The following is a 72,089-nucleotide window of genomic DNA, read 5'->3' on the forward strand; positions in this document are numbered from 1 at the left end:
GGTAAGCTTCCCCTACTTATTCTTTCCTGCAATTTTCCTTTCTTCTTCAGTGTACTTTGCAGTGGTATTTCTAAGCTCACTGCAAGATTTAGACTGAGAAGTCATCAAAATGTAGAAGTTCATTGGCAAAATCTGATATTGGTCTCAATCACGAAGGAAGTGTACTAAATTCTCACACTAGTCCTTTCATGAGGGGTCATTTTTCATTATCCTATGAAGATAAGTCAGCCATCCCATGACTTTTGTGGTCACCCTTCAGTAACACAGAGTCATGTGGTCAGTTTGTCCTAAAACAGTTTCATTCCAGAAGTTAGAATGTTTCAAAGAATACCTTACATTTCAGTCTTCATCTATATGTACACCTGTCCCCTGTCACCCCTAGCCAGGGCCTACAAGAAGGCAGAAAGCCATGGACAGGACAATGGTGTATGCTCTGCTCTTTCCCTTTTCCTGGTTCACCCCACCCTCTGCAAAAATGTGCAGTGCTGACCCCTCCAGGGCTGGCTGGATGAAACACAGGGGGACATAGGAAAGTTCTTACTGACCTGGCAGTGTGAGAAGATGGCCTTGTGTTCTGGGTGTAGCTTTTGTGTTTACCTGATTCATTCCCTGATGGGACATTTTCATGATCCCTTAGAATTCATCTCTGGACTGTCTTGCTGACTTTTGTGACTTCTGTGACTGGCTTTTCCAGACTACTACTTCTTCCAGCTGTGGTCCTCCAGAAGCTGGCACCCGCTTCAGCCTCTCTCTACTGAGTTCCAGCTGCCTTCACAGTGAGTCCTTTCAAACGAGTCTGTAGATAATTTCACATCTGGTTTCACACAAGACCCAACTTCCATCCATGGAAATATTTTCTTTGCCCCGACACACCTGTGTGCTCTGCATACAAAGCGACACCCCTGCATCAGCTCATCCACCCTCCCCTGGCTGCCTCGTTTCTCTCCCTTTATCTCAAATGGAGGAGTCAGGCACCAGCCACTGTGGTTCTTACTGAAAGAGACATGTATGAAGTTTTTACATGTTTTGTTGACCTAGAGTGATCAACACTACACACACACACTCTTTGCGCTCTATGACGAAGTAGTGTGTTCTCGGCAAAGTTCTTTAAAAAAAAAAAAAAAAACCTCAAAAAATTTTCCTTCAAAACCCCTGTCCTGACTCATTTATACTCTTGAAAGGTTTAAGAATCATCTAACCAGGAGCACCTGGGTGGCTCAGTGGTTTAAAGCCTCTGCCTTCAGCTCAGATCATGATCCCAGGGTCCTGGGATCGAGCACCACATCGGGCTCTCTGCTAAGCAGGGAGCCTGCTTCCTCTTTTCTCTCTCTGCCTGCCTGCCTACTTGTGATCTCTCTCAAATAAATAAATAAAAATCTTAAAAAAAATCATCTAACCAGTTGTCGATCAGCCTCTTTGAAACTCTTCAAGGTGATCTCTTTGGTATGTAGTGTATGTATGTGAATATATATATATATATATGGGGGGGGGCTATCAGGTCTAGTACATTTCTACTCCTCTACCTGTCCTTTTCTCCTTATTGATCTTGGCATGAAGATGTGTTCTCCATTTGAAGTTGGATTCTTAAAGTCTTTGAATATTATCATAAAACTATTTCTCTTTCAATTCAGGCAATATTTACTCTCGTATTTAGGGCATTTTTAAAAAAATGTTTAAGTAATCTCTACACCCAATGTGAGCCTCAAACTCATGATCCCAAGATCAAGAGTCCCATGCTCCTCTCACTGAGCCAGCCAGGTGCCCCCATTTGGGGAATATTTTCGATGTAAAAATATGCTAAATTCACCTTTATCAGTATATAATGCCTTTGTCTGTTAAGAGTTTTTGACTTAAAGTCTAGTTTTTTTATTTTTTTGAATTATGTTAGTCACCATACAGTAAATCATTAGTTTTTGATGTTGTGTTCCATGATTCACTGTGTGCACATAAGTCTAGTTTTTTTTTTTTTTAATATAGACTCCATGCCTCCCTTTGGTTATGACTTACATAGAGCATCTTTTTTATACTGTCCTCTTCATCCTTTTTCACTGTTACATCTGAAGCAAGTTTTATGTAGACAAGATAAGTTTGGATCTTGGTTTTTCCCTCCATCAGTCACTGCATTTTGGAGAGTTTAACCTACTACATGGAATCACTGATAAGGACTTCTGCCTTTTTCTCTTTGGTTTCTGCATACCTTCTGTTTGTCTACCCCAGTACCATATTCTTCATGGAGTTTCCTTGATTTTGTTGTGAATTGTTTTGATTCTCTTCTTTATTTTCTATATATTTTTGAATATATATATCTGTTTATTTTTGATATTTAGTTCTTAACCATCATGCAGATTATAACTGATCTCCTAAATTTACAACAATCTAGTTTGGATTGATAATACTTTAGCTTCAAAACACACACACAACAAAAGCTTCTGCTCCAATGAAGTACCTATTGCCTTCATGCCTCAACCAGAAATTAGAAGAGTCGCCCTTGACCAGGGTGCTAGGCCAGGGGAGGAAGTGAGGTGAAGGGAGACCAGGTTACATAGGCACTTTGAGAATGATGGGTTTAACCCTCACACAGAGGCTCGTATCACTCAAAATTGTTAACTACACCTGCCCCGAGAAGCCCTAGGCTCTTACTGATCTCAAACATCCCTCTCAGAAGCCTCCTGACCACAGCGCCTGCTGTCCTTCCATACACCCCAACTTCACGCTATTACACCCTTCCTATGCCCCCGCCACCAGCTCCCATTTTCACCCACTACTTCCCCCTTACCCTCAGGTCTGTAAGACTGTCAGGCAGCCCTGCCCCTGGAATTCCTGCACGCCTCATGAAAGAGGTTGTCAAGCATTTTTTAAGCCTCCCCTGACTGGAAGGCGATACTCATTAAATGACTTTCCAATGGTTCCTTATACATCACCAGAGAAGTGTCCTCTTCAGAGGACACTCATGCCCACCTCCCAGCAAGTGTCACAGTTCTTGGAATGGCTGCCCGGCCTTCTACAGTCTTGTGACCTCCCCTGCAACAGAACGCAGTTCCGGGGACCCTGAGACCCAGAAAATGTGGCACCTCCAGGTTTGACCTCCAGGACCAGGTAGAAGAATTCACACACAGGGTAAATAAAAACTGTGATTTTTAACATTTACCCAGTCCACATTTAAAAAAAGAAAAAAAATAGGATACTAAAGACCCAGAGGGTTCTGATCCTAACCCCACATGTCCCTGCCCGTCTAGAAAGGAAACTGTTGTCCTTTGCAACAACATGCATTTCCGCTCATTATCTGTAGACCAGGGTTGATCACTTGGAAGACACAGGTGTGTTGTGGGGGTCAACAGACCTCAGATTAGTCTGTGAAAAACAGTATGTCAGTGGAATGTCTTCTTGGGTCCCTCCCCCATTTAAAGACCCAAACTCCTGATCACAGACACTTTAATTTTCCTTTTGTTTCTTCAGTTGGGCCATGAATGAGCATGGACATGAAGCTGAAAGGGAAGGACAAGGACATTTAAAGGACAGGCAGTGAGTTGTAGACCCTCCAGAACCTTCTGGGGTCCCAAGATCCACACCATGTTGTTCATCCTTCTCCATTCAAATCCAAAGACTTGGTGAAATTCCAAAGACGTATTTTGTCTTCAGATTTCTTTCACTTCTCTGATCGTTTGCAGACGGTCCTCTGTGCTGGGAGAAAGTGAGCAAAACAACAGGGCAGCAGCGCTGGAAAATCGCCTCCCCAGCTGTGCTTATCGGAGGCCTCTTCCCTTCCATAAACAGCACCAGATGGAGTTGAATTAGGATCTTAAAATGTAAATAACACAAAACCCAAGTTAGTGTTTTTCCTGTCACCCAATGGACAAGAGGCTGTGAGTGGAAAAATAAAGAAAGAAAGAAAGAAAGAACGCTAAACAACACTGCTCTTCCTCGGCTGACAGAGAAGCTGAGGGTCCCGGCCGGGCGGAAGGAAAGCTCTTCAGTTAAGGCTGACTTCGCGCTGCAGGCCCTCTGAGGCAACAGAGTGGCCTCCATCGGCAACCCAAATCTCCTTTTTCAGAGTGCACATGGGTAAACATCTTTTTCCTAAAATATATATATATATATATTTTACATATATATATTTTTTGTATTTTTTTTATTTTTATGTTTTTAAAATAGCCTGGGTTTCCTTCAGACCCTGTGGTCAGAGACCCAGTGATCTGGTAACTCAAGGATCCACCTAGAGGTTGAAGCAAGTTCTGTCAGCCCAGTTGGCTTACCCCAGACCACGCAACATTCAACTTCTAAGCAAGCAGACCCTTATATACAAAGTCTTCATCGTAAAGCCAACAACAACTGGACATTATAGAAATACAGCAATCACCGCATCCCTTAAGGGAACCCAGATTAGTCATGTTCCGAGGAGAGGTCCTCCATTAAAGGAATCCCTATTGCCCCGTGAGCAAACTGAGGGGTAATGCTCTCGGGGGCCATCTTCTCTGTCACCTGCAAAACCAAGACAAGACATAAAGCCCCCCTCTTCTCCGCAGCAGAGGCACTCACAGCAATCATGGTTCAAGAAAACGATTTGACTAGGCACCCAGAACTTCTGTTTAAAAATGGCAAAGGGAGGGACACCTCGGTGGCTCAGTTGGTTAAGCAGCTGCCTTCAGCTCAGATCATGATCCCAGGGTCCTGGGATTGAGTTCCACATCAGGCTCCTTGCTCGGCAGGGAGCCTGCTTCTCCCTCTGCCTCTGCCTGCCTCTCTGTCTGCCTGTGCTCACTCACTCTTTCTCCCTCTGTCTCTGACAAATAAATAAATAAATAATCTTAAAAAAAAAATGGCAAAGGGACACTCTGCTGTTCTCCTACTAAATTCCCAAGCAGGTAAAAGCCGAACATGCAGACAAATATTACAGCATGGAGGAGGGGCAGTCTTTTGGTAAACTGAGTGGCATTTAAAAATTTCTGCCAACTTAGTGGCGCCTGGGTGGCTCAATGGTTAAGCCTCTGCCTTCAGCTCAGGTCATGATCTCAGAGTCCTGGGATCAAGCCCCATGTGGGGCTCTCTGCTTGGTGGGGAGTCTACTTTCTTCACTCTCTCTGCCTGCCTCTCTACCTCCTTGTAATCCCCCCCCCACTCTGTCAAGTAAATAAATGAATAAAAGTCTTTTTAAAAAAATTTCTGCCAACTTAACTGAAAATGAGCGAAACTGGGCATCTTACAACCATATGAAATAATGCTGTTTTGCCTTGTGGGGCTACCCAGTCAGAGCTGGGATCCATCCAAATGGAACAATGGACCGCCATCTCTCTACCACACAATGGATGCCCTTAAGGTGTTCGTCGTGGTACCCTCACTCCCAACCTCTGTGCATCTGGCTGCTCCAGTAGAGCCTTAAAGATCCCAAACAGGAGCCCAGGTAAGCCAGGACAAGGGAAGCAGCTGGAGGATGGGGAAATTCGATGGGGAAGTGTCAGAAACACAGAAACCTTAGGGACCTGAGCTCGATGAAGACTAATTTTTCATTCTTCCAATCAGAGCACTAGAAACACAGGTCCAAAGCACCTGCTGCTGGGAGCCACCTGATGTAATCCAACTTCAGCCACAGATGTCACTGAGGAACATCTGCCCACTCTATAGATTGGCAAATGCTGCAAGTTTGGGAGGAGCATATTCTGGGGAGTTGGGGATCAGGGAAGAGGGCACTCACACACTCAGGCACAGCCCTGCACACTCGTGTACACATAAAGACAAATATTAGGTCTATGTAAATAGATTCATTGACAGGCATTTTGCAGTGTGGTTGATGAGGGTTTGCAATCATTTGAGTTTGCTCTAGGTACAGTTTGTGTCTCCAGTGTACTCAGCACTGCATATCCCTGAGTTTGAGTTTAAGCAGTAGATTCAAAAGACCCAGTCATAGCACAGTGGTTCTAGAGTCAAAAAATCAGAATTTGACTTCCTTCATTCTGTCATTTCTTCTGACCCCTTGGGAGTTACCTGTGTTTCAAGTTTACACAGCAAACACAGTGTGATTCTGTAAGGGGTAGTTCGGGGGGTGGGGGGTGCAATTAAAAGGTCAAACATACACAGTTAAGTTCATTGTATAATATTTTACTGAAATTGAATTATTGTCTTGAAAGCAAAATGTATGTTGTTTAAATTGTTCTAAAACTAAAGAGGGAATCATTTCTGGTTGTTGCAGGATTACCGACATTAATTACTGCATAGAGGAAGAAGTGTAAACACGGATCTGCCTTCAGGTAGCCAATCCTTTGCACTTGCTACACCCACTTCTTGGAACATTCTTCCCCAGATATCTCCATGGCATGGATCTGCATGAGTCTTCAGGCCTGAGTCTTCAGGCCTCTTCCCAAATGCCACCCTATCCAAGAAGCCTTCCTTGACCACCACCCACATCCAGCAGTTTCTGTCTTCCTGGCCAGATTTATTTTTCTTCATTTCACCAACCACCTGTCAAGTTATAGGTTGGTTGGTTCTTAAGTTCATTGTGTCTCTCCTTCCCTAGAAACTCACTGCTCCCTGGGATGGCAAAGATGTTATGTTCACATGCTGGTTTTCAGCCCCCAGAACCATGCCTGGCCTGCCCCCAAGCAGGTGCTCAGTAATTACTCATTGAAAAGTAATAATAATTTGGTGATTTCTGAGTCTATTGTTGCATGGTTTGCACCTTACTCACTGACTTGGAATGCCACTTTTATTCAGTAACATCACCGACTCAGAATGCTGAAGGATAATCTAGAGGGTGGCCAAGATGGTGGTGGAGTAGAAAGAGATTGAATGAATTTCAGAAAACAGGAAAAGCCGTGAGTGATTTTGGAGACCCTGCATCTGCTCCCCCAGCACTGCCGGATGTCAGAGGCTTCACTCTGTCCTCCTTTGCCTTTGTCTTCAAACATTTTAAAACAAAAAAAAACTGGGAGCACCAGCAAGTTAACATTCACAGAATTTGGACAGCTCTCGGGTTTCAGCTATAAAGAACGTTCAGTAACGAACGGAAGATGGCCAACCAACTGGAGACAATGTGACCTGACATGAAACAATGGGGAACTTGGGGTCAAAGAAAAATGGCACTCTTGGCTGGTGACACCCTTGTCCCAGTCTTTGCATCACGATGGCAATGAATAGGAAATTTACTTTGCTTTGCTCCAAACGGTGATGCGTCTCTATCACTCACTGTTCTAAATGGAAATGCCACTCCTCTAAAAGCAGAGAAGGCTAAAATAAACCCATATCTGGGCTTTCTATCCCTTGCCATTGACCTATTTGGCCACCAGCTTCATACTGTTCAAAAGATTTCCGATTTAAAATATGTTTCAAAATCTAACAATGCAAGCTTCTACTTGCTACCTATTATGTGTGTGTGCAAGTTTTACTTGTTCCTACAAAATAAATTCTTCCAAATAAACATTAGAAATGCCATGTCAACTTTAAAAAATTCCCATTGCAATTTTGATTGGAATTGTGTCAAATGCCAGGATCCATTAGGGGAGAACTGACCACTTGGCCATGTGAGGTCTTCCTTCCGCGAGCTGCAGTGAGTTCCCTCCATTCCTGCTGAGTCTGGAGCCCGCCCGTGAACTGCTGACAGGTGGCTGTTAGCAGAAAAAGAGACACGTGGAAGACAAGAAATGGTCAACCCTTGCCTCTGGGCCCCTCATGCCAGCATGTGCTCCCCTACAAGCCCGAGCAGCTCTGAGCTCACGTCCCAGCTTCCCCTCACCTCTGCAGGAAACAGAGAGTTATTTCTGCTAACACTGAATAAGTTTGGCTTCCTTCTTTGAGATGTTAGGAATCTGCTCCACAAAACTCTTGACTTGTCTTGACCCAACTCCTCCGCTGCTTCTTGTTCAAAGCCCTTAGTTTCTCCTGGCTCCTTCTACACTTTTCTATTCCAAATGTCTTCCTTCATCGCTCCTCTTTATCTATACAAGACCATTCATAAAAATTAGCATTTATAGCATTTATAGTTTACAGTTTCAAGAGTCAAAGTCTCTTTTAGCTTGAGAAGGTGTTTTCCATGGACCCCTTTTTGAAGTGACCTTGAACATGGGGTCTAAACTCGGCAAGCAATAGCCTCAAAAAGGCCATGGAAAACCTGAAACCCATGGCATCACAAAAATCAGTCTCTTCTCCCTCTGACCTTCCCCTCCAGGATGAAAGAGACCCTCTCTCTCCCTGCCTCCTTCCCTTCCAGAGGGTTCCTACCTCACCCCTTCACCTGAAGGCCACCTAGAACTAGAATGTTTGCTTCAGCACTTCTGTTCTTTGGAGAGGAACAGTGTGGTTGAGAAAATGTCTTTATCAGAATGTGACCTTGCTATAGGCAACTTCAACAGATGCCTCTTTCTCCTTAAACTTTCTCCTTAAACTTTTTCGCCAATACAGCAACAGTCAGAAAATGCCATTCAGAAGCTGTAGCCATACTGGCTGACTGGTCATCCATGTCCACAATGACACTGTGACCTAAAGAGCAGTGTGGCATAGTCTGTGGGCTTCAGACTGAAGGGGGAAACATGGCAATGGCTGATGCCCCATGTCCAACCTGGGAAGATGCTTCTCCGCAGAGCAGAACATTTCCTGGATTCATTGATTTGTAGCCCTTGTCCTGCTTCACTGTACATGTGAAAGAAGATGTTTTTGCAACCCACAGAGAGTTCTGACCCTGATCTCATGGGACTCCCGTATAGCCCAGAAAATGCAGGGCAGCCTGGCAGTGCTCTCCTTGGATATTTCCCATTTTGGGGTACCCTTCAATACATCAAACATTTGTTGATGATCTACTGGATGGAAGTCACGTTTCTGAGCACCCAGGGAAAAGCACATCTGCATCTCTGTTTCTAGAATTAAATGGCTGCTTAGTGAAGATTAAGTAACATTAACTTTGACCTTCCCCAATGTCAGGTCCCAGAAGGGTTTGAGTCTACTGAACACTGAAATACGTTCCAACTTCCCCCACTAAAATTTTCTCCAGATTTTCAGCTTTACAAAAACCTCAACTCTCCCCCCTCATCTCCTATGGCTCAGCTCAGCCATCTCCTATCCATAAAATCACCTTTGTCTCCATTCCACACCCGTCTCTCCTTGCACTGCTAACCATAACATCACGGTCATGTCTTCTCAACATAACCTTTAGCCACTGTGCCTCCCAAAGAGACCTCTGTGTACTATAGTCCTGTCATACACAGGAACCAAATTTAATGAATAGAAAAAGTGAAAGGAATTGATCAGTGCGTTCTTTCCTCATGGATTCTTTTCCGTGCCTCTGTCTGTGGTCAGCAGAATTCTTTAACATCGTTTCATTTTATCCTCACAAAGGCTCAGTTGTGGTCAGTTGGATAGGTAGGCTTATCCTCATTTTACAGATGTAGAAATCAGTGCACACAGAATTCCCTGAGATTACCTAATTGGGAAAGGAAATCACCTTCCAATCCAGAATGCTCTCCTCACCTCCTAAACACTTCCCTAACCACTTCTGAGTGGCCAATCATTGGCTTCACATCAACTTATCAGAGATTTTCATGATCTAAAGTTAGGTACCTCCAACCTCTTATTCCCATTGGGGTTTTTCCCCTTCTTAGCATTAATCGTAATTTGTAATTATTTTTTTAATTTGTATCTGTCTCTGCAACAGAGTCATCAGCTCTGCCAATGTAAGTACCATTTCTATCACGATGGCCACTGAAGTCCAGCCTGTAGAAGATCCTAGAACAAATATTTGTGGTCTTCTGACACCTAACTCTCCACATTTCTACTCTAATAAGTATTCATGGAAAAATTCTTCAAACTGATCCTAATATGTAATCCTAAATTTGAACCTTATCATTATTGCTATTTAATCATTAAACTGGAATGCCTCTTTGATGAGCAGCATCGAGTCACATCAATAGGTGTTGTTTGTGACCCCAAAGACCAAGAATTTCATGTAAATGGACAATGCCTCACGAAATCATGATAGTAGTTACCAGCATTTGGGATGTGACTGGCTTTTCTAAATATTCTGTGCAAAAATTGACTCACAGAACCCTCAACGACTCTCTGAAGTAGAGGGTATTCTCTTATCTCCATTTTACAAGTGGGGAAATCGAAGCCTGGAGGTGCAGTGCTGTCACCCCCCATCCTTGGGTCAACCACTCCAAAATTATCCCTTCAGGGTAATGGTGGCCCCCACTGGTATCCACCCTGATTTCCTGTTTCCCCCCTGAAAACCTACTTCTTTGTCTCAACAGATGTCTTGCCTTGGTAGGCATGAGGAAGCCACACCCCAAAGGGGGTCCAAAATTGCTCTTTCTGCCCTGTCCCCCCAACCCCCCACCTTCTCTCTGGCCATGGTCTCAAGCAGGCACCTTGGCAGGACTGCCCTGCCTCAATGCCGTAGGGCTTAACCATGAGGGATTCGAGTTGGAAGCTACCTGGAAAAGCCAGGCACAAAATGGTGGCCAGACACTGTCTTGGCAGGGGCGAAGGAGCCTGGCAGCGCTAGCTGTGGAGAATGGAGTGTGGAGATCTGATGTAGTGTAGAGAGTGAAGGAGGATATCTAATGCATTGCCTCTACCTGCTGAGGTTGTCTTAACTTGTGGCCCACATTGACCCTCCTGGCTTCTCTCAGCCTACCTCTCCACTGCCCCTTTTCTCTGGGCCGTTTGCACGCTCTAGATGCTCTGACAGCTCTAAAAAGTCTGGACGGGCTTCAAAGATGTTCTCAGAGGCCACATACATTTGGAATAACAGTCCTGTTTCGCTGACCTGTTCCCTTCAGGGACCTCCAGAGCCTCACTGGTTTTCCTTATGGTATCCTGTCCTCCCCTCCGACTGTTCTCTTACCTTTAACAGTGGCAAACTCCTCCTGCTTCTTGCTTCTCTAAAAAACATGCCCATGCCAGGAGAAGCACTTCTCTCTATCTCAAGACCCAACAGGCCATGGAAGCTGGCCTTGCTCTCCTCTCAGACCATCTCCCCGAACCTCCAAAGAGACTCTTCATCTCCTGTCCCCTGATCTCCTTTTAATGTCCCTAAACTCACAGACCATGGGCCCATGCTCCCACCCAGACTTGAATTTCCACAAGCTTCTCCATGCCTGTCCCTTGATTCTCAGATGTACATGTCCCTGCCACCAAATCTAGTGGAGTTTGCCAGAGCCTTCCTTGGCCCTCCTGACGGTACTTTGAATGCTTGCATACCCCTCCCAGACAGCATTAGCTCTGGTTTCCCACTCTGCTCCCTACATGCCACATTCAGGAGGAAGGAGATGTGTTTGTCATGAAGGCAAATGGTTGTGGAGAGAAAACAGAGATACTCTCTCAAGGCCTTAGTGACACCATGACTCCCCGGCATCCCTCCTCCTTCTCTGGTTGTTCCTCCATAGCCTCCTTTGAGAGATTCTCCTCTCTGCCCCAAAGGTGCCCTCACTTTTGAACTCTTTCTCCCCAGAGAGCTCTGCCCTTCCTACAGAAGAGCCGCATAAAGCAGATAATTCACCAATGGCTATCTACAGGCCACATCTCTCCCAGGAGCTCCCTACCTGAATATCCCCTCCCTTTAAAGGCACCTCAACTCAATAGCCCCAAACCTGTCTTAAGTCGTGTTCCTCCTCCGGTGTCTGCATTTGGGTTCCCCAGCCCCCCAGTAGACCCCCATGGTCTGCAATCCCCCTCCACTCCGGTTATGCTTTCCACCACTCCTCCCCACGCCCCCTCAACCCTGGCCACCAGCATTGCCCAAGGGGCTCCCCACCCGATCCCCACTCCCCTTCTTCTAACGGGTGTTCCACACAATTGCTAGTGTCTTTTGCAAAAAAAAAAAAAAAAACCCAAATGTGATGTGACCAGGTCTCTCCTCTGCTTAAAATCTTTGCATGGCTCCCCAAGGCTTCTAGGACAAAAACTCAAATTCTAAAGCCAGTCTGCAAGTTCTCATGGCATCCTGGCTTTTGTCCCCAGCCTTACTTAGCTTGCACCCTGAGGTCACGTACCTCCCTGCAGCCAGGTGCCCCCTTCACACTGGTGGCCCATTAGATTGGATGCTCTTTAAGGGTGAACATCCATTTCTATATGCCTGGCACTTTTGGTAGCCCCGGTACCTAGCTAGTCCTTGGTATATAGATGTTCAACAGATACTAAATGAATGAATGGATGAATGAATTAATGTAATAGAGGAACAAATGATGCCCCATCCCAGAAGCATGAAGAGTGGCCAAAGTAAGACCTGGGACCACTGGATGGGCCTATACTTCCAGGTACAAGCCATCAGGGTCTGATTGAAGACATAATCAAATAAAGGCAGGAAGTCCCAACTTTCCCATTTGAGACAGAAGCCCAGAAGAGAGTTGGCTGAGCCTGAGTGATTTGAGGGGATGGGGGATACAAGTTCATTTTTCTCAAAGATAAACACATTGGTGACGAAGGGGAAGCCACTCCAAGTGCCACCTTGGCAGTGTCTCTTTGAGCCATGAACATGGTCTGCTCTCCCTCTTAAGGCCGGGCCCCCTCTTGGTGGGGTACAGAAGCCGAGGTGGTTACAGGCTTGGAGGGGGAGCCGCTCTAGGGCACCTGCAGCCTGGGGTTAGAGCTGCCCTGGGGGCCAGGCCAAGTGAGGTGGCAAGAAGGGCTTTGGCTCCCAATTTCCCTCAGCTGGGTCTGCCAATGTACCCACAAGAGGGTTCTTCTCAGCTACAGCAGGGAAAGTCCCATGAGGTTGTGAACCAGGCCAGAGGGGTCCAGCAGGCAGCCATGACTGCCTTGAAAAGTTGGTAAGAATTTGGTTAGAAAATCCAGTCACCATGCATTGCTGTGTGCTTACTGCAGACTGAAGGCTGAGCCAACTCAGAAGGCAAAAGCCTGGACATTGGGCTCCAAGTCTTATCCTCCCTGTGGCTGCTAAGCCCCAGCACCAACCCCTGAGAACTTTAAGGACAAAACATTCTGGTGGCAGTTGAAGGCAACAGTTGAAGCCAAGGCCCAGGGCAGGACAGAATCACAGTCCAAGGAGGGACACAGACATCCCAAAGAGGAGCTCAGAGAGGGGCAGGCCCTTGAGGCCCTGCAGCCAGGGATAGAAAGGGTTACTGGAGACAGAGAGAAGCAGGTATAGAAAATTACCAGAATATGAAGGAAGATCTGAAGGCCCAGGGCACCTGAGTGGGGTGAGGACCTAAAGGGGCCCAAAGGCCAGAAGGCAAACTGACCACCCTAGGGCTCTGCTGAGGGCCTACTGTAGTAAAGAAAAAGGCTCAGCCTCTTCCCCAGCCATCAAGCTAACGGGCTCTTTGTTCAAGGGGCAGGAACCCCTATCTCTGGAGCTTTGCTCCAGAGTGTGTTCACGGGGAATCAGGACAACACCAAGTCCAGATGCTTCCTCTCTTATAGGCAAAGAATTAGGTACTCCTTTGGCTTGGGGTAAACCTTGCCCTTTTCTACGTTATCATGTTCTCAGCATGAATTACTTTAGGGAGATGCTGATCTCTGAGCATCCAATGTGAGCTGACTGTCCCTCTGATCTAACTGACAAGGTGTAATGGAGGGAATTTTTGGAAGATAAGTAGGTCAGCATTTTGTACCATAAAGGACTTTGCCTTAGAGTGGAGGACTAAGACATTCTCTTTATAATTACAATGCAGTTAGAACAGAACCTTTAAAAATTATTTAATCAACTTATTAATTAATTAGATGAACTTAATAACTGAAATGTAGAGACGTAAAGTCATTGGTCTGAGACTTAGCTCAAGTCTAATTCCCCACCACTCAAATCCTAAAACTCATATTCATACCTTTTTTTTCCTAATTGAGGTAAAAAACGCATGACATGGAATGTACCATGTACATAAAATAGGGCCCCCCAGGTGCACCTATTTTATTTTTCGACCACTTTAGAGATCTCTTATGAGGGGACTCAATATCTGGTGTGTGTGTGTTTGTGTGTGTGACTGGCTTATTTTGCGTAAAGCAATATCCTTAAGTTTCATCCATATTGCAGCGTGTGACAGAATTTCCTTCTTTTTAAAGAATAATATTACATTTTCTTTACTCATTCACACCACATTCTCTCAGCCCATCCATCCATCCGTTGGTGGGCCTTTGGATGGCTTTTTCTCATGGGCTACTGGGAATAGTGCCCTATGAACCTAGAAATGCAGAAACCCCGTTCAGATCCTGATTTCAGTTTTCTGCAATACAGAAGTGGGATTACTGGATCATAGAGTATTTTTTAATTTTTGGAGGAAACTTCGCACCATGTTCCACAGCAGCTGCACTGTTTCACATTCCCACCCATCTGCGCTCCAATTTGTTCATGTCCCTCCACAGCCCTGCCCGCTACCAGACGTCTTCGTGACAGGAAGGGTAGGCTGATGCGGCAACCTTGGTAGTCGTCATCTTTGAAGAAATTGCCACAGTTTTGTATCAACCACCACCCTGTCAACGTGCATCAATACTGAAACGAGACCCTCCTCCCAACTAAAAGATTACAGCTTGCTAAAAGCACAGATGACGGTTAGCAGTTTTCAGCAAGAAAATATTTTTTAATTTGGGTGCCTGGGGGACTCCGTTGGCAAAGCAACGGCCTTCAGCTCAGGTCATGATCCCAGAGTCCCGGGATCGAGTCCCGCATGGGGCTCCCCGATCCATGAGCAGTCCGCCTCTCCCTCTGTTCTTCTCCCCTCCCATGCTCTCTCTCACTCTCAATCGCTCTCTCAAATAAATAAATAAAATCTTAACAAAACATATCTTTTAAACAAGGCTTAATTTTTATTTTTTTAGAGATAATGCTATTGAACACTCACAAGACTGCAGTGTCATGGGATAAACACCTTTTATATGCACTGGGAAACCTGAAAAAAAATGATTTCCAGAAAAAATATTAATTATTGAATTATGTGCTTCATGGTGACATTTGCATTATTGTGGTGGCCTGGAACTAAATCTGCCTGCCCTGATGGCACCACTTTCCCCCTCCTCCCTCCAGGCAGGCCCAAGAGTGGGAACAGCTCCCCCCATTTTTAGCATCTGGGAGTCTCCCTCTGCTTTTTGTCTTGCTTTCTGCTTCCACAGCTCTGAGGAACAGAGCATCTATCTGATACATGGGACAATTCTCCTTTTGTGTATATACGAGCTAGGTATATTTTGCATATTATACAAATTGTGTGAACATCATTCCTTTCTCTCTTTAAAATTGTTTTAAAAATTGGCAGCTTTCTTTACTGTTCTATTACTCTCTGTTACCGTCAAACTGACTTAAAAGTGCCTTGTAAACCGCATGGGGAGGACTGTTTGCTTGCCATCTCTGAAAAACTTTTATTTTCGCTACATAAAATTTAGAAATGTCTAAACATTTAGCAAACAATATCTTAAACTAAAGGAAAAAATTTTAAAAAGTTAACAAAAAGAAAAAATTGTACTTTAAGCTCTGCTAAGATAATTTATGAATTTAAGGTTAGTCTAATCAAAATTTTATGAAATTGGAATAGGGAATTGTTGTTTAGGGTTTTCTTTTCCCCAGTTTTTCAAATCAAAATTTATTCAGATACATATTAATTTACTTGTGCAGATGTCTAACACAAGCTTATGTGTATGAAAACAGCACACAAAAATGTTCATGCCATAGAAAAATGTTCTTAAAAAAAAAAAGAAAAATGTTGATTATTTTAAATGTTTGTATCAATTCCAAATTTTGATAATTATTAAAGTAACTGGAGATCTTTAACTTAATATTTTCTAGTTCTAGAGGGTCTGGTGAAAATAATACATCTGTAAGAATTATAGGAAATGACACTTTAATGGAAAAATACTATCTGAAAACTATAATGCTAAATGTACTTGAATAAAAGCAATTGTACTATCAATTAAACAACTATCTATCTATCTATCTATCTATCTAAATAATAGCTAAACTAAAAAGAGATAAGTCAAAATAACTTTAAAGACAGAAACCACATGCAGATGTTATGCTGTGGTTGTGGGAGTTCAGGACTGGCCTGCTGTGAGCTCAGTCAAATCCGCAGGGGTCCCTGGTGGTGTGGTCCAGCTGCCTGGGCCCTCAAGTCCTAGATCTTCTCCTTCCTGGGGGTGCTCATGATCCAGGAGTTCTCTGACACTTCTGGGCCTCTGTGGGCAGCTGGTGGAGGAGCAGGAGTAAAAGGGCCACTTGGGAAAAGCTGGAAGTTGGATTCCTCTTTGGACATTTGCCTGTTGTAATCACTTTCTTTCTTTAGCTCCTTGAGGCTTCTCTCGGTCAGCACAGCTGCCATCCAGCTTTCCTGAGCTCTCTTTGCATGGAAGAGGATCCCCTTTTGATAGTGTATGGCATTTTCCTCCAATTGTCTCCTGGTGTCTTCAGCGATCTCCTTGTAGAAGTCTCGAGTCTGAGACATGGCCTTGATGTTTCTACGTGTGCAGGAAAGATTCCACTTAATGTCTGCGCACTGCTCTTCTGCCTCAGACCATTTTCTCTCAACGGGGCTGATGCATTCTTGATATAATTGAGGCAGAGTTTGAAGCTTCTGTTTCAGCTGCTGAATCTCCTCTTCAAGCTGTGAATTTTCACGCTGCAAAGAGGCCTCCTTGGCTTGAAGATCTGTTACTTGTCCCATAAGCTCCTCATTCATTTGCTTTCCTTCCTGCAATTGTCTGGCTAGTTCCTGCTTTTTTGCTTCAGCACTTTGAAGGGACACGTTGGAATCAGCATCATCAGTGACACCCTTCAGATCACCCTCTGACCCGTGGATGGGGCCATCGTCATTTTCTGTTTCCCTCTTTTCCTCGACCTCACAGTTGACATGACCCAAATGATCTCCAAGGTGAGTGGTCCCGGGGAAGGTCTTCAGCAGGTTTTCACCCACCGGTACTAACTGGCTGACTTTCTCGTTCAGGGCCTGCTGGAATCCTGAGTTTGACTGCTCTAGCCTTTCTTTCTCCTGCTCCATTTCTTGGAGTCTCTGCTTCCATCTCGCAGTTTCTTGGGCGAGCCGTTCTGCACTCTGTAGATCAGGAGGGTTTTCATTCAAATCACCCAGGGTTTTCTTCCAAAGCTCTTCTCCATTCTTCTCTGAGGCTTTGAAGATGGGTCTGCCACCAGTCTCTTGAGATGATTTAGGAGGCTGGCCCTTCAGTAACTTTTTCAGAAAGTCAACAGTATTCTGAAGAGACAGCCTACAGTGGTTTGTATTTATTGCTGATAAGAACAAGGATTTTAAGGTGAGAAGACTGGCCTCCTCCCCGGGCAGACCTCGGGCATCATCAGCTTGTGTCAACGGTTCCATATTATCAGTGCCTTTCCCACAGACTTCAGCGTGTGCGAAACACCTTTCGCCTGACACCGTCACCCTTCTCAAAATTTGTTGTTTCTTCACTGGCAAAACCAGTATCACAGTTTATACAAGGATCTCCCAGGGAAATCCACAGAGACCTGAAATGTGTCTCCAGCTTTCAGAAATCACCAGCAGAGGACCGCACAGGTGGTCTAGGACCAACTGGAAAGTTGATCTATGGCAGGCAGGAGGCCATCCAGGGCTGTGGAGAGCTCCCCAGCTCTGCCTCCAAATGCCAGTGTTCTCTGTCTGGGTCTCTAATGAAGGCTCAGAACTTTGGGGGGCACTCTACCTCTAAGGTAAACAGTTGCCTGACAACCAGAGCACAGCAGTTGCATTGGGGGATGGGGAGGCCAGCCAGCTCCTAGGACACAGTTGCCCTCTAACTTTGCCCTGAAATAAAAAGTGATCTCACTTCTACAGGCATGGGGGGGGAGGTGGAAAGCACTGATTGTAGCCAGGTGTCCAGCCACTCAAGGCCCACGTGACCCGACAGGAAACCTACGGGTCAAAGCAGGGCCAGACCTTGACCATTCTCTCAGGGCCTCCACCTGTGAGTTAGGCTCATTCTCCTGATTTAAAGTTTCCTTCTGCTTCAGAGAAGCCTGGCACTGTCCTCCAAAGTCTCAGGGATCTGTGTCCTTTGAGGTCCCCTCAGCCACTCTGGGCAGGCAGCTTCCCAGGAGTGAAAGGGTCTCCCCAAAGGTATTAATTAAGACACATGGATCCTAATTCTAGAAAGTCAGAAGAAATCACCTGGAGCTGGCAGCATCTCATGAATTCATGAATTTTCTGTGGAGCCAGCATGTCCAAGAATATTTGGAAGGGATTAACTCTGTCCTAGGGATGACTGCAGTGGTCCATATGGTTCTCCATCTTTAGCCTATCATCCCCAAGAGGGCCCCCAGGAGGGTCTCTGGTCCACAAAGTCATTTCCAGAAGAGGGCCTTGGGGGAGAGGGCAGGTCCTTTTTTGGGCTCAGTTTGCCACCTTTTATTTCATTAAACCCTGTCTCACTCCCCAGGCATCTCTCTGGTAGACACAGCTCAGAACCTCCTTGTCCATCTACTCAGCCTCCCTCAGGAGCAACTTGTCCTTAGTCCCTTTATCTGAGGGAGAAATGGAGAACTGCCAGGTGAGGCCATGCTGGGGGTCCTCAAGACTGTTAACGTTCAGACCACAGGGGCTGCATGGGAGAGGACAGAGGCTCTGGCCCCGCTGGTGGTGCAGGCAGGAAACGGCCAAATGCCTACAGAGAGACTGGGTTCTTTCTTCTTTTCATTAGACCATTCCCCCTTTTTTTTTATTAGACCATTTCTTATGAGCAATTTTAGATTTACAGAAAAATTGACTAAAAAGTGTAGAGAGTACACATGTTGTAGTCAACTTTCTGTGGAACTCAACCTGTGTTGTATTGGTGTAACACCCAGCATTTGAAGAACCCCCACTTTTATTGAGATCCAATTTACCTTTCACACAATTTATCCATTTTAAGTGTACAATTCCATGATTATCAGCATATATAGAATTATACAACTATCACAATGAGCTTAGAACATTTCCATTATTGTAAAAAAAAAAAAAAAAAAAAAAAAAGACCTCACCAAGCCTGTCATTTCTATCCCCTTTGGCCCATTAGTTGTCAGAAGGAAATCTAAAATTTTCTGGGCTTCACAAATACCCTCAGGGCAAACCTTTCTTCCCAGTTTATGTACCTATCTGCATAAGTAGTTTCTTTGCCATATTGGATTAGCAATTCCTCCCTGTCTGATAAGCTTTCTCATTACTTAAAGACTTTAGAACAAAACAAACCAAAACAACAACAACAACAGCAACAACAAAACCCCAAAGCCTTTTCAGGCTCTTTCACCTGTGTGCAGGTGCAATGTGTGTTCACAGGACGTCCCCTCCTGGTACCTTCCTTGCCCCACATCTTGGCTCTGAGAATTAGGGTTAGTCTTGCGGGTGAATGAACTTCACTGAGCAGAGTGGAGAATGGAAGGGCCTGGTGTTTGCCACGTGCTTGTGACCCTCAGTGCTGCTGCTTCTGTATGTGAAGCCACCTTTGCTGGAAACACCTTCCAATTTGCCAATGGGATCAGATTCTTTATGGCTCATGGATGTCTCATGAAAATTTGTCCTCTGACTGGTATAATTGCTGAAGACGCTTGCTGGCCATTCCCCAAAGAAAGAGGTTTGATGATTGTTTTAGGAACAGAATGGTGGTTTTGCATCTTCTGATAAGCTGACTATTCCAAACTTGGGAATATTTCCTCTGTTTCCCAAATAAATACCATCCACACCCGTTCTCCAACAAAATTAAAATAGAGAAGTATAGGTTCAAAGATCTTTCTATCAGAAAGACCACTTAAAAAAGAAAGAAAGAAAGACCTCTTAAGAAAACAGACACACACATGCACACACTATAGTTGAATTCCTGGAGGTCCTCTCCCTATCTTACTGTCCTGGATAATAGTTCTAACGTCTAGAATTTGGATCTTCATTGCTTAGTTTAAAATATATTTTTAAAGATTTTATTTATTTATTTGACAGATCACAGTAGGCAGAGAAATAGAGAGGGAGGGGGAAGCAGGCTCCCTGCTGAGCAGAGAGCCCAATGTGGGGCTCCATCCAAGGACCCTGAGATCATGACCTGAGCTGAAGGCAGAGGCTTGAACTCACTGAGCCACCCAGGCGCCCCTTCATTGGTTAGTTTTATAGATACATTTTTTCTTGGAGATGAGCAAGTGGGGTCTGTCTATCTTTCTCACTGCTGATCCTTCACAGAGTCTAGCTTAGAGCCTGTACAACTTTTATAATATTCGTGATTCAAAAAGGAGCCATGTTAATAACAAATCCAAGAATTCAGGCCATAGATTTGGAACAAAGCATATGAGTTTCAGAGAAGCAGACATTTTAGAAGAAAACTGCCCCTCTAATCTTAGAGGCATTGAAACCATCCCTTTCCCAAGGTCTTAGAGAAAAAGAAAGCTCTGAGTGTATACCACTGCGAATGAGTAGGAAACAGCATTGAGTACTTAATGCACTCAAAGTGAACACTTCCCTTCAAGAGATAGCCAGGAATTCCTGAGAGCACCAGATTTTCTTTACAAAAACTGTGGGATTATGGGAAATAATAACAAAATGGGGGTCATGAAAATCCCGAGAACGCCCAAATGGTAAAACAGATCTGGGGTCAGATCTCTGCTGTGCCCCCCGGGCACTCATCGTTTTTTTCTGCAGCCTTTCTCTTGTCCTTTGTGGGATGGATGTCTTCGATTTATTGTAAGACGATGGGACACTTCACATCAGACATAACATGGGGGACAAATTCCATGTATGTTGGGTTTTGTCCATTTCCTTTCCATGATTCAAAAAATAGCCAGGAGAATACTTCCTTGGTTGTTTTAAAGATTGAAAAAAAAAAAAACCCCACATAAAGTATCTTCTTAAGCTATTTTACTATTAGTTGATGTTGACTGTAAGACCAAACTAGATTGGGGAAAAAAATCTTCAACTAAAAGGGGCTTGTGCTTGTGTGTACGCACAGCCATATGAAGAAATAGGGGCCAGACTGGAATCAGAAGAAGATGGGAGGGCTTCATTACACAGTCTGTATAGACTTATTTAAAGTAAACTTCTGGGCACCTGGGTGGCTCAGTGGGTTAAGCCGTTGCCTTCGGCTCAGGTCATGATCTCGGAGTCCTGGGATCGAGTCCCGCATCGGGCTCTCTGCTCAGCAGAGAGCCTGCTTCCCTCTCTCTCTCTCTCTTCCTGCCTCTCCATCTACTTGTGATTTCTCTCTGTCAAATAAATAAATAAAATCTTTAAAAAAAAATAAAGTAAACTTCTAAGGCAGTGCTTCTCAAACTTGACTTTGTATCATGGAAGGTCTTGTTAAAACACAGATTTTTGTCCACTTTCCCCATCCCCACAGCCCTGCCGTTTCTGATTCTACAGTTTGGAGTGGGTCCTAGGAATTTTCATTTCAAGTAAGATGACAGCGATATTCTAATGCTGGACCTAGGACCACACTGAGAACTATTGCCTTCGAGGCAATTGTCAGATTCTCAACCTTGGTTGTACCTTGAGATCACCTAGGAAGCTTTGCAAAACACCGATGCCTGGGGTGAACCCAAGCTTCAGTTGAGAAGTTCTGATATTTCACTGCTTTGGGTGGGGGGTCTGGACATCAGGAGCTTTAAAAGTGCAAAACTTAAAAACAATTTAACAATTGTTAAAAACAATTTCCCTGTCAGTTCTGGTATATGTTAGAAAAGGGACATTTAATTTTTTGTTCATTCCGTAAATATCAATTGAGTTTCCACTATAACGTGAGCCTTGTGTGGGGTGTTAGGGATATGGATATAAATCAGACAGAGAAAGGCAGATTGTAACTAATGAGGTGGCTGGCATACCAATGATTTACAGAGAGCTGTTAAGAGCTGTGAGTGGGGGCCCTTGGATGGCTTAGTTGGTTAAGCATCTGCTTTCGGCTCAGGGCACGATCCTGGGTCCTAGAATCGAGCCCCACATCCAAATCCCTGTTTAGCAGGAAGCTTACTTCTCCCTCTGTCTGTGTTTTCTCTCTCTCTCTCTCTCTGTTAAATAAATAAAGTCTTGAAAAAAAAAAAAGAGCTCTGGTGGAGGGCAATGAGTTTTAAGTGAGCAAAGACTTCATTAAGGAACTCAAACTTACTTTTGAAGAATGAGGATTTTTTTATGGGCAGAGACTTAGGGGAAGAACATATGGAAGAGAGGCCTGGAGCCAGGAATGGACACAGGATGTGTTCACAGGTGATCTCAGTTACCTGGAGCCTGGGGTAGGTGGTATGCGAGGAGGCGGCAGAAGTTGTCTAGAACCAGGGTAAGTGTTTTGAGATTCCAGGAGGACGGGGTGCCTGGGTGGTTCAGTCAGTTAAGCATCTGTCTTAGGCTCAAGTCATGATCCCAGGGTCCTGGGATGGAGGATATAGGATTCCTTGCTCAGGAGGAAGGCTGTTTCTTCCTGTTTCTCTGCCTGTTGTTCCTTTGTTCCTCCTGCTTGTTGCTCTCTCTGTTAAAAAAAAAAAAAAAAAAAAAAAAAAAAAAGAGATTCCAGGAAGAGAGTGATATGACTGGGCTTAATCACCAGCTACATTTGAGATAGGAAGACCTACCTGAGAACTGTTCTCTAGGTAGAATCATCTTTATCTTTTTAAAAAGATTTTATTTATTTATTTATTTATTTATTTGAGAGATAGAGAGGGCGCACGTTGGGGAGGAGGAGGGCGAGGGACAAGCTCAGATGCAGGGCTTAATCCCAGACCCTGAGATCATGACCTGAACCCAAAGCAAGAACTGGATTCCTCAGGCACTGAGCCACCCAGGCGCCCTTAGAATAATCTCTATCTTGAGGTTATATCGAGGATATTCTCCAGAGTTATATAACCAGGGCACCCAAACATCATAGACTAATAGGAAAACAAGACACCAGCTTCCTCCTCATTGGCTAATTCCCAAACTTCTGATTTGATTCTGGGGGTATAGGAAGGACACATTTGTTCTAACGCTAGTCTACCTGGTTTGGGACTTCGGAAATGTGGGCAGAAAAAGAGTTAATGTGGAGAAAGAAGACACCAGACTGGAGCAAAAGGAAATGCAAAAGACCCCGAGGTTTGGAACAGGACAGAAGGGTGAACAAAAATTGAAGGTCTGGGAACCTGTTTCTCACCTGAGGCCAGCGGGTCCCTCTGAAACCCTGCTGGGGAAGGCCAAAGGCCAGATCCGGTGGCCTGCACTGCCACCTGCAGGTACTATCCTGAATTACCGCCTGAATTTTATCCTGAGCTTTGGGGAAAGCCAGATGGGACCCAGAATATGCCTGGGCTCCCCCCAGGTTACCCCCAAGTTAGGCCAGCTGTTAAGGATTCTGTTCCTTGCATTTCAGACTGACTGGCTTTTAAAGGATCATTCTTCATGAATATGAAAAGGTACTTTCCCCCTATGTTTTTATATCTCTGAAGTCCAAACATGTCTTGGAATTAATCATCAGTTTAAGCCATAGACAATTTTCCCCTTTGAGCTACACAAAGGAGCATCTTACCATCGATACCATCTTAAACTTGGAAAAATATGGCGATATTTATTTCGCATGCATCAGAGGTGAGGTCTGATGGACAAGGCATGACTTGGAATGTGGAAGATCTACCGTCCCCTTGAATCTCTAATACACTTTCTTTTTTATATTCTGGATCGCGGTTACTCACTAGTTCTTTGATTTTTGGCAAATTATCAGAGTCTTAATATCTTCATCCTATGTATCTTACACGGTTTTGTCAGTTTAATGATCTTATATATAAAGTCCTTGAAAGGTCCCTACCTTGCACATTGAAGCACTCAGTAAATAACTATTATCATTTCCAAATTAAAGTCTTAAAAACTGAGAGCTGTTCTACAAATTCCCCAAAGGAAAGGCATCGGTACAAAAACACTCTTCATTCTAGAATGTGCTCTTGAATCGCAAAGGCAATCTGTGCGGTTTAATCCTTGTTATTTAGGAAGACCTGCTGCTGAGCCGCTCGCTTTCTGTTTATAACAAAGGCAGGAGAATTCAGATGGAGGCCGTGGGGGCAGTTATTTTAAATATTTGGATGTTTAAAGTCTTATGCAGGAGCCTGCTATATTTGCCTCATGTAATTCAAAACCTCCAGTCCCCAAACCGTGTTTTCCTTTGTGCCCTTAAAACTAGCCAGCTCGACTTCTGCTTTATTTTGATAAACCTGGAAAGGCAGAGCCCAGTCTTTTAAGTAAAGCTTTTCCAGGGCTTAAGGCAGCCGAACCTAAATGAAACCGAAGATGACAATGAGAAGAGGTAATGCTATCTATCACTGTCCGCTGGTTGCCGTCTGTAGCTCTCCCTAGCAATCGCAGGATAAAATAAAGCCCCGTGTTGAAGGGCAGGGCATAAGCAGGCTGGCTCTTCAAGCCTCAGTTAGCTCTGCAGGGAGGTGGCTCTTAGAAGGACCCCGATGGCAATGGAGCTTATAAAGATGTCTTGGAGCAGCCTTTCATGTTTGCCATGTGGCTGCCCCTTCAGCTCCCTAATACCCCTTCTCTCTTAAATGATACGAAATTGTACAGTCCAAGTTCTTAGCACAAGTCCCAAGGAGAGGGAAGCAGCCTTAAAAGGGGAAGAAATCAAAGCTTTCCATGGTGGCCATGCTGTGCTTTCGTTTCCTGGTAACACCATTGCATTTCTGAGGGTGTGTCCGGAGGAGGAGCTGAAGGGGGAAGCATGGAGTTTGTTTTTGGTGTTTTTTTTTGTTATTTTTTCTTAAGATTTATTTATTTATTTTAAAAAGAGAGAATGAGTGGGGGGAGGTGCAGAGGGAGAGAAGCTCAAGCAGATTCCCCGTTAAGTGTGGAGCCTAACATGAGACCTGATCCTAAAAGCCTGACATGACCTGAGCTGAAACCAAGAGCCAGACACTTTAGAAACTAAGCCACCCAGGAGCCCCTAGACGGGAATCTTGAAATACTCCTGCTCAGGACCCTCCTTTCTCGGTGCCTCTGGCCTTCTCTTCCGCCACTATTCAATCTTTCATTCCCAGCTCTCTTACATAGGTCGTAAGCTCAGTTGATACCTCAAGGTCCCAGATGCTTTAAGAATCTTGCAGGGGCACCTGCATGGCTCAGTTGGTTAAGCAGCTGCCTTCGGCTCAGGCCATGGTTCCAGGGTCCTGGGATCGAGCCCCACATCGGGCTTCCTGCTCAGCAGAGAGCCTGCTTCTCTCTCTCCCTCTGCCTGCTGCTCTGCTTACTTGTGCTCTCTATCTCTCTGTCAAATAAATAAGTAAATAAACAAACAAATAAATAAAGAATCTTGCAGGTATGAGGGATGCCTGGGTGGCTCAGTCTGTTAAGCCGCTGCCTTTGGCCCAGGTCATGATCCCAGGGTCCTGGGATTGAGCCCCCCATTGGGCTGCTTGCTGGGCAGGGAGTCTGATCCTCCCTCTGCCTCTGCCTGCCTCTCTGTCTGTCTGTGCTCTCGTGTGCTCTCTCTCTCTCTAACAAACAAAAAAATAAAATCTTAAAAAAAAAAAAAAAAAGAATCTTACAGGTATGAGATAAAGTCATGGTTTGAGTCCAGGTTGAGGTGACATCCACCTTTGGGTTTTGATTTTGTTTTTTCCTTGAGAGTGCCCTGCCCCACCCACGTTCCCCTCCCCAGGTAGGAACCCCACCTGCATCCATGTCTGCGCTCCCAACAGACGTGTTTGCAGATATGGTAAGTGTTTGTATGACTCATATAGTAAGTCTGTTAACATCTGCTCATTTATTTATGCCCCAGAACAGCCTGTGGAGAGAAAACCATTGGGTCCATTTATAAATGAGAAACTAGACCCTGAAGAAGGGAAGTAACTGGTCCAAGGTTAGAGACAGCCTGTACAGAGGGAAGCGCACATCCTCACCCAGATTTCACAACGGCAAAGCTCCTGTGTTGCCAATCAGGCACAATATCCTAACTTTTATGTTTAAAAAAATGAGAACAATGTATTTTCTGGGAATAGCATATTTTGGTGACCAAAATGACCCATGTTTTGAGGCTTCATTCAGTTCTATAATAAACAAGGATGGTTTGAAGAGTGGGGACAGATGGTGACAATTATTTATTGAATGCCGGAGTCTCTTTTCACCTACTTTTATCTATGTTTGTTAGTGATTTAAATACCTCTTTTTGAAAGTTTCCTTCACCTGTATAAAAAGTTATAAAAACTTTAATTAAGCACTTGGTGAGCTTTGAGGGGGAGTCTGACAGCTCTCTGTGGTCTTGTGTAACTCTATCGTCCTACCTGCTATGATAATGAAATCGTAGAAACAGCAGGAAATGTATGTAATATACTACCTCAGTCAAGGTGGCCAGGTCATCAGAAGGGGGATGGGAGGTCAGTCAGGGCCGTGTGGCTGCAGGTGTTTATGACAGGGACAAGTCACAGACTCTCACTGGTGGGAATATGGACATATGCAGAGTGAAACTGCATAGATGACCTCTTACTACCACGTGCTTCAGGGGAGAGGCCCACGGTGCTGGGAGAAGGGCTGGAAGGAGGCTCAGTGGTCAGAGGCCTGGCATGGAAGTCTAGGACTGCCAGGAAGTCCAGGGCTGCCTCTCACCGGGATCAAGATGCTGGGCATGCCATCGTCTCTGTCTCTTTCTGCTCATGGATTAAACCAGGCTGATGGTTCCAACCCTGCGGGTCAGTTGTGAGGATGAAGGGAGTTAATACTGGAGCAAGCTAGAGCAGATATTCCTCAACACAATCCCATGTATCACCCCTACTATGGAAAGGAAGAACTAGAGGCCAAGAGAGAGGGAGAGGTCCCGGAAGGAGGCCACACTGCCCCTAAGGATTGGAGCCAAAATTAGAACTTGGATGTAGGTGGCCTAATGTTCATATGCTTTCCCTGCTCCATTCCTGTTCGAAATGCCCCATCGATCATTTGATCTTCTTTGCTCTTCTGGAACATTCTTTTTTCAAAGCTTTCATTTATTCATTCATTCATTCATTCATTCATTCATTCAGCTATTTGAAGAGCATATGTGCCCGTGAACAGGAGGGGAAGGAGCAGAGGCAGAGAGAGAATGCCAAGCAAACTCCACAACAACCATGGAGCCCAAGGCAGGGCTAAATCTCCGGACCCTGAGATCCTGATATGAGTTGAAATCAAGAGTTGGATGTTTAACAGACTGAGACCACCCACGTCCCTCTCTTCTGGAACGTTCTGACTCCTAAGGAGTTTTTCTGAGCAGACCTGCCCCATGGGATGTGGCCGGTGGCCAATGCTCATCACGGCGTCCCCAGGTACAGTGCCCATGCAAGAGAGTATGCTGGCTTCTGAGTTTTCGTTTCAGCCTCTCCTGAGAATGGCCAAATGTGAAAGACGTCTCCAGCCTCTGTATCTCTACTAAGGTTTGTAATATCTTATGTTTGAACCAAAAAAACAGAAGGCTATTCTGAGGGAACCCACACTGAGCCCTCCTCTGTAGGTTTCAGGTGTCAGAAATGACAAAAGCTCTTCGCGTATCCACAGTCATCTCACCAGCATTTAACAAATAGAAAGGAGTTAGAGACAATGGCAGGAGATGAATATCTCTTTTTGTTTGAGAAATATCCTTTCGTCTGCATCAGAATAGATGAATCTTCAGGACACCTGGGTGCCTCAGTTGGTTAAGTGTCAGCATTCTGCTCAGATTATAATCCCAGGGTCCTGGGATTGAGCCCCACATCGGGTTCCCTACTCAGCGGGGAGGCTCCTTCTCCCTCTGCCTGCTGCTCCTCCTGCTTGTGCTCTTTCTCTCTGACAAGTAAATAAATAAAATCTTTAAAAAAAAAGAATAAATGAGTCTTCTTAAATCTGAGCTAAAATTAAGGCAAGCTATGCAAATTCTTTGTTGTAAAAGGCAGGGTTATGTTCATAATGTAAATATATTTAGGTAATGATTTCTGTTGTCCAACATCATGTCATTTATTGATCCAGTGATGAGGACACATATATTTTATACATGCGTTTCTAGTATTATAATATTTTATCTACAGTTAACCCTTGAACAACCCAGGTTTGAATTGTGAGGGTCCATTTACATGTGGATCTTTTCAATACCGTAAGTATACTGTAAATATGTTTTCCCTCTCTTGTAAGTTTTAAATAACATTCTCTTTAGCTTATTTTATTGTAAGGATACTATATACAACTTGTAATATATATATTGTATGTACACAATGTGTGTGAACCGACTGTTTATATGATTGCTAAGTCTTCTGATCAACAGTAGGCTATTAGTAGTTGACTTTCTGGGGAGTTAAAAGTTATACACAGATTTTCTTTAAGATTTATTTATTTATTTGAGAGCAGAGTAGGGAAGGGACAGAAGCAGATGGAGAAAATCCCAAGCCTGTTCCTGGCTGATTATGGAGCCCATCACCGGGTTCCATCCCAGGACTCTGAGATCACTATCTGAGCTGAACCAAGACTTCGTTTTTCAACCAACTGTACCCCCTGGGTGTCCCTATACATGGATTTTTGCCTGTGGTGGCATCAGCACCCCTAACACCTGTGTTATTCAAGGGCCAACTGTATACGTATACACACATGTACACACACACGTCCAGGGCAAAAGGCAACTGGGAGACACGGATGAGGTTTGCTACGGGACTTACATCAGAAGAACAGACCCAAACCAAACTGCTCCCAGCCGCCTTTTTTCACAGACTTTGTGAGACCCTGGAGAGGAGCCTCAGAGATTTCTGCCACAAAGATGAGCAGAGTGGCTGACAGATTTTTGGAGTAAGATGTGCTGAGATCTGAAGTCCCCTGAGCAGCCCCTGAGTGAAGGCAGATGCTTAACCGATGGAGTCACCCAGGATCCCCAAAGGAAATTATTTTAAGCACCAACAGCTAAGACCGCTGTCTCTTCTCCCCTAGAACAATAGGCTTTCCTTGTGCGCCCAGGACTGAGAGATGCTGGGACATGAGCCTTGAAGGGCTACAATCGGCAAAGACCTTGGCAAACTGGGACGAGTCACTCATCCCACTTCCATTCTTCCCTTCCAAAATCTCTCTCATCAGATGGCGCTGGAAGAAATACAGGGCCTATGGGATCTGGCAGAGGGGAGTTGACTAAGGGATGCATTTCATTTGGGCATTGTTGGGGAGATGCTTGTGGTTGGCGGTCCTTTTGCGGTAAGTTATTGATAAGTGTTGCACAATAGGACCGGCCTCCAGCTGCTGGCCCCAACCTGCTCAGCATTCTCTCACCAAGACACAGGACCTTGGCTCACACCACACTATAACCATGTCCTACTGCTCCCAGCACCGGGAGAGCAGGGATAGTGGGGAGAAACAGGTTTGGAGCAGGCAGGGCCATAAATCAATGTGCAGAAAGGTCTTCCAGTGATCAAATGTATACAATTGATAGAAGATGGAATTTTCATTGAGTTTTAGTCAAAATGGAAGTTCTCCCCTCTCAAGTATCAACTTGAGAATGCAGTGTTATACCAATATAAAGTTATCCTATATTTTTTTCTTTCTGGGAATTGAGCAAAATGCCATTTTTCTGATTCCCTGTTGGAAAGGTAGTCATGTAGTGGTTTTATAGTGAATGTGTTGGTGTCTGAATTCATGTGGGTTATTTATCCTATCAATGATAGAACAAGTTTTGATTCACTTTACTAAGTGAAGGGTTATTTTTTCTTGTTATTTTCTCTATTACAATTGCAATTATATAGTGATGTGCTTAAAACATATAAAGCCATAAAATCTAGGAAAATAGAAACACCATAGAAGTGTTAAGCAGTCATTTCATAAAAAATGTTATGCTATCTTTCTGAAGTTAATAACGACTTTGATATCAGATTGAAAAAAGAAGAGCACAAAATGTATTCTGCAATCTCTCTCATGAATGTAAACTCAAAAATCCTGAATAAATATTAGCAAACAGAAGTTATCACTTTATTATTTTGAAAGCCATCGTGATCAACGGGGACTTACCATGAGACTTCATGTATGATTTAAGAGAAAGAAAAGGCATAAATGCAATTCATCTCACAGACTAATTTAAAGGATAAGAACTTTCTAATATACCCAGATGTACACAAAACAAACATTTATTAAAATCCATTATCCATCTAAGATTTGTATGTACATATTCGCACACACAAAGTATAGAAAGCTACATTTTAACTTATAAGTGCTATCTAATTCAACACTATAAACAATTTTATGTCTAATAGTGAAATGTAGAGCCATTCTTCTGTAAGTCAGGAACAAGGCAAATATAAGTCCAATACTAGGAAAAAGTAGAAATAGCTCTACAATGATGATGAGCTAGCTTCTACAGAGGGAAAGCTGATTTTACTGAACGAGGTAGAATAAAGAAATAAAGCAAGTTCTTTGACTGGAAGACATGTTTTCATGAAGATGCCAATTGTTTTCAAATAATATATAAATTCCATACAATTCTAATAAAAATCCTATCAGTTTTTTATAGAACTCAAAATGCTCATTTGACATTGTGTATGGAAAGCCTAGTGCAAAAACACCCACAAAACAAAAACAAAAACACCCAAAAAAACCCAAACCCACGTAATTCTGAATTAGAACAAGGTAGAGAGACTCACCCTACTAGGTAGTCATATATATTGTAAAGTAATACCAATTAAGAGAGTGTGTATCAGTGCATGGTAGACAAAAAGGAAGTTCAGGAAAAATAATGTACCTGACACTATTTATGTCAAGCCTCAAACATACAAAAATAATATGATATATGCACATGGAAGAATATGTGTAATGAAAATATAAAAATATTAATAAAAATGTCAATTATCAGGGACACCTGGATGGCTCAGTCAGTTAATCATCTGCCTTTGGCTCAAGTCATGATCTCAGGGTCCTTGGATCACCCGAGTCAGACTCGCTGCTCAGCAGGGAGTCTGCTTCTCCCTTTCCCTCTTCCCTTTCCTGGTTTGCATTCTCTCTCTTTCTCAAATGCATAAATAAAACCTTGGAAGAAAGAAAGAAAGAAAGAAAGAGAGAAAGAAAGAAAGAGAGGAAGGAAGAAAAAAAGAGGAGGGGAGGGAGGAAGGAAGGAATAAATAACATGTCAATTATCAAACGTTACAATTGTAGTTCTTTAAATGGGGAGACATTTGTAATGTTTTATTTAAAAATAAAACACACACACATACACACACACAATTTCTAATGCAGAGGTTTCCAATTTTCTTAGTTCAGAGCAACTATATTATCTCCATTATTCTGTGATGGCAGCTGGGATGAAAGAAAAGTCTAAAGGTTCCCTTTCTTAAGTATTTAGAATTCAGAAAGCTTAATAGTAATGGTTGTGAGGTGTCTGATGTCCCCCACGTCTCCCTTGAAAATTAAAAACATACGGTGGTGTTCCTATGAGTTCCCTGTGGCACACAGTTTGGGAGCCACAAATTTTCAAAGCCAATCTTGAAAATAATCTAAATTCAACTAAGTTCACTGGTAGATTCATGAATGTTTGTTGTATTTTCTCTCCACTTTTATGAAATACTGACAAATGTCAGGGAATTGGGCTGGGTACTTTGCCCAAGTTATTCCATTTTGACCTCCCAAGGGATCCTGCACTCTCTTTCTGCACAAGAGGAAACAGAAGTTTATTAAAGTTGAAGAAAATTCACCATCACACACTTCTAAGTGCTGAGGCCTAGACTGCGGTCAGCCCTGTCTGACTAAAGGTGTTTTGGGACTGATCGCTACTGAACATGTGTTTCAGGGACCAAACCCAGCCAGCCAATGGAGAATGGGTGTAGCCATTGTCCCCGCACATGTGGTAGGAGACCAAGACAAAAAGAGTGTGAGCGCTGGAAAGATGTGTGCTCAACCTAGTGGTGAGCAGTCAGAAGTCCGGAGGGCGTTAGGGTTGAATTTGGGCTGGGGCTTGCAAGATAAATACACATTCGTTTATGGGCATCCACAAAAGTACAAAGACAGAGAGGTAAGGAACCCTGTGGTCATTTTTCAAAACAATGGATTGCTTATGCCCCAAAGTCCAGGACAAACATTAAATTATTTGTGAGGCCTACATTGTGCTCTTTCCCGCCCTTGGTCTCTAAAGTGTTAGTGACTTTGACTACTCACAGTCTAATTCCATTTTATTTCTATCATATCTTCCCACTTCTCCCAAACCAACAATAAAAGCTTTACACAAAAGATACGTTTTTGTTTTTTTTTTTTAACACGTGTGCTGTTAGAGCTTACTCATTTCTTTATTTCCTAAGACCTCAGGCTATGTCCTGATTATGTTCTAAAGGAAATGGCAATTTTTGAATATTTTTTCAAAATCTGGATTGTTTGGGTTCACAAGTATTAAGCTGAAAGAGAAAGAAAAGCCTCAGTGGGTTTTCATATGCTCTAGCTGTCCTATGAATACCCCTGGGTCTTAGAAATTGACAAAAAGTTTTAAGAGCCCCTGCCATCTTGATGTAAACGTCTAATGTTTCTATTGCAAAAGCAAATGAATGTTCTCAGCAGTTGTGGCTTCAAAAGTCCCTGGGAAACAGAATTCCACTTATACGGCAAGGCTCTGGGTCAGAAATCTGCCTGGATTAAGTGGTGATTTTGTGTCCTTTAAAATTCATTTAAGTTCCATCTCCTGCCTGTGTGGTCCTCTCCTACTTGTGATGACCAACCTTGGCTTACCTTTAGTCTGGGTTTCCTAGGTCTCAGTACCTAACTTTCAACTGTTGGCTTCTCCTTTTGCTCACGCTGATCTCATCCCACCTGGCGACGCCCCCCCCCAATTCCCTTGGGAGGTCAGAAGTTCTCTGAGAAAGGAGGCACCTGTGGGCCATGCCACCGCATGGCAGAGGGGGTGGGGTGTACCTGTGTTCAAGCATCCAGCTGGGTCATAGAAAAAAACGGGCTCTTGACAGTACCTTCTTTCAGATCACTAAACAGAGCCTACACTCAGCAGATCGATACGGGTGAGACAAAAATTTACCCATGAGATAAAAATTATCTTAAAATCTTTGATTTTTATATAGGTGGGGAGGAGACCAGCCCAGAAACTGTTTTTTTCCATGTTTTGGTGCAGCATGGAGTGTCACCAAGAGCTCCAAGTCCTGAAGAACATGAAGCAAAAAGACGTTCTTCCAGAGGGCTGAGTATGTGCGTCACACATTTGACTCTAGAAATCAGAATTTTGGTCTAGAAGATAGAAGCTCCTGCCTGAGGGGCAGGTCAAGGCAGACAGCAAGGACTGGGGAAACAGAGCTGCAGTGATCTCTGTCCCCATATATGTGACTTCTGTTGCATGCATAGAGACCACCATCTTTCTGCCACAGTTCAGTGTCCATGGTCCCGATTAAGTAAACGAGCGATCTGAAGAAGGCAGCATGGGTCGTGGAATGTGTGGGGCCCAAGCTGGGAATCATCAGAGCAAAACAGTGAAGTAAGGAGAGAGACCAATTCCAAGCAGACATGCCTGCCTCCCTACAGAGGCGTGATGGCAATTTCTCAGTGAAGGAGGCAGATAGCTCGTGGACACTACCGTCTGGTCCGTATAGTTGGTGTTGGGATGGTGCTGCCATAAATTAATAGTTTGTTCAACCATTCTGTCTCACAGTATCCTGACTTATTCTTTTTTAGAGAGAGATTTTATTTATTTACTTGAAAGAGAGAGAGAGAGACATTGCACAAGCAGGGGGAAGGGGCAGAGGGAGAAGAAGAAGCAGACTCCCCACTGAGCAGGGAGCCCCACTCGGGGCTCTATCCCAGGACCCTGGGATTAATTATAACCTGAGCCTAAGGCAGATGCTTAACCGACGAAGCCACTCAGCTGCCTCTGACTTATTCTTTAGAATTTAATAACCATGTAATTGGAACTTCAGCAGAAATTACTAGTAGAGTCAACATCATACTCTAAAAATAAAGACCAGGCAGCCAGTGAAATCACTTCATGAACAAAATGGGGGAGAAAAAAAGAAAAAAAAAAGGATTTAGTAGTGGCCTGGCCAGGACAAATTGCACAAGACTTCTCACCAATGGAAGTGTGGGAATGCCTGCCAGTATTGCCAGACCTCCTCTAATTGTCCAAGAGCTTCCAGTAACCCAGATTTTGACTTGAATCATTTTGATGTGTTGACATGAGTGCCAGGAGGCCAACATTTTTTGGCCAAATTAACATGTATATGGTACAGGTGAATCCAAAGCCCCATGGTTAGTGAGACTGGCTGTGACTCTACTTATCATTCTATTCTCGATGCTCGTGCCTGAGGCATTTTAGCAAAAGCTGCTTATCGAGTCTGTTGGTGAGAAATACTTCACCATTTCTGCAAGTCTCTTTTTCCATTTGTTTTCCATCTTTTGTCAACAGGACATGCTTGTGAGTCTCAAGCATTTGTTGGGGCAGGGGTAGGATTGGCTGCTATGGTCTTTGTGGGCTACATCTAGAATGCCAAATATCTTAATTTAAAATATGTTGTACATCAACATAGTATACTCACATGCAATACTGAAGTTGCATTTGCTGAGGAAGGACACAACTGTTCCATTCTATTGCAGACTCTAAATGGTGTTCATAGGGTCGGCTTGATATGCCAGAAAGAGAACAGATCTCAGCTAGGAGGGGCAGTTTGTTTGCCTTGCAGTGTTGCTAGATGGAGATCCTCCTCTAGATATGGGCCGTAGCTGTCTTGACCCTCAGCTGAACATTTTCCAAGAATAAATACTAAAATGAGGAAAAATCATCTTTTCAAAAGCAAAGTATGAATCCCAATAGGTCAAAGGGATTTTTGTACTTGGAATGAGGCAGAATGTTTCTTGTAATGGGCTTCTCTGTGATGTAGTGTTTTGAGTTCATGATTAACTTAGTAAAAATATGTGTAAATTAATGTCCAGAATGATTCTATGCAGTTTGGATGGCAACGATCAAAATTTAGTTGAAGACTCTTTCCATCTCTAATTTCTAGTTCATAGTCAAGCAGTGGTACACTTATTAGAAAGTCTGCCCAACAAAATGAGAAGAAAATTTGCAGAAAGCAAACTTTCATTTTCTTTTAACGATTTTATTTATTTATTTGACAGGCAGATATCACAAGTAGGCAGAGAGGCAGGCAGAGAGACAGGGGGAAGCAGGCTCCCTGCTGAGCAGAGAGTCCGATGTGGGGCTCCATCTCAGGACCCTGAGATCGTGACCTGAGCCAAAGGCAAAGGCTTAACCCACTGAGCCACCCAAATGCCCTGCAAACTTTCATTTTTAAAACTATCTTTTATTCTGAGATTTTTATCATGAAATTAAAGAGATGGTGCTGGTAGAGGTTTTTTTTTTTTTTTTAATGTGAGTGCACGTCTGTATTTGACACAACTTGAATTTGTGTCTTATTTTCATCTTCTAATTTAAAAAAAAAAAACACTTTACCAATAAAAAATCCAAAATCTGGTGACAACTGACCTAAAACCTTTATATCCTTCTCCATTCTCCTCTCAAGATACTAGATTGGACTTCAACTGTGAACGATCTAAATTTTTAGAAAGTCCAAAAAAATTAGCAGGATGAAAGATCAAAGAACACATCAAACGCTGAGATAAATCAATATGTCACTTTCAAAAATAATGACTTACAGCCAGTGATAGGAATGCTTTTCCACTGTGTCTATTTTGAGGGCAAGCTTAAAATTCACAACTTAGCAGAAAAAGTAAAAGATCTGTGGGGAAATGTGAAGAATTTGTCATTGCTCAAATCTGGTGCTCAGCCTTGGGCTGAATTTAGTATTAATCTTGATAAAGGCATGTTTGCCGTGGACCCAGAGAATAAGAGAAATGCACATAGGATTTATTGAGGATGGAGCAAAAAATCCATTTTTGTAGGACTATTTTTCTTCCACAATAAATGATTAGGGGAGGAAAAAAAGAAAAGCTTAAAATTGGTGTCAAGCTCTTTATTCCAACCATTTGGGATTAGTGGGAAGATAAATATATCTGCTTATAATGTATCACTTTTGATGACGCTGGAAAGATAGAGGGGAGAAAAGCATCCAGCAAGCAGGGCTTTGGGAGGTTTTGCTGAAGTCCCTACCTGTAGTTTGCCAATAGTAATGGACTATCAATGGATTTTTACCGACTGAATTTAATACATGAGCTGAGTATAGTCCTTAACCAACTCTCTGAGGAGATGAATGTTACAAAATGAGAATACACCACTCCTTCCTGCCCAAGATTTACGGAGGAAGGCATTTTTCCCCATCTGTTAACAAAACCTATGATACTGTGAAACGGTGATCTTTGTTGAATCTGGGGGATTTTACTAAATTGTAATGGGGCAATTAGACTAGGAGGTGATTTGACTCTGTTCCCACATTATTTAAAGACAAGCTACATGACACAAGTTTTTTTTTTAAGGACGGAGACTTCATTGTAGTTGCTCAAAATTGTCCATCATTCTACCAAACACTGGGTTGAATCAAGAGGTGTAATTCAGGGATCCTTTGGGTGAGGTGGTGTTCCCAGGACCCTGAAATCTAGTCCCACCAGGACCCTGGGATCTAGTCCTGCATCAGGCTCTTTGGCTCAGCATGGGGGGAGCCTGCTTCTCCCTCTGCCTACTTCTCCCTCTGCCTGCCACAACCCTGTTTGTGGTCGCTCTCTCTCACTGAGAAATAAATAAATAAAATGTTTTTTAGAAATAAATAAATAAAGGGGTGTACTTGGAGGGGAAAAGGCATCCACCATCATATAGTTTCCTTTTTCAACCTCATTTCTAGTTGTTTTCAGGATGCTCCCCATCTTGTTCTTAGTTGGAGTAATTAGTGCTTATCTTTTTCCTTTGCATATTTCAATAACCATCTGTCTTAGAAAACCCATGCGTTCAGTCTCAGTGAGCTTCTAACAAGGAAGTTTTGAGACAGGAGGAGAGTAGGACAATGGGAAGTATGCATTTGTGGTTTGGTGCAGTCCTGGGTGTTGTGGGTACATACCCATACAACATACATACAACATACACACATACAATAGGCCCACGGATAGCTGGTGGTATTATATCCCTCCTCTTGCAATGTTCCAGTTTCTGTTGCTCCAATAACACCAGGAAACCACGTAGATAACATCGTGGGTGATTTGCGAGCCTGCTTAACTTATTGTTCTAGGGGAATTAGAAAGAGATGAACTATTATATGCTCGCTCTTCTTGAACCCAGTGTCCATAGTGGAAATGTTTGGAACTATGTTCCTAAGGACCTTCTTTTTTTTCACCACTGTTTCCTAGATTTGAGTGCTTTTCACTTGCATACGTGTTTCTGGTCTACTCTTTATAATCTCCCTCACAGTATGTATAACAAACCCTTCTGTATCTTATAAGCATCAGCCTTTAAATTGATAGGGGCTACATGTTTTTCTCATCAAGCCCCAATAGTTTCATCTTCATTTCCTCCATGTCATCCTTAACATTGTTTCCAGAATTTTCAGAATACCTGCCTTTGGGGGAAGTTGCTGTACATTTCATCACCACTCTCTAAACCGAGTCCTTGAGAAGCTGAAAGTCCTGTTTAGAAAACAGATATTAGCTGAAGTCTGTCTTAGTAAGTCCATCACTGTTAAGAACTCAGTCCATGACATGTTAATTTACTCCTAAGCTTCCAGCTGAGGCTGGACTAACTTGAATGGTCTCATGAGTTGGCATGAAACGGGATGGATGAATGGAGCAAAACAGCTCATTAGTTCTCCTTAGTACAACTGATGATTTTAGGAACTGTGGTTTTTAGCCTGTGGCATTGTTTGGTGGACTCCTTCCTAAGCCATCAGCTATCCAAATCAAAACACTACCAGCACCTTGTAGAATGTAATTTTATGTTATGGACATTCTCTAAGAGACTTAGTGTTGAGCAGTTCTAGAATATTCCCCCCCTGCCATTTTTGTTGATTGAATATTAAATATTAATTTAATATTATTTAATATTAAATATTTCACATGAACTATTATTTATTAAATATTTAATTATTATTATTTAATATTAAATATTTCACATGAACTATTGACTATCACGAGAAAGTTGATCCATTTCTAGATAATATTTTTCCTGGTTTTGAGACTGAAAAATATTTCATATAATTCATATAGTCAGAGGAAAGTTGTTGAAGCAATAGATTTTACGATTATCCCTCACCCCACTCCCACATACACATGCAAACCTGCACACATGCGCTTTTAAAAAAATCTATCAGACTCCAAGAATTCTTTTGAGAAGCCCAAGAACCCCCAGATAATTGATTTAAAATGACTTGTGATTAAAATGCTCTTTAAAATGAAAAAAAGATGGGAAATTTCATCAGAGAATAGGAATCTAAAGTACATTTCTAGAACTGAACAAAATGTTATATCTGAAAGTAAAAACTTAATTTATGGGTTTAATAGAAGATTAGACAAAACAGAACAGATGGTTAGTAAATGGAAAAACAGGTCAGTGAAAAGTATCAAATTTGAGAAATCAAAAAAAAAAAAAAGATAAAACAAGGTAAAAAATAACACTGGATCTATATCTAACCCAGTACTATCCAATAGAAGTATAACAGAGGCATCAAATGTAAACAAGATTTTTCCAGAAATACAAAATCTGAAAGATTTCCTCACAAGAATACCTGCACTATAAGAAATGTTAAAGGACATTCTTCACGCAGAGGGGGAAAATATGAGAGAAATATCAGTCTACAAAAATAAAGAATTTATTTTCTGTTGCCTGAATGATATTAATTGAATGTGTCCCTCCTAAAATTCACATGTTGATATCTGATCCCCGATGTGATGATATTTGGAGATGGGACTTTGGGTGGTGATTATGTTGTGAGGATGAAACCCTTATCTATTGGATTAGTGCCCTTAAAAGAATAGGCCAGGAAATAGCTTGCTGTTTTTCTGCATGTGAAGATAAAAGAGAATTCAGCTATCTGCAACCAAGAAGAGTGTTCTTACCAAAGCCCAACCATGCTGACACCCTGATCTCGGACTTCCAGCGTCCAGACTGTGAGAAATACATTTCTATTGTCTGTACATAACCCAGTCTCTGGTAGTTGGTTCTATCAGCTCAAATTGACTATGACATAAGTGGACATACATAGGATTTAAAAAAATATTTCATTTTCAAAAAGGTAATAGACAGTTTAAACAACATAGTAGGAAAGTTGATAACATATGTAGACTTACAACACATATAAATAATACCAAAAAGGCTAAGAATGGGGAAATGGAAGTATACTGCTGTTAGTTTCTTACATTATATGTGAATGCATATAATATCACTTGACACGAGACTGCGATTAAATAAAAATATTATAGGAGTGCTTGCCTGGCTCAGTCTGTAAAGCATGCACCTCTTGATCTCAGGGTCATGAGTTTGAGTCCCATGTAGAGGGTAGAGATTATTTTTAAAAACCTGATTAAAATAGTATAAATATATTATAAATCATAAAACAACCACCAAAATAACAAAACAAAGAGTTATGTTAATAAAGCCAAAAAAAGAGAAAATTGATTCATAAGAAATATTCACTTAATCCAAAAGAAAGCAGGAAAAGAGGAAAAAGGAAACAAATTGTAGCCAAGACAATTAGAAAACAAATAGCAAGATGGTAGATTTCTGCCCACCATGTCAATAACTATATTATAGGTGAAATGTGTGAATTCCTCAATTACAGATCAGAAATTGCCAGATTGGATAAATAAAGTAAGACCCAAATATAATTCTTATAAGAAACATACTTTAATTATAAAGTACAAATAAGATACAATGTTGATACTGTTGTATTGATATTCTTGATATGATATACAAAAAGATATTCCACGGATAGTTGGTGGTACTATATCCCATTATTTTGATTAGCTAACCCTAATCAAAATAATGCTGTTGGGGCACTGGGTGGCTCCATTGGTTAAGCGTCTGCCTTAAGCTCAGGTCATGATCCCAGTGTCCTCGGATTGAGCTTGGTGTCAGTCCCTGTTCAGTGGGAATCTACTTCTCCCTCTCCCTCTGCCCCTTCCCCTGATTGTGCTCCCTCACTCTCTCACACACTCTCTCAAATAAATAAAATCTTTTTTTTTAAATGATAATGCTGACATGCTTATATTAATATAAACTAGATTTTAAAATAAAAATATTACCAGAAATAAAAGTTATTTCATAACAATAAAGTAGCCAATTCATAAAGATTTAACAACCAAAAAAACTTATGCACTTACAATGAAGCTTTAAAATACATAAAGCAAAAGCTGATTAGTTTCTCTCTAATTGAATAGACAAGGAGGCAGAAAATCAGAAAGGCTACAGGAGACATAAATAATACTAACAGCCAACCTGACCTAATTGATCTATTTTACAAAATATTGCAACCAAAACCAGCAAAATTCACATTGTTTTCAAGTGCATATGGACCACTTACCAAGATATAATATACTCTGTGCCATTAATTAACTCTCAATATATTTGAAATGGTTCAAGATGTGCAAAGTATGTTATTTAATCACAATAGAATTTAATTATATTACGGGGAGAAAAAAAACTAAAAGAGCCCCACATACTTGGAAATAAAATGGCATACTCCTTTATAAACCATAGAACAAGGAAAAAATAAAGTATTTTAATTAAATTTAATTAGTATTTTAATTAGAAAGTGTTTTGAACAGAATGAAAAAAAAACATAAATTCTGGTTTCAGCTCTGACATGTAAAGAGCTTGGAAAATGTCATTGTCATCCTTACAACAGAAAAAGCTGAACAAACCCCAAATCAATGACTTTTCTTGGGCTCCTCAGGGAACAGAGATCAAAAGAGAAGCTCCTGGCTGTTGCTGTCTTAGGGGAAACTCTAAAGGCTCCATGAGATTCTCACAGTAAAAATCCACAAAAGTAAAAAGTCCACAAAAACCCCCCAAAACAAAAAAGAGGAACACACTAAAAAAGCCACACAAAAGTGTAACTCTGAAAGGGGAAATGGAAGATTAATTATTGTAAAATATTCTTCATGAGGAATCTATAACAAAGCATTGCCTCCCAAGGAGTGGAAAGACCTTATCCATCTTGCCTTATCTCAGATGGAGAAAATAATTTTTCCCATTTCAACTCCCACTTGCCTTTCTGTGTCACCAAAGCATTGTGGAAGGGGAAGGTGAAATTATACCTCTGAGGAAACCTTGTGAACATTCATAGCCCATAGAAACAGTTCCACTAAAAGACTGAGAAGAACTCAAGATTATAAAATGCTTCCCCTCTCTCATACCTTGCTACCACATTGACAGAGCTTCAGGATAACAATGCAGTACAACTGAAGTAACAAGCAGATGGAGACTTCTCGGAGAAGGAGTCCTTAGGGAAGGAAGCAAAGAAGGGAGAGAGAGAGAAAGAAAAAAAGGAAGAACTTTAATAATGAAGCAGATGGATATCACAAGAAAGGAAAAATACAGACCGATTACTCTCAAGAGCATGGGTATCAAATTGTAAACTAATCATTAGCAAATCAAATCCAACAATATATAAAAATAATTCTACACCACCCACAAGAAAGGTTTATTTCAGGTATGAAAGGCTAATTTCACTGTCAAAAACCAATAAATGTAATCAATCCATCGTATCAACAGCCCAAAGAAGAAAAATCATATGATCACATCAACTGATGTAGACAGAGTATTTGACAAAATCCAGCACCCATTTTTGATAACTCTAAGCAAACTAGAAGTAGAGGGAAACTTTATCAACCTGATGAAAACCCTCTATGAAAACCCTGCGGCTAACATTATATTAAATGGTGAAAAAATGGATGTTTCCCCCTGAATTTAGAGTCAATGCAAGGATGATCTTTTCTCACATCATAGTAGTTGGTTTCAACTAATGCAATAAGGTAAGAAAAAAGGTATGTAGATTGAGAAGGAAGAAATACAATCTTTATTCCTAGATGACCTAATAGTTTATGCGGAAAACCCCAAGGGATCTACAAAATAACTATTGGCAATAATAAGCCAGTATTGCACATGAAACAAGGTTAATACACAAGAGTCAATTATTTTCCTATATGTCAATAATGAATGATCAGAATTTAAATATGAAAAATATTACTTAAAGCAGCATCAAAAAATGAAATACTTGGGATTAAATCTATACAGGACCTACATGTGGAAAACTAGAAAGCTCTGATGAAAGAAATCAGTATCTAATCAAATAGAGAGATATTTTATATTCATGGGTTGGAAGACTCAATATTCCTAAATATATTTGGAGGCTCTGTAGAAAGATACATATATGTTTGTAATCATTATATATTCTTTTTTTTTTTTTTTTGACAGACAGAGATCACAAGTAGGCAGAGAGAGAGAGACAGAGAGAGAGGAGGAAGCAGGCTCCCTGCTCAGCAGAGAGCCTGATGCAGGGCTGGATCCCAGGACCCTGGGATTATTACCTGAGCCAAAGGCAAAGGCTTAATCCACAGAGCCACCCAGGCACCCCAATCATTATATATTCTTGATGGAATAACTCTTTTGTTAATAAATGATGTCCTTTGTTTTTATTTTATTTTATTTATTTATTTTTACTTTTTTTTTTTAAGAGAAAGAGTATGTGCATGTGCAAGTTGAGGGGGTAGGAGAGGGAGAGAGAGAATCTTAGCTGCTCAGCAAGGAGCCCCACATGGGGCTTGATCTCATGACCCTGAGATCATAACTTGAGCCAAAATTGAGTTGGGTGCTTAACCGACTGAACCCCCCTGAGCTCCATGTCCTTTTTATCTTATAATAACTTTACAAAATCCATTTTGTCTGATATTAATATAACTACTCCAGCTCTCATTTACTCTTTGTATGGAATATGCATATATATTTTAAAATTTCATTTATTTAAGAGAGAGATAGAGAAAACTTAACCGACTGAGCCACCCAGGACTATATTTTAAAACAATTTCACTTTAAACTTATTTGCATCTCTTAGAGACAACATACAATTACATATTTTTTCAAAATTCTTTCTGCCAATGTGTCTTTTAATTGGCGAGTTCCATATGTGTACATTTAAAGTAGTTACTGATTAGAAAGAACTTACTTCTGTCATTATACTAATCATACTATTTTATATCTTTTTTGTTCCTCATTTTTACTGTTACTGCCTTCTTTTGCGTTTGATTATTTCCCTCTTGTATCTTTTTATTCCTTTCTCATTTCGTATTCTGTATATATTTCAGTTATTTTCTTAGTGCTTACCCTGGATACTACAATTAACATCTTAAATTTATAACAATTTTTTTGAATGAATACCAGCTTAAATGATATGCAAAAACTCTACACTAGTACAACTCTGCCCCCCTTAAATGGTCATTTTTTACAAATTACATTGCTATATATTATGTGCCCATTAACATAGATTTGTAATTGTTTCACACATGTTCAGTTTGAATAATATAGCTATTAAAAAGATAATGAATCAAATATAATGCTAGGCTTTACATTTATCTATGTAGCTATATCTATGTGTGTTTTTATTTTTTGATCTTTTCATATGGCCTTATGTTACTGTCTACTGTCCTTTCATTTCAGCCTAAAGAATTCCCTTCAGCACTTCTTGTAGGGCAGATCTATAAGAGTGATGAACTCCGTCAGCTTGAGTTTATCTAAAAACTTACCGATATCTTCCTCATTTTGGAAGCATGGTTTTGTGGTATACATGGTTTTTCACTGAAAGGTATTTTTCCATTTTTTCTTTCATCACTTTAATATGTCATTACAATGTCATTACACTGCTTTCTGACTTCCCTGGTTTTTTATGAGAAGTTGTCTGTTAATTGTATTGAAGATGGTGTACATGGTGTACTTATACTTGTACATGGTGAGTTTTATCTATTTTACTTCTTTCAAGATTTTCTCTGTCTTTGATTTCTGATAGTTTGATTATAACGTGTCTCAGTGTAGATCTCTTGCTGTTTATCTTGCTTATAAGTTATTGAGATTCCTGGATGTGTCATTTCATGTCATTCATCTTACTGGGGGAAATTTGGGGTCATTATTTTTTCAAATATACTTTATATTTCTCTCTCTCCTCTTCTGGAACTCCCTTTAAGTATATGTTCTAACACTTTATGGTGTCCCTTATCTCCTTAGGTCTGATCTAGTATATCCAATATCCAGCTTTCATCAGGGACAGTTCTGTGAATATTTTTCCTAGTACATAGGCCATGCTTCATTTCTTTGCATGCATAGTACCTTTTCGTTAAAGACAGCCTTTGGAGAGTCATAATACGGTAATTCTGGAAACCAGATCCTCCCCCTTCCCTAAGTGTTATTGTTGCTGCTTCTTGTGAGTTGTAATTGCTCAGTGGCTTTTCCAAACTATTTTTTGAGACTGGATTATTTGCTATGTGTGGTCCCTCAAGTCTCTTCATGGTGAACTGGTGATTCATAAAGATTTTCTCAAAAACATGGAGCCACTGCCACCTACACCTAGTCCAAATAAATAAGCAAAAACAATACTATGTTGGTCTTTGCAGATTATCTTTGTATTAGGGCACCTCTTTACAAAGCCAAGCCAGGTCATTTGCAATTCTACCTCAGCCCTTACTTCTTGCTTGCATGGAGTTCGACAGTCAGCCAGAGTTAAAAGCTTTCTCATTCTTTTCTGAGCACGTGCCCAACTCTGGACATATATGTAGCTTTCTAGATTTTTTATTATGTTTGTGTTTCCAAACCAACCTATAACATTATTGAAAATTTAACAATTGGCTTATGTGACTTGCTGTTTACTGGTCTGAACTGGATTAAGGACACCGCTGGTTTAGTTTTCCAGAAATAAAAACATAAAAAAAGCAGAAGGGAAAGAAATCAAGAAAGAGCATCTCTCATACAAAATTCCAGCTTTAGCTTAATCTTGCAGGGATGCTCAGAAGTGGAAATTATGTCAAGGGGTTTATTATGGATTGTGGAGAGGGAACTGGGCTTCTAAAGTCCCACATGAATCAGTTTTTAGCCAACGGCTGCTTTGGGGTTATAAACCCCCAGGCACTTTTGGCTCTCCATTTATTGGACAAAGCGGATCCAGCAGTCTGAAGGTAGTTTTCTCAAGAGAACTGCAAGAATGGGTTCTTAGAGAAAAAAAGAAGAGTAACAAAACCAGGAAGGGAGACACATAAATGGTAAAAGAGATCTGGGATCTGGGTGGAGTATGGACATGTCCATAGAGTCCATTCCTTACACTTGTCTAATCCACTTAGATCACATGAATGTTACTCTATCCTATTATGGTTTCTTAAAGATGTTGGGAAGAGAAAAAGGAAAACATTAAAATAGGGGCATTTGCAGGATGAGCTATAACTCCCACTGCTGTAGTTGATTAGAAAATATAACTTACAGTCCTCTACTAACTCTTGTGGATTCTACTTGTTATCACCACTTCTTCCAGTCTAGATGGCTTGTGTGGTGGGATGACCCCCTTCTCCTTGAGGGGCTTTAGACTTTACCAGAGTGCAGTTATAGTAACAGCTTTATTGTGGTCAAACCTGGATATGGAGGCCCCAAGATCTCTTGAGTTCCAAATGCATTCCTCTCTTCCTCTATTAGGTAGAAGCAATCCCCTTTTTCATGAGGATTAGGGTATTACCTCACCAGTATAATAACCTTATTTCTTTGCCTAGTCTGCTGGTATGAGAAGCCCAATGTGACCACACAACAGCTGTAGCTCTATATTAGTGGAATTCTTACTGTGAAATCATTCCTTTTCTCCAAGACAGGCCTCCTAGATCTGCAGAACCTAAAATTGTTGGGGAGGAAAAATAATTACCATATAACAGTCATTGGTTTAAGTTGTTGATGATGGATAGCACCATAAACTTGTTACACATTATCTGTCAATATTCAGGCTAAGAACTTCTGGGTGATGTACTATATAATATAATGAGTGGATCCTGTGGTCATATGTCCATTGTAGGTCTCCATGCTATAAAGTGGGCTGCTTGGTCTAAGACAATGTCATTCCATGGTCCCATAATGGTATTTAAATAAATAGTTTGTGAGCCTCTGGGCAGTGAGACATAAAGATAAGAAAAGTGAACCCATACTCAATGGTCAAGACAGTTCTAATCAGGAAAGTTCTTATTTTCAGAATATAAAGAGACTGACATCTTGCCACTAAGAAGAGGAGTAGTCTCTTTAAGGGAGAGAGTTACATTGACAAAAATTTTGCCATTTGCTGCTGCCACCAGACCAAACATTCAACAATAGCTAGATCAGTCTTGGTAAGAGGAAACCCATACCTCTGGGCTTATGCATAGTCTATCTCATTGTTTATCTCATTAGAGCAGCTGAGGATAGAGACTGGTTTATAGCTATGGAATAAATCATCCTGTCAGCCACGCCATCAAATGTCTCTTCTGCAAGTTCATGTCCTCTGGTAGACCTGAATCTGTGATCCATAGGTCCTCCTGCTGTGTGCCTATCCCTACAGCACCATACTCATGCATTTCCCAGGCTGGTAAGGACGATCTTGTCGACGATCTTGGTGCTGGGACAACAGCATACCTCTAATAAATGATTGATTGTCTAAAACTAAAATAATATCAATGTATCTTTCATTTTTAATACATGCATACAAAAAAGGCAAACAACAATAGCACAAAGGGTGACGGAAATGGAAGTATCTTCATGTAAGTTCTTACATTGTAAGAGATGTCATATACTATTATTAGAAGATAGATTATAAGATAAAGATGTAAATTTTAAACTTCAGATAATCACTAAACTATGAAACAAAGAAGCATTACCAACGAACCAATAATAAAAGTAAAAAGGAGACATGACAATAGTAAATTAACTCAAAGGAATGCATGAAAAAAATAAAAGGGAACAAAGAACAGCGGTAAGAAATATTAAACAGGTAGCAGGATGGCAGATGGAACCCAAACACTTAATTGCATTAAATAGCGATGTCTTAAATATCCCAGAAAAAAGGTAGATATTGTCAGACTTAATTAATAAACATGATTTAACGATGTACTCTTTAAAATAAAAACACTTTACATGTAAAGATAGACATATGTTATAAGTCAAGGAATGCAGTAAGACATGCAGTATGTAAACCCTAATCAAAAAAAAAGTTGAGGTTCCAGGGTATCTGGGTGGCTCAGTGGGTTAAGCCTCTGCCTTTGGCTCAGGTCGTGATCTCAGGGTCCTGGGATAGAGCCCTGCATCAGGCTCTCTGCTCAGCTTGGAGCCTGCTTCTGTGATCTCTGTCTGTCAAATAAATAAATTTTTAAAAATCTTAAAAAAAAAAAAAAAGAAAGTTGAGGTTCCTGCCATTGGGCCTTTGCACTCACTGTGTCCTCTGCCTGCCAGTCTCATCATGAAAATTCCCATGGCCAGCCATCTCACTCCTTTGAAATCTTTCCCAAATATTATCTCAGTGAGGACGACTCTGGACATCCCTTTGTTAAAAAGTGGAAACCTAACCACCATCTCCCCCTCTCCACAGCTATATTCTTAATTCATTTACCCTACACTATTGTTATTTTCCAGAGGGCTAATCACCATCTAACACGCCATTTGCTCATTTATTATGATGATTGTTTGTTGTTTGTCTCTCCCCACAGGGCATAAGCTCTGTAAGGCCCAAAGTCTTTGTTTTGTTCACTGTTATCCTCACATCCACAATAGTGCCTGGTGCACAGACATACAACTAATACCTGTTGAATCCATGCAGAATTAAAGTAAAATAAATGTGAATGGGATGAAAAAAAAAAAAAGGCTAAAGTGACTATATAGATTCAAATGAAGACTTTGGGAAGAGATTATGACCAGGAATAAGGAAATATTGGGTCCGTTATTAAAGGAATGAGACTGAGACAAAATGAAAGTTATGCAAAGCCTTATTCTATGCCAGGCATTAGATGTCAGACTGACCGGCTAGGGCTGCCTCTGAAGAGAGCGACCCCCTCCCGACTTGGTCTTACAGGTTAGTTTTACAGGGCGCAACCGCAGACCTCTATGTATGTGGCTTTGGCTGATTGGATGTCTCCTACCTGTGTGTTTTAGCAATGGTTACCTGGAACTGGTATCAGTAACTGCTGAGGCGTTTATTAAACAACAAAATGGCTACCTAGGCAACATGGAGTCACTATGGCTAAGTAGGCCCAGGCAGGCCCTAGGGGTTTAACAGGCTTTAACGTGGAATCGGCCCCAACAGAAAAACATTTTATACTGGGACGCCTGGGTGGCTCAGTTGGTTAAGCATCTGCCTTCAGCTCAGGTCACGATCCCAGGGTCCTGAGATCAAGCCCCGAGTTGGGGGGAGGAAGGGGGAATGTCCCTGCTCAGTGAGGAGTCTGCTTCTCCCTCTCCTTCTGTCCTTCCCACTCCCTGTGTTCTTTCTCTCAAATAAGTGAGTATAAAATCTTAAAAAAAAATAGAAGAGGAAAGAAAATTGAGTTCCCAGGCCCGTGAGGCTGAGGACCAGCTTCTAAGGCTATGCTGCTGTGGCTGAGTTTGAGGGAGAAGAAAGCGACTTGGCAGCCAGCCTGCCAACAGATCGTGTCCCAGGCCTGCCTCGTGCTTCTCTGAAAATGAAACCCGATTCATAAATAGAAAGAAGACACAGACACAAATAGCGATAAGCATCATAATGGATGTTTACAAGAAAGCGATCCAGGGGCTCAACAGAGGAGGAGATTCATTTGGTTCTGAGTGTCTGCAAAGACTTAATGGAGAAGCTGCCATTCGAGATACCTGTAAAACGATACAGCAGTTTCTACAGGCAAAGAGGGAGTAGGTGCATGTCCGGACAGAAGGAACGGTTGGGCTCTGGTGTTCCATGTGCAGAAAGACTGTTTGGTTGGGTACAATGGTTGTTCGGCCAATGCTGTCGTATGTTCCGGAGGAGTGGGGAAGCCTTCTGCTGGGGGGCTACTGGGTTTATCCTGAATGTCGTTGAGGGGCCTTTCTGAATAACTGTACCTTTCCTTGGCCCCTCCTCAGAACCGTGTAGTCGGGGGAGAAGCAGAAAAGCAAAAGATACCAGAAACTAAGAAATACACAACTCAGTGGATTCTTGAAGGATCTTGTAGCCCCAGCCCAAGAAGTAGCTATAATAGAAATGATTTTAACCAGTGGTGGAGCCAGTTCTGAAGTCCTTGTTATACTTCCAGCCCTAGGATACCAGTTGTGATGATAGATCTGCGGAGGTTTGTGTCCATGTAGGGAAAGAACCAAGTCATTCACTGAATTCCTCTGGCTCAGTTTTTAAGAGATTTGGGAATTTCAGCTTGGATCTGCTTTGAGACCAAGGTTTGAGGTGTAAGACTGAGTGGAAGAACAACACTCAGACTGGCTGAAATTCCAAATCCTATTATTTTTTTTTAAGGAGTTATTTATTCATTGGAGGAGGGGGAGGGGCATAGGGAGAGGGAGAAAGGGAACGTCAAGCAGAGCCCACCGAGCATAGAGCCGGACGTGGGGCTCGATCTCATGACCCTGAGATCAGGACCTGAACTGAAACCAAGAGTCAGACGCTTAATCGACTGAGCCACCCAGGCGCCCCCGAAACTCTCAGAGTCTTAAAGGATCTTCTGAGCATTGCCTTTGGTTTCTTCATTCATCTTTAGAGGGAAATACTGTAGACCAAGGATGGAAAATCTATCTTTTGAAGTCATATCATGTGGGTTCAAACCTTGCTCTGCTCCTTATTGGCTACGTATACTTGGGGCCATTTCCTTAACCTCTCTGAGCTTTGGTTCCTCCAGGTACAGAATGGGATCGTAGTAATGCCTACCTCAAGAGTCCTCGCGTGAACAACAGTGATCTGTGTCTGGCATAGAGTTGTTATTACTTCAGGAAGATGGCCAGGGTGATACTGACTGCCCGAGAGACTTCGAGCAATTAGAAGTAGGGTTTCTGCGAGACGGGGAGCCAAGAGAGCATAGGATTCCAGACTCTTACCTTGCAGGTGGCAAACAGAGGCAAAAGCCGGGGGGGTTCTTCAGCACTGGACCAAGACCAAGATGGTAGAGCCGGGTAGGGTTCTTGTAATCACTCAGGACCCATTTTTATTAACAGCCTCACCTTCTAGAAAAATCCCTGGGTTTCTGAACATTACAGTATAGATCATGATGGTGCAGATTGAAACCCTAAAAACGCATGAACCCTGGCTTTTTTGTTTTCAGCTTCTCTTCAGTGGCTGTTTTCAGACTTTCTCCTCTCTCCTCCCCCCCGACTCTGTGCAGAAAACAATCGTTCAAGCCATGGGTGCTTTCCCTGTGTGTTCTTTCTGGAAACGACTCTGTGTTGCCCACACTCTTCACCCTTTACCCCTTCTCACTTTGCCCCCCTTGTGCTTCTGAGCTTCTCTGCTCTTTTCCACGAAGGACAGAAGTGCACACAGGGTCAAATGCAGGGATGAGGGCTTAAAATCTAAAGTGTAACAACTGGATCTGGTAACATGAAATCGTCCATCATTACCCAATTCCCTGCATCTTACTCATTCTGCCACCGATGGTGGCGTTTGCTAAACTCCTGGCATTCTCTTTGCTGTGTACCATGGATGCGGCCATGTTGCCATGTGAGTGGCTCAAAACTGTATTTCTGGGCACCTGTGTGGCTCAGTGGAATAAGCATCTGCCTTCAGCTCAGGTCGTGATCCCAGGATGCTAGGATTGAGTCCCGCATCGGGCTCCCTGTTCAGTGGGGAGTCTGCTTCTGTCTCTGCCCCTTCCCACACTCTCTTTCTCTCTTTCCCAAAAATAAATAAATAAAAATCTTTAAATTAAAAAGAAACACACACACACACACCATATTTTTACCTCGAACTTTGCATCACGTCGTCTCCCTTTGTGTTCTCTGGGGAAAGACACTTCCATCTACCCAGGTGTTCCTCCAGAAGAAAATGTAAGCCTGGAGATTATTCTAGTTTCTTCCCCCTGCCTTACTGTCCACATCTCCTGTACCATCTGTACCATTCCACTCATGCTCCTGCTTCTAGAGCTCAGGAATGTCTTCACTTCTTCCCCCGCTTCCAGCCCCACGGGGAGGTCTTCATCCGCAAGCTGATCTCTCATAAAAGATGTTTTGCCCATCTCTGTCCTCTGTAACGGCTTCAGTCAACCTTTACCCTCTTCCCCAAGTACTCTTTGCAAACAAATTGGACCCTAACCCTCCCTGTGCAAATGTCCTGTGGCTCACCTCAGTGGATGAAATGTCTGTTCTTTATCAGGGTCTATACACCTTTTGATGGGATTCTTGCCCCCTTGGGCAGTTTTAATTCTTGTCCCCTTGCCAAAAATGTTATAGTTCAGGAATAAGGTAGTCTTATGGATTCTTAGAGATAATGTGCTCCTGCAAACCTCTGGATTTTTGTGCATTAATTTATTTTCCCCAGACTGGTATTTCCCCTCCATTCCCACACATCTGCTGGCAAGTACCTGGGTCTTTATATACTTCCCTGCAAAGCTCCTCTGTTCTCAGTGGAGAAAACTTATGATTATCCCTCTTCTTTCTTTCTGCTATATTCCAGACATTCCTCAAAAAACTAAGCTGCCTTACTTATTCTTTAAAAAAAAATTATTTATTTGAGGGATGCCTGGGTGGCTTAGACTAAGTGTCTGCCTTCGGCTCAGGTCATGATCCCGGGATCCTGGGATCGAGTCCCGCATCGGGCTCCCTGCTCAGCAGAGTGTCTACTTCTCCCTCTCCCTCTCCCCTTCCTTGTGCTCTCTCTCTCTCTCTCAAATGAATAAATAAAATATCCAAAAAATAAAAAATTTTTAAAAATTATTTATTTGAGAGAGAGAGAGAGAGAGAAAGAGAATGAGCTGGAGAGGCAGAGGGAGAGGAAGAGAGAGAATCCCAAGCAGATGCCACGACGAGCGCACAGCCTCATGTGGGGTTTGATCTCATAACCCTGAGATCATGACCTGAGCTGAAATCGAGAGTCAGACACTTAACCAAATGGTGCCACTAAATTACCTTACTTACTTGAAATGCATACATGAAGTTCCTTATTTAACAGTGCACCTGCTAAGGGAGGGAGGGCTCTTTCCTTGGAAATCAAACCTAGCACAGTACATGACATCTCAATAAAATCTGAGTGAGCAAATGAATTCAATCAGGTGCCCCTGGTGGGCTGTCACCCAGTTAATGAATCACGGGCTCCCCAAGTCACTGGGGGAACTAAAAAATACGGATTTCAGGTATTTCTGAGTTATAGCCCAAAGCACAGATTTTTTAAAAAAATTTTTATTTATTTATTTGACAGAGAGATAGAGAGAACCCAAGTAAACAGAGCAGCAGACAGAGGGAGAAGGAGAAGCAGGCTTTCCACTGAGCAAAGAGCCAGATGTGGGGCTTGATCCCAGGACCCTGGAATCATGACCTGAGCCAAAAGCAAGCGCTTAACCAACTGAGCCACCCAGGCGCCCCAAAACACAGATTTCTAACAGGACCCCCACTGATTCTAAAGCAGCCACAGAAGACATTTGGGAGTCACTAATCCCAACCATCTTAGATACATGAATGTTTTTTGACCCTGGAAGATACCTGGTGCTCAGCTTCCTCAGGTAAAAATATTTTTTCGACTCTAGCACTAAGATTCTACGACATCACAGACTGGCAATGTTGCAACTATCCACAGGCATTTAGCCGCTGTTAACCCTCACACACCCGGGATTTGATGGGTGTTCAGGAGATTCTTCAGGTCCTGGTCCTTTGAAGTTTTAAGTGTCATGAGGTCTTGGGATGGCCCAGCAGATGGCAGTATGACCTCAGGAAATGACTTGGCAGGGGGTAGTTCGTGAGAGTGGCCACGAGGTGGCAGCATTGCATGGTCTTCTGATTTAACTGCAGACCAGCAATCCTGCTCAGACTTCACAGTCAAAAAGCCTTATATCCCTAACTGGGTTAGAAGCAAGCCTTAACCTTCTTCCTAGGATGCTAAAAGTGAATGTTCCAGTGGCTGCATCCGCTGCGTGATTTGCCTCGCTTCAGATAAAACAGTATATCCTTAATCCATTAATACCTGGAATTTGGACAGAAACTCTTCATTTCTCTGTTTTCTTGCAAATCGAAAAATCTCCGTGGGTAAAAGGACACAATGCATCCTCCTCCATCATTCGTGACTTAAAATGAAGGTTCCAAGCAGGTTTTGAAAGGTTTTGTGAGGTCTTGAAGGATTTGTACTGCACAGGGGTGTGGCAAGACCCATTCCCGGGGGTGGGGGTGGGGGGCTGCCACAGGCAGAGATGTCTGAGGACCTCGGGGAATTCAGATCTCCTGTAAAGCAGGCTGGCAGCTCTCAGCTGGGGTCCCAGGCTCGCAGGCACCACTGCCCGCTCAGCCCTCCCCAAACCTCCAGTTTTCAAGATCTGTTTGATTTTTTTCAATGTGGAGTCTCTCAATTCTCCAATATTGGCACAACTAATTCCAATGATCTACAGCAGGACAAACAAAATACAACCACGAGCCAAGTTCAACATTTGCCTGCCGGCCTGCAGCAGCTTCCATGTTTCTGGAAGGGTTAAAAAGGTCAGGAGTGAGCTCCAAGTTGTCATAAAGGGATGATGGGGGCCAGGACCACCACAGCTTTGCACTTTGGGTTTTCTCCCAAGAGAAGCATGTTTAAATAATCTTCAGAACATTTGTCACTCACAGAAGATGCAGATTTCTATGAAAGTATTATTTTCTTCAAAGAGAGTCTCCAGAAGAAGTAGTTGCTATTTGAATTTTTAAATAGTGTTAGAACTGCTCCCTTAGGTTATTTTTTGCTGGCTTTATTGGCAGGGAAAGCATGCTTCTACTTGTGCCATAGAAATATTTTCATAAATAATAATTGCCATAATATTTCTATGTGACATTTAATTTTTTTGTCTATATTGGACATTTATTTGTTATTTTTACTGATTATGAAAGTCATACATGCCCTTTGGGAGCAGGAAGTTGGGAGGGAACCTCAAACACTGTATAACCGCTTTATAAGCCATAAAAAATAGAAAAATCAATGCCTCCTCACCATGCTCCCCTCCCCCTCCATCATAGTAACAGCATCGTGTGTGTTTTTAGAGACTTTACGCACACCAAAATGTCAATAGAGGATAAATATGCAAATCTAAGTATTTATAGTTTGTGTTACCAAAAATGTATGATACTGGCTTGAAGTCCACTTTTCACACCATAATATCATTTGAAGAATAGATTAATATATCCACTGGATTGTTCTTGGAAGTCGCCATCCCTAGCAGACAGAGCAAACCTGTGTTCAAATTACAGGCCCACTGTTTATGATACTGACAGATGAATCCTAATCTTATTTCTAACTTTAATAGAAACATTTCTGGTTTTTCACAACTGAACATAAGGCTGGCTTTGGTTTAGTGTATATAATATTTTTAATATACTCACCTATTTTACCTAATGTATTCACTTATTTCTGTTTTTTTTTTTAAGGGACTGATTTTATTTTAAATAATGAATGGACATCAGCTCTTATTAAAATTCCTCTTTGATATTTGAGGTATATACTTTTTGACCTTATTATATGGTTAGTGATAATAATAGATTTCCTTTTAATGATCTGTCCTGTATCTTGGTGCAAACATTTTTACTGTAGCATAGTTTTCTTATGATGTTCTACGTAGTTCTCTTTTGTAGGATGTGGGATCCACCAGTGCTTTTCTCTTCCTTCAGTTTTCATGCAGGCTTCTTAATATTTGGGTTTATTGCTATGCTGGTCTTACAAGAATGATTTTGAAAGTGTTTTTCATTTTTCTGTGGACTATTTAAAATAGTGTCCACATAATCTTTTATTTGATAATGTGGTAGGAATTTATATCATCAAGACTGGTGTTTTCTTGGATGAAGCTCTTTAACAGCTTTCTTAGGCTGGGTTCATTTTAAACCAACCCCTTTCCACTCCCATAATTCTACCATGTGGCCAGGATTGAGATCTCTATCTCTTCTTGGGTCAGTTTTAATAATGTGTATATGTATTTGAAACATATGTATTTGTTGATAGGTGTATTATGTCTATATATGTATCTATGTTTAGTTACTCTTTCTGCATGTATTCTTTTTCCATATATATATTCTTTTCCAAACCAGATTTATCTAGGTTAATCTAGTTCTAAAGATAGAATCACCTCCAGTCTTCAGTTATCATTTTAAAAATTTTCTAATTTATTAATTTCTCATTGGCCTTATTAAACTTTTCTTTTTCTCTTATGTGATTTTTTAAAAAAGATTTTATTTATTTGACAGAGAGAGATATCACATGTAGGCAGAGAGGCAGCGAGAGAGAGGGGGAAGCAGGCTCCCTGCTGAACAGAGAGCCCAATGTGGGGCTTGATCCCAGGACCCTGAGATCATGACCTGAGCTGAAGGCAGAGGCTCAACTCATTGAGCCACCCAGGTGCCCCCTCTTATGTTAATTTTTGCTTTTTTCTTATTGAGTTGGAAATTTGCTTTTAGAGTTCATTTACTTTTTCCACTTTCATATTTAGTACTGTGCATGTGTAATATAAATGTGTCTCTGTACACAGCTTTAGCCAAATTCTAGAGTTGCCATTTTTATTTTCTTAATATTTTGGAATTTGAGGCCCATAATGCTCACTTTTTAATAATCTAAGATAAAGACCAATTTTTAAAATGACTGGTTCAAAATATAATTAAATATATTGAGTATGTATAGTCAAGATATATTTTCTGTACTACTTTATTTTCTTATTATATATAGCCATTGCTTTCTGTTTGTTTGCTTATTTCTCCTTTTAATTATATGCTGCAGACTTTGCTTCAGTATTGTGGTAATTCATAATTAGGCACATAAAGATCTATGCTCAATATACCCACAAGATATATTATATACTTTACTACTATAAAATATGCTTTTAATGCATATACTTCCTCATCTGGTAATAAATTGAGACTGTTTCTTTCTTTTAGTTTTATTTTTTTAAACCTTTACCTGGAGTGTCTGCTTGTTGCTATGGTTTCAATATTTCTTATTCATTTCAATTGGCCTATGTCTCTTGTATAACTTAAATATTTTAGTTTTCATTGTGGATATAACCTGAAGGATTATGTTTTATTTACTAATGTAACAAATACCTTTGATCTAAATAAAAAAGAATATGGGGTAAGCATAAATTCACTAATGATACAGGGAAATGAGGTTCAGGGTTAAATGGCTAATAAAAATGCCCCAAAATACACCTGAGCATTAATTCTGCTAAGGAAATCATTGCTACCATAGCTGTTTACCCCATTCCCACCTGGCTCCCAGAAATAGAGAAATAGAGAAGAGTTTCCTGCATTTTTTTCTGGAGTCATTAGCTCTTTAATTAAAGCACAAGAAGGGAGCATCTGCTGACATAGCCCAAGTTATGGGTTTGTCCCCAAGTTTCAAGGGGAAAAGGGAATATTTATTTCCATTCTTTGTAGTTGGGAGGTCTTTCCTACCCATTAAGATTGATAAAGTGGAGAATTCTTTACACATACAAAGCAGCTGAGATCCTTGAAAGCAGAAAATGAGACAAGTATACATTGTAATTCTTTCAATGATTACCTTTATAATTAAAAAAGAACATACCTAGATCTTCATTTCTTGTTTTATTGTCTTTAAACTGTACTTATGGATAATCTTCAATGAAATATGGAGAAATTAAAATATGCTTTCTTCTTCCCATTTCTTTTTACCTCTTCTACCTCGCAATATTTATGAAGTATATTCTTTCACATGGTCAACACTTAAAATGTTCATTTTGCTTTATGATTTTAATTCACTCAAGTTATCCAACGAGTGGGAAAAGTAATCATTTTGTATTATAAGTCAAGGATGCATATTATAATCCCTATTTTTAACACCAGATAATAGGAAAATAAGCCAGGAGAGGAGGATAACATAATCAAAAGTAATCCCGCACCCCCAACCCCCCAAAAAAGCAAGAGAAGAAGGAATAGGGACCACAGAATAAATGGAATTCATAGCCAGATTTTTAAGAGGATTATTACTAATTGATAAGAAAAAGGCAGAGAAACCAACAGAAGAATGTACAAGAAGCTTGAATAGACACTTCTCTGAAGACAATATTCACATGGCTGATAAGTAGGTATAAGAAAACTAAATCCCATAATGGAATAAAACCACAGAGGAAACGCCAGTCCAAGTACACCAGAAGAGTTAAAATTTAGTGACCATCAGCGCTGCCTATTTGCAAAAATAGGGAGAAATGAGAACTCTTATTCCCTTCTGTTTGGAGTGGAAATTAGCACCTTCTAAAATTGATCATAGACCTATGCTGTGGCCCAGCCTTTACTATTATGCATAGTCTCTGTAGGAATGTATTATTGGTGCACAAAAGACCTATCCCAGAAGTTCATAGCATCAACATTCCCAATAGCCTCAAACTGGAAATAATGCAAATATCCATCAACAGTACAATAATGGGACATTGGTATATACCACACATACTGCACATTAATGAAAACAAATGAACTATATCCAAATGCAAAAACTTGGATGATTCTCACAAACATAATGTCCCACTTAAAAAAAAAAAATCAGGCACAAAAAAATATGTACTGTAGGGCTCTTTAAGATGAAGTTCAAAAGCTGAAAAGACTAATCAGTGCTAGAAATCAAGGCAGTGGGCTTTAGGGGACTAAGAGGGAGCACCAGAGTGGGTTGGTGGGGGGATTCATGTTCTGTATCTTTTTTTTTGTTTTAAGATTTTATTTATTTATTTGGCAGAGACAGAGAAAGAAACAGAGATCACAAGTAGGCAGAAAGGCAGGCAGAGAGAGGGGGGGAAGAAGGCTCCCTGCTGAGCAGAGAGCCTGATGTGGTGCTTGATCCCAGGACCCCAAGATCATGACCTGAGACGAAGGCAGAGGCTTAACCCACTGAGCCACCCAGGCACCCCTCATGCTCTGTATCTCAATTTGGGTTATAAGTGCATGGGTGCTTTATTAATTATTGTGTCTAATGTCTCCCTAAGACATAGTGGCTTCAAACAAGAATACTTTGCTGACTCATAATTTCTGTCAATGAGGAACTCAGTGCTGGCATGGAGGGTGTGGTGTCATTCTGCTTCATGATATCTGGGGTCTTTAGCTGAAAGTCTGAAAATCTGAGGCCTGAATCATCTGAAGGCTCAACTGGGGCAAGAGCATTCCCTCCCAAGGTGGTACGCCCACAGGGCCGGCATGTTGGTGCTGGCGAATTCTTCCCTCTACGTGGAGCTGCTCAGTGCCCTTACAGATTTCTGTTGACTTCTCCCAGAAAGACAGATCCATAGGCCGAGGAAGAAGCTGCGGTATCTTAGGATCTAGCCTTGGAAGTCCCACAATATCCCTTGCAAAGTATTGCACAATTCAGTACAAGGGGAATACTTGAGGGGCTGAAGCCAGGAGGGGCATTGAGGCTGCCTATCAATGTGGGAAGAGTTCATTGCCGCACCTTCCTGTAAGTAAGCTGAGCTTCAATATAGTGTTTGCTCAAGGGCCACCTAGGTATTGTGGTTGGTTAAGTGTGGGACTCTTGGTTTCAGCTCAGATCAGGATTTCAGGGTCTTGAGATCAAGCCCTGGGCTGGGCCCCATGCTTAGCATGGAGTCTGCTTAAGATGGACTCTGAAAAACAATCTGAGGGTTTTGAAGGAGCGGGGGGTAGGAGGTTGGGGGAACCAGGTGGTGGGTATTGGAGAGGGTGCGGATTGCATGGAGCACTGGGTGTGGTGCAAAAACAATGAATACTGTTATGCCAAAAAAAAAAAAAAAAAAAAGATTCTTTCTCTCCTTCTCCCTGCCCTGCCCCCCCCATTAATCCTAAAAAAAAAAAAAAAAAAAAGTGTTTGTTTCTTCGAAATAAGCTGTTATTTTTCAGAAACAAGTTTTTATCAACATTATTTGGAAAATAACAGCAATGAGATACTTTAAGGCAATAAGTCCCTTTTTAAAGATGTTTCCATTATTATCATGACAGAATGAATTAGATGAAATCTGTACTATCCCAAGCCCTTCAACACAATAATACACCTACCTCATAGACATCTTTTGAGGATTAAATAAATGATCTTCTTATTAGGTAATAAAAATAAGAAAAGTTGATTGCTTGGCTCACAAAAGAGGGAGCATAAAATGGTCCAGAGTGGTTTTTAAATGTTGGGATCACATGATGGTCAATGGTAATATTTTAAAAAAATTGTTAAATGCATCATTGTTTCTGAAACTATAAACAAAATCAGCATAGCATTATCAAGATAGCAAAACCTAAGGAGGGCAATCAAAGTTGAAAAAGAGGTGGAAATATTGTGAAAACTTTATCTAGAATGACGTTTTTAACCTGAGAGTTCATCCCTGTAACACCCACCTGTCATATGTGTGGTGTCTTCTCATTTGTAAATTCCTTTCCCCTTTACCTCAAGGTCCTCACAAACATTCGGACTCTGGCAAGTAAGGGTGGTTCTCATTTTACTAAGAAGGACGTAGATGATCAGAGAAATGAAATAATTTGTCAACTGTCACATAGTTGATAAGTCACTGAGCCTGAACTCTATTTAACATTTTTTTTAATTGAAATACAATCAACACACAGAATTCTATTAGTTTCAGGTGTACAATATAGGGATTCAACAATTCCATATACTACTCAGTGCTCATCATGATAAACATACTCTTAATCCTCTTTTTTCCCCCCACAGTTTTAACACAGTGCCTTCAATAGAACAAGGCTAGTTTAGACTTAAACTGTTGTAAAAAGTTAAATTTATGTTCCAAAGTCTGTGCATAAGAAAGGCAGCAAAATGTGCCTAGCATCTTAGAAAGACTTTTGCTTGGGTGTTCAAGTGTTCATGAACACTTAACATTGGTAGTGCTGATTGAAATAAACGGGATGATTGCGTTCCCCCAAACTCTCGAAGTTCAGCTTTACCCAGCAAACTTTTAGGAAGAGAGGCTGAATGGTCAGCTTTAAAATGCTGACAAATTATACTTGAGTTGACTTAAATGGAGCTAAGACTATGATTCTCTACATTTATGATTTCATGCTTGTATACTAAGGTGAACTAGATAATTCTTGGTGATTTTAGACCACTAGAGTATGTTGTGCTCTTAAATCGTAGTGAGCCATCTTCTCAGACCAGGCAGAAAATCTAGGCTAAGGAAGGTCTTTGTTAGATCTGACTCTTGAATTTTGTGTAAGACTTCATCTTTGCCTCTAAAATCATCCATTTCACATTCAACCCAGTCATTTTTTTCTGATCTGCCTACACCGAGCTGAGATTTCCACATCCACAGAACCAAGCAAGTCGCAACTCTGTTTACATTTTTTTCTGCATGTTTCTTCACTCAGCAGCGCCTCAGTTCTGAAGAGTGTTCAAGAGTAAACACGATTCTTTATACAGGCTTGAAGAAGAGGTCACCCAAGCAAATATCATGTGACTCCAACCCTTTGAAAGCTAATATTTAACAACCTCTTGTGTTCTTCACTTTCAAAATATTTGTCTCTGGAAATAATGTGAGAACGAATTTGTCAAGGGGAAGTCAAAGTGGACAAAACCCAATACTCAGAATGTTTCCTGCTCTCTGGGTCTGAGCTGAGGACAGATCAAAGCGAGTACCTACATCACCTGTGGTTCTTCTGGAACAAGAAAGCCTGTAACCTGAGATTCAAACTCTATACCTCGGTCACACTTGGGGGAAAGACAATGGAGGGCTTCAGGTCAGGGGATTTTTAAAAATTATTTGGGATAAAAAAATTATGGGACACCAAGACAAGGGTACGCACTGCCAAATTTAAAGCTACTTTCTATTGGGGGTTTCAAATTCAAATTTTTTAAAGTTAATTATTGGTGGTTTGGTACATTTCCATCAAATTTCAAATGACTTTTAAAAATGGATGATAAAGTAAAGTAAATAGAACACATTCTTTGAAGCAAATTTAAAAGGTTTGTTAAAGAAAAATTATTAAAGCCTTTGGGACATCTGTCTGGTAGACATGTGACTCTTGATCTCAGGGTTGTGAGTTCAAGCTCGACATTGGGTATAGAGGTTACTTAAAAATGAAATCTTATAAAAAGATATTAAAGTCTTTGAGGAATTGATGGGTATAACCAGATACAGACAAGGTTGGGTGAATGCAATTAACATTACTCCTGACCATGAAGAAAAAAGCGGTCATATCTTTAAAAAGAGAATTGAAGTGATGGCTCCAAATTTAATATGCATTTCAAAATGAAAAGTGAAACTCCCTTGAATATGTAGTTATTAATATGGCTACTAGAGATATAACCTCTAAAGTAGGACTTGTAACTCAATAATTCACAATAGTTCATTCATTCCACAGAGTTTTAGTGGGCACTCACTATATGCCAGGTGCAGTGCAGGGATTGGGTAGAATACTAAATTCACAAAGTCCCTTTTCCTATGGAGCTGGGAAGGCATGAATAAGCAGAAAACCATGAGACAAAGAGTTAAGTGCCATGATGAGAGAAGGAAGGGTTCACAACAGCAGAGGCCATCCTGCAGAGTCAGAGAAAAGGGATACCAGTGGGATAGTCAAGCAATGGGTTGTTAGGAGGTAGCCAAGTGAAGGGGAAAGTGTTTCCATGCTTTATTTCTTTCTACAGAGGGGCTGACACCAACTTCACCATTAAGTTCTATGAATTAGTGAAGAGATGTCCTCGAGAAAAACTTGCCATTGATATACATGGGCCTGCTTTAGGTCAAGAGGCATGTTTAGGCCTCAGAGAGAGGAGATGGCACAATGAGAGAGGTTTCCAGGTACTAAAATGTCTGGGGTTCTCTGTATCCACTGAGGCTCTATCCAGGGCTGGAAAATTGGCTGTATTTCAGGCACCTATGTCCAAAGGGTTTGGAGAATTCAATCTCATTCAGGCGGATCGGTGATCTAATGCTGCAGACAGGAAAGTGGATTTGTCTTGGCTTCTGTGAAATTCCGCAAGTGGTATGGTTGAGTGTGGGGTGCCCGGCAGCTGGAGATGGGAAGGACTTACTGCAACGAGAAGGCAGAAAGTTCTAGAAACAGAGAGAGGAGGTTATCAAGAGCCATGCAGATGGCCACTGTAATAGGTAACCTACCTGGGATTCCAGTGAATTCCTCAGTCTAGACCAGGTAAAAGCCAGCCAACAAGGATTGTTTATGAAACCTAGGGGGTATTTGAAGGGCTTCCAGGTGTTGGAGAGGGGTGGAGAGAGAAAGGGCTGGCCAAAGAGACACTGCTGAGCTTTGTTCTCTTCTAGTTTTTGTTGTTGTTGTTCCCACTCATGTTTCACTTGAACAAAGGTTTATTTAGCCTTTAAAATTTTGATAACCTCCTATTTAATTACCAAGGGTATACATCTTAACGTGGTCCTCTAGTAACTATGAATTCTTAAGAAAGTTAGCCCCTTTGGAGTTAGTGTTCTGTGAACATCTAGAATATAGCACCTACTTTATAGGGCTGTTAGGAGCAACAGCATGCAAAGTGTTGAGCAAATGTCAGAAGGTCCACTGTGGATGGTTGTACAGATTGGGCACTGCACAAATCTGGTCAGGGGTCTATCTGATGGTGCCCTGCTGAGTGCCCTGAGCTCAAAATCTGTATGAACATATATGTCAGCTCTAGCAGACATGGGATAAGAGGGTGGAAATGATAACCATTGCGTTGAAGCAAAAGCCTTGTTATAAAAGTAGAAGAAGGAGAGTGGAAAGAAGTAAGTTTGCAGCAGTTTGGGGTAAAGGAGGAGAGCATATAGGTGTCCAGAACACAATCTAGCCACACTGATACTGAGCTCAAGCAGGATGATAAAACCCAATCCTCACCGGCTGGTGCATTTAAGACCAGCTCAAGAATAGGGTAGAACAGAGTTGTGCCAGTGGTCCTGAATATTGAGAGTCTCCAGTGCCACCCCCTAGGGAACTTCTGTTAGTCTTCACATGAGGAAAGTTCTGGAAGACACTGATGATTTCTATAGCTTTCTCAAACTCTGATAGACAAGAGTTTTATGGAATTGGAAAGTAGGACAGAGGCACATTGGCTTTGTGGAGGAAATCCAGACTTAGAAGGTGACCCTTGGGAGCCCAGTGTCAGCAGGTTAGTAAAACCACCAAACTTGGAGGCATCAGAGGGCTGCTACCAACAGATCACTTTGTGGTTGACCTTGACAAGACACCAAGGTGACCTGTAGCCCATGCATTAGGTCTTTGCCTGGTAACCCAGCTTCTTTTATAGGGATCAGCTAGATTCTGCTCACAGAGCTCACATTTCAATGAATTATTCCACTCCCCAGAACACATTCCCGTCCAGGATGAGGAAAAAATATATATAAAAAGTAAGGAAATCTACAAAGATCAACTCACAGACCACGTTATATGGCTTTAGATTAGGGAAAATGTGTTGCTAATTAATCTGAGGTGGTAGGAAAAGAAATGAGATCTGTACTATGATTATGGCTAGATTTTCCTTTTAGTGTCCACTTCCATTCCACTGGGCTGGCACAAAAAGAAATGAGAAAAGAAACACCACTCTCACTCAGGTATGAATACTATGTGTATGCGTGTGTGTGTTTAAATGCCTACCAGCAGTGATCATTCAGAAGAAAGCATGACCTGCTGGGATGATAAGACCTTGAAAAGCAAAATCTTCATGAAACTGTTCCTTAAAAAAAAAAAAAAAAAAAAGTAAGAAACAAGCATCTGAATTATACTGCTTGGAAATGACCTTAGATTTGATCCAGTTTAACCCCTTTGTTTAAAAATATGAAAATACGTGATCCAGAAAGGGAAAGCAATATCTGTGAAACTTGAAATGAGCACTGTTGGGAGGCATTTCTCCATGGTGCTGTTGTGTCTGTGCGTATCTGTGAGAAGACCTTGACTGTTTTCCTTTTGTACAATGATTTTGATGATGTTTCTGCAACCACCAGCCTTGGAGGAAAGAGACAGTATCTTCTTCTGGAACAGGGGGCAGACATCTTTACTCTCCATGATGAAAGACTCAGCTTCCCTCAGCCCAGGGCTCCCCTCCTGTGATGTAATTCACCTTGTGTGCCTACAGCCATCTGGCCTTGGCTGCATTGCCTCCCTGGGATTTGGGGATGGGGGCAAGGGAAACTTGCGAATGTGCTGATGCTCTTAATTCATGTTGTGCTGTGAGTAATCAAGTCTTTGGTCTCTGACCCGCACGTATATTGTTTTCTGCCAGCATCAGGCTAAGTTGTTCTCTTGTAACTAAGGTAAAATCCCGAATTCTTCAAAGTTGATGATGAGTGCCTAAAAAGCAGGGATTCCAATTCATAGGCAGATGCTGTGGTGTTAGCTATTTGATAAGTGGTTTGCAAAACAGTGCTTTTCCGGATGAATGTTTTCTAAATGAGTGGGGCACACACCCAGAGACACACACATACACACACACACGCACACACAGAAAGAGAGAGAAAGAGTGCAAGTTTCAAGCCTCAAATAGGCCATAGATTACATGAGCCATTAGGACATTTTCTAGTTCATTCTAATGGTTAGGTCATGAACCAAACTTGAAATTGATCCCTGACAAGCACTTGGTACTATTTCCAGGATTTTCTCTTCTGAATGGAAAATTAGGAGCCTATACCACCCCAGCACTGTTATCCTAAACTGTATTTCTATGGAGTGCACCTGTGATTTACTTCTCCTTTCTCTCATTCCACCAAGAATCCATTATCACGTGTCTTCAAATTGAATTCTTTTAATGTCAATTTTGTTTTGTTTTGTTTGTGAGGACATGTCTCGCTTCCATGCTCCCATCTTAGCCGTGTTTCCCTGCTGACGCCAGCGCTGTCACTATCACCAGCATGGCTGCCCTGAATGAGAAGGCTCCTGTTTTCTGATTCTCCTGAGCACTTCTGCCATAAATCCTGTGGACTTCATTTGCCTTTTATCCTCTCTGAGGAACTGCTTGGTATTCAGACGGGCAGATGGGCTGCCTTTCTATTCCACGGCCTTCGCTGGGTCTGCTCAAGTAGGGATGCACACTTTTATCGTAGCCACTCCTGGCCTGCACCCACCCTGTCTCTCAGCCACGGGCAGCAGGTTCCCTCAGGACATCTGACTCTTGAGAGAACAAGAGAATCAGAGCCGCTAGGCAGAGAAAACCAAGGGCTCTTGAGGTGATTGCTGGAATTTTCTAGGAGTAATGAGGGAGGATTGGATTGTGCACTGGTAACTGTACTCCTTGGCATTCAAGAAACATCCCAGTCAGGGCACCTGGGTGCTGGCCCAGACTACTAAACACTTCAGCCACAGCCTTGAGAAGAAGCCATAATTCAGGCTCTTGAACCCACAAGCAAAATCAGGTAGATGATCATTAGTTTAGGAATCTCTTTTCCCCATTCCAAATCCCTTTTTGTACGAGACCACACTTTCGTGTTTCTGTCTCTCCTGGCTCTCTCAGGGTCCAAGGATGTTTAATAATCATAAACAAAATCAAAATGCCTCAAAATATATCTTTTGCTAAGCCACGATGTTCCATGGAAAGAAAAGGGAGTTACGTTTTATACATGGTACTAATTCTATTCCGTCTACATGTGACTTTTCTTCCGTAATGGATCATTTATTCTTTTCTCAAGAAGAATGTCACAGTTATATATTCTGGAAAACCTGGCGGCTGTCTCTTTTATACAAAAGGGAAGATCAGTAGATGCTGTTTGCCTGGAAAACAGTCCAGTGGACAATTTAGGGTCTCCCAAAGCAACCCTAACTAAATTTATTAGGGAACATTTCACTTGCTTCCTGATGGTGCCCACCGTCTTTTGTGTCTGATAGATGGGATGTTCTTGGGGAGGGAGCCCTGAGGGGTTGGGCACAGTAGCCATATGGTTCTTCTGCCAACTTTCCTGTTGAGACTGGATCCTCTGAGATTATCACAAGGTGTCAGGTGTTAGCCATTCTTAACTCACGAGTAGGCAACAATGCTCCATAGGGCCAAGAGTTCTAGAAGGGCCTATTGGCTGTTTCTGGCTGTAATACAGCCCCGCAGGATTACCTCTTTGTATGGGGGTGGAGGCTTACCCCAGCTCCTCCCTCTCCTCCTATGGCTGTCCCCTCTCATGGAGGTGGGTTAGAATTTTGATGGATGCGGTCATAAACGTTCCCACTATCTCACTGCTTCTCCTCAACGCCCCCCCCCCACTCCCGCCCACATATATTACTGAATTCCAGGCATTTCTGAGGATGTAGCTGAGGTTATTTGGGACCCTTGTGGATAGATTTGGTGTATGATTTATGGCTTCTCTCCCTCACACCTCCTGCGTTAAAACCTCCCATGCATGATTTTATGGAAGCATCTGTTTCAAAAGCAATACAAACAGCTATGGTTGAATTTATCCCTCTCCTTCCAGATGAGGAATGGTTTAAGCTCCGTCTCCTGTGGTTTAAGGGAAGACAGCATCATCTCTTGAAGTCCCTCGCAAGAAAGTAGATTATGTTAGAGTTATCTACTTTATAAGATAGCGCTGGAGTACTAGCCTGCCCAAAACAATGCAAAGTGCAATCTCTTTGAAATCTCTTTTCAAGGGAAAGTGCAATCTCTGAGAAATGTAATCCCTAAGGCAGAGGCTGCCATTTTGTGCATATAACCCACAGGTTATATGTCCAAGGCACCCAGGACACTAGGACAGTATCAAACTGATTTCATAATGAAACAAATCCTCCTCTGGGTTAATCCATTGTCTCTGCTGTCACTTAACTTCATTTTCTTTCTTTCTTTCTTTCTTTCTTTCTTTCTTTCTTTCTTTCTTTCTTTTTTTAAGATTTATTTATTTGACAAAGAGCACACAAACAGGAGGAGCAGCAGGCAGAGGGAGAGGGAGAAGCAGACTCCCCGCGGAGCAGGGATCCTGATGCAGGCAGGACTTGATCTCTAGACCCTGGGATCATCATCTGAGCCAAAGGCTGACAGTTAACTGACTGACCCACCCAGGCACCACAACTTAACCCTGTTTTCTTCTGTTCTACACCTACTGGCAGTAGGGAAAAACCGACCTGTTCTTTCATTTTAGAAGTCATTGAACTTGCGAAGTAGAACTACTTTCTATCCTCTTGTGCAATTCCCTTTCTTTCTTTGCACCAGCTTGTGTGAACTCCACACCTAGTACTCAGCATCTGGGTACCTGCATCAGGGATTGATAAGGCTTCTGGTATCCATGGGGGAAGTTAGCCACTTAACAACGTTCTCCACTAAGAACATTAAATTTGATTCCTAGTCAAGGGAAATGGGATTTCAACAGAAACTACTGGATCATTTATAGAAAAAAGGCTCTTCTGGTGAGTGACTCACAATAGTCTTTTTAAGTTTATAGATAAGGCATCACAGGAAACTGCTCTCCTCTGCTTCTAACCCCTTACATGTATGTCTGCGAGCACAAATTAATGATGTAATTCAGTTGAAGAAGGGCATCTCTCCAACACTGTCTACAATGAAAGAATTTTTTTGATTGGCTTGTTTTTCTTGATTCTCCCTTTTTCATAATCTGTTCATGTATAATGATTATAGGAGCTCTAATTGAGGCTCATCTTCTGCCATGCACTCCCCCTAACCCCATTTTCCTAGGTCATGTGTGATACTGAGCTACCTTTCTTACTGTAGTTTACTCTGTAGGCTCTACTTGAATATCATCACTTACGCTAAGCTATTGGTCCCAGATCATGGTATTTTGCTTAAATGACTCTGGTGGCAGAAAATTTACTAGCTCCTCATAATGTCTTTCACTATAATATTAGAAATGTTCCCTTATCTTGAGCGAAACTGAGGCCTCCCTAGACCTTCTACACACTGCTTCTAATAATGTCCTGTTTGTGTTATTGGCTGGTTTGTTGGTTGGTTGGGTGCTTGGTTGGTTTTGGAACCAATTACACAACTTTGTGTTTATTACAATTGAATTTCATCCATAAGATCCAGCCATTCTTGCATTTAATAGGAGTATAATCAACCATCAAATAAGCGAGCATTTTTATTTCTCCCCATACCGTGTCATTTGCAAGCTTGTTGAACTTGAAGTCGATTTCTTTGTTTTGTTGTGGATAAAAATGCTGATCAGAGCAAGTCTGAGAATGGAGTTTAGGGCAGATCTGGAGTTCTTCAGCATTTCTGGGACTGGTGGGGATAAATGCTAATTGCATACAGATGTCTACAATGAGAGTTGCTGAACTATGCTAATGAGGGTGGGGTGGAAGCACCTAGGACTTTGGGATTTCTGACCTCATACTTTGGGGGAAATTCTGTTATTTCATAGAGGGTTGAAGTGAGGAATTATTCAAGATCAATAGCAACTAAATTCTAGGAAGCCTCTATTTGAAGTTTCCTAAAGCCACATTGACTTAACCCAAACCAAGCACTTCCCAGAGAGTATTTACAGAATGCCGACACAAATTCCTTAAAAAAACAACAACAAAAAAGTCAGCAAAAAAAGTTTGGAAAATGCTGGCTTAGGCAAAGCTGATTTTGTTTTAATTGCTAGACTTCTTAAAAGTTTTTAATACTCAAATTTGCTAAGTAAGTTTTTTTTTAAGATTTTATTTATTTATTTGAGAGAGACAGAGAGAGAACATGGGTAGGGGATGGGGAAAGGGAGAAGCAGGCTCCTCAGAGAGCAGGGAATCCCACGCCAGGCTTGATCCCAGGACCTGGGGACCATGAACTCAGCTGACTAAGCCACCCAGGAGTCCTCTAAGTAAGTTTCTTCAATTGTGTTAATTTAGTAAAATTTACATTTATTTGCTAAGAGGATCCACTGTTTTGTTGTTGTTGTTTGCTTGTTTTATATTTTTATTTATTTATTTATTTATTTATTTATTTATTTTTCTGGAGTATGAAGGGTTATTGTTCACTTGGAAAATGCTAACTAGGGTGACAAGAACTTAGCAAAGAAAACATCAGCACTTACACACCTGATGGTTCCTGCCTCCCCAAGTTGTGTACCCTGGGCTCCCCCAGCCTCATGCTCGCCCCAACCCTGTCTCTACAGGTTTGCTGTGGCACGGGCACTCCAGGGAAAGGATTCTGAACGTGTACAAAAAGCCACACCACCATGTTCCCACTCCAACAGGTGGGTAGCCAACATTTCCTGAACAAAGGAGTTCAAAATAAAAAGGAGAGTTGTTCTCCTTAACTCACAGCCTCAGGAACAAACTAATGTCAACAGCTGTTCATATTCTGTGTGCACACACACAATCACAGACAAACACAGTGCAGATGTGCAAATGCATACATAGACACACACAGCATCTGGAAAGCCAAACAGCAGTCTTTTTTTTTTTTTTTTAAAGGTTTTTGTTTGTTTGTTTTTTAGTTTGAGAAAGAAAGAGTCAATGAGAATGAGAGCACAAGCAAGGGGAAGGCGGAGGGAGAGGGAGAAACAGGCTCCCTGCTCACCGATGCTGATGCTGGGCTGATCCCATGATCCTGGGATCATGACCTGAGCTGAAGGCAGAAGAACCCATTGAGCCCCCAGGTGCCCTACACATGATTTTTTGTTATTGATTGAAAATTCTTAGAATTCAATTAAAGTTGGGACTGGGGAGGGAGACAAACCATAAAAGACTCTTAATCTCAGGAAACAAACTGAGGGTTGCTGGGGGGTGGGGGTGGGAGGGATATGGTGGCTGGGGGATGGACATTGTGCTATGATGTGCTGTGAATCGTGTAAGTCTGATGAGTCACAGACCTATACCCTTGAAACAAATAATACATTATATGTTAATTAAAAAAAAAAAAAAAAGCAACACCTCTGGGCACCTGGAGGCACAGTGGGCTCAGCCTCTGCCTTCCGCTTGGGTCGTGATCTCAGGGTCCTGGGATTGAGACCCGCATCGGGCTCTCTGCTCAGTGGGGAGTCTGCTTCTTTCTCTCTCTTCTCTCCCTCTCTCTCTGCCTTCTTATGCTCTCTGTCAAATAAATAAAATAAAATATTAAAAAATAAAAAAATGAAATAAAATAAAATGCCAAAAGAAAGAAATGTGCTATCTTACAAAAAAAATTTTCAAAAAAAATTAACCAAAACAAACAAACAGAATTAAGTTGAGGCTCATTTTGGCTACCAATCTACTATTTTCTGAATATCATCACAACATTCATTCCATTGAAATATAACCAAATTTTATCTTTAGCAGGTATAGTGTATATTTGAAATATGCCTTATATCTGATTAAATTTACTTAATTTAATTAAATCAATTAAAATATTGAAAGAAAGACTTTGAAAGAAGAGGGCTTTCTAGTCTCTAAGGTTGGTTTGCATACACTAATCTTGAGTTATCAAGAACGATTAAAGCATTTTTCTGTGGATTTCCCTGTTCATATCCTACTATACTCTAGTAATAATATTCTTGATGTGTACACTCAGAATTTAGAAAGCACCTTCCCATTTGTTATTGCATTTGACCTCCATGACATTCTGAAATAGACAGGGTAGTTCATTATCTTAATAATACAAAAGAAATGTCTTGTTAAAATGCATACAAAGAGTACAAAGAAATGTTAATTTTCTTATTTCCATGGTACAGACATGAAATTTCAATCCTTTCCATTCTACAAACTTGCAGCCAGACTTACTGACAACGAGTAGAAAGCACTCTCTGTTTTCATGTTCCTCTATTTTTATTCTCATCCCACACAATTTGGCTGGCGTATTTTGACATAATGAATTATTAAAGGAGGAAAGGCCAAGGCCCTCTTTCATTGTGCATAGATTCAACACCAAATCCTTTTCAAGGTAGGTAGAAACCATATTAATACATTCTGCACAATCTGCTATTGCCCAAGGCAAACCACACTAAGAGATATTTGATGTGTCAAATTTTAAGTGCTACGTTTTGGACAAATGTTTCTGATTCAAAGACCAAATCTCTTCTAAATTGAAGTCACCCTAACTGCAATCCTAGAAATAAAATGTTGACAAGAAAAAGAATACACAAAATGTTTTATAATCTATACAACTGAACTATTGATCCAAGAGCCTTGGGGCTAATGCATTGTGCATTAGTAGAGTAGGTAATAAATCAGAAGGAGAGAGTTAGTTAATTTTCAGTGAGTTTATTTCTTGGCAGGCAAACTGCTGATAGTAATCTTTGCGGGTGACCTCCTTTATGCTTGCCTTCTGCCTCTCTGCATTAGACAAGCCCAAGTCAGCACATGGCATTGGTCAAAGTGACTAAATGAGCTCTTGTTTATGGGTAATGATTCGTTATATTTATGACATCCTTTGGCCAGATGCCGAGTGCTCATTTGCAGGTGTCATGGAATTTTGATCACTGTTATCTCAATGGGGCTGATTAATTTACCTTGTAGGAAGAGGAAGCTAAGATGAATCCAATTAGAAGCACAATAAGACATCAGCTGTTCAGATTAAGATTGGAAAGTCAGGCTGAATTAGGAAAGACGTCAATTATAAATGTATTGAAAGAGAAATTTACTGTTACAGGAGAATGGAATCTATTCATCCCTTTAACCAAAGAGATAGTCCACTAAGTATTTTTTTTAACATTTTATTTATTTATTTGACAGACAGAGATCACAAATAGGTAGAGAGGCAGGCAGAGAGAGAGGGAAGGAGGCTCCCCACTGAGCAGAGAGCCCGATATGGGGCTCGATCCCAGAACCTTGAGATCATGACCTGAGCTGAAGGCAGAGGCTTTAACCTACTGAGCCACCCAGGCACCCCCATTAAGTATGTTTTTAAAAATTGTTTAAAAATTACACCTAAATACTATTGTTAGAATATACATGGATGCTCTAAAATTTTTTGAAAATAGTTTGAACTACTTAAGAATTTGGATATGCTTCCTTTGCCATGTTTTGCATTATTTATTTGCTTGTACATTTTTTTTTTAAACAGATAGTCCAAAACTAAATTGAACTCAGAGCCCAACTACTCAGAGTGACCAGTGGCCAGTAGCATCAATTTCCTCACGGAGCTTGTTAGAAAGGGTGGCCTTAAGCTTCACACTAGATTACTGTATCATTGTTTTTTCTTTCTCTCCTTCTCGCTTTCTGTTTTTCGGGTTGGATATCCCTATTGACCTGTCTTCTATTTTGCTCACTATTTATTCTGCCATCTGCTTATTTAAGACTCTCAGAAATGATAATCTAATGGGAGTTATGGTGGGCAAATGTTCTCAGACTTGTCTCAAAACTCTATTTGCATTAGCATTTTACCTGAATATAAGGAAACATTCATTGGCTGTATCAAACTTTAATATTCTATAAATGTACATGAAGCAGATTTCCATACGCTCCCAGTCTTCTTTCAAGGA

The 72,089-nt window shown here is 41.5% G+C and overlaps 1 long non-coding RNA gene across 1 annotated transcript; it reads right to left on the bottom strand.

The window, feature by feature from the left end:
• Positions 1-3,425: 3,425 nt before the first annotated feature.
• On the bottom strand, positions 3,426-12,840 carry LOC309857771. Its single transcript, XR_014307902.1, has 4 exons — positions 12,800-12,840; positions 7,724-7,925; positions 7,501-7,595; positions 3,426-3,798 (listed from the first exon to the last, which is right to left on the bottom strand). It is a non-coding gene; the product is annotated as an uncharacterized lncRNA (long non-coding RNA).
• Between the last annotated feature and the right edge of the window lie 59,249 nt (positions 12,841-72,089).

This window comes from Mustela nivalis (genome assembly GCF_964662115.1).
Source record: "Mustela nivalis genome assembly, contig: HAP1_SCAFFOLD_1233, whole genome shotgun sequence".
NCBI classification, from domain to species: Eukaryota; Metazoa; Chordata; class Mammalia; order Carnivora; family Mustelidae; genus Mustela; species Mustela nivalis.